We start from the raw sequence: 72089 nt of genomic DNA, 5'->3' as shown, positions 1-72089 counted from the left end.
AAGGCCGGTGAAGAAGATGAATGGCTCCGGAATTGCTTGGAAGATATTCCATTATGGCTCAAACCTTTGGCACCTATTTATATACATCGTGATAGTCAAGCGGCAATAGGTAGGGCAGGGAGCGTTATGTATAATGTAAAATCTCGTCATATACGACGGAGACACAATACCGTTAAACAACTACTCTCTAGTGGTGTTATCACAATTGACTACGTAAAGTCAAGAGATAACGTGTCGGATCCACTTACAAAAGGCCTATCTAGAGAGGCAGTTGAAAGATCATCAAAGGGAATGGGGTTAAGGTTTAGTACAAGTCATCATGGTGGTAACTCTACCTAGCAGACTGGAGATCCCACAAGCTAGGTTCAAAGATATCAAACAAAGTTATGAATGACGATTCAACATTATCAAATAACTCAACCCATTCTCGTGATGAAGACAATGTTCAGAAATCGAGGTAAAGCATTACGGCTTTTTCATGAGTCAACAAAGCTTAAAGCTTTTTAATGATTTGCTAAGTCTGGCAGGATATGACCAGATAGTGTGTCTATGGGAATACACGTTTAGAAATCACCTATGTGAGTGTGAAGTGTAAGCCGTTTCAAGGGAAATGAAAGTAAAGGCTCATTCTCTAAGCACTCATGAAATCGGATGGTGTTCATGGCTGAAACGAACACAACCGTAAGAACCATAAATGGTTAAGAATAGATTGTGTGACTTATGTTGTCTAGGTATACAACAAAGCTCGGCGGTTCAAAGATATCAAATCTACCGATTGACCGAGTATGCGATATAAGTTCACCACGAAAAGTTCAAAGGAAAACCTACTTATCCAGATGCAATTAATTCTTGCATGTAAAACACACACGCGTCCGTGCATTCCTTTTTTTATAGCCATTCCCCATTCATGTGGGGGATTGTTGGGATTTTAAGCTTGTGTAGCTTAAAGAGGGTGAATGAAAAATGGAGAAAAATGAAATATTTGAGTTTCCTTACTTAGCAAAGAGACATTGTCTCATATTGGAGGAAAAAAGATTTTTGATGGGTATATATACAATTGGTATTCTTCTAGCTCTTAAAGAGTTAAGAAGAAGGCAAGCCTCACGCCGTCGTCGTCGCTCGCTCGCTCGACTTCGGATTCAGATTCGGATTCGGATTCAGATTTGGTCAAAGATCAATTGATTGATTAATCTTTTTGGACATAATTCCTTTTAATTATTTAATTAATTAATTTTATTAATTAACAAAAATCAATCTGAAATAACCTATGACCCGCGATCCGTTTTTTTTAAATCCATTTTCTGTTTTTCACGCAATATTTCTTTCCACCTGTTCCAACAGTTATGGTTGTTTCTGAAAGGTTGCAAACCTTTTCATAAACGGTGTCAAATGGTCTATAAATATGCCTTAAATCCAGAATCTTTACTTACGAAATTTTTTTTTCTTCTTCTTCTACACAAAAATTTCAGTGTGTTTTACAGCCTTCGAGTGGTTTGCTGTTCATCGGCGTTTTTGGTACAAGTACTCCAGTGAGTTAAATCGTTCTATCCTGGGAGGATATATTCTAGCACCTCGGGTACCTGAGGGGAATAATTTCCTTAAGGACACACTGTGTATTCAGTGAGCTCGATTTATTCCATAAATTATTTTTTCAGATATTATTTTGACATACTGTTTCTAGTGACTTTCTTCTAAAATTTTACTTCTTTTAATATTTATTACAGTAATACATGTTTTTAACAATTTTAAGGAAATTACGTTATATTCTGTATTCTGCTTGCAGAAATTAAAACATGTGTGATTTTCTACTCCTTCTGAATTTTACTATTCTGATTTGAAGATATAAAAACTTCATCAGAGTATTAAAATTTAGAAAACGATTTGAAGAACTTAAAAACTTCATCATTTTGTGTGAAACAGTATATATAAAAACTTCGGTTTTTATTTATCATATGTACTGTTTATTGGTAATTACAGTATTGTTTACTGTTCTGGTTTTGCCATTAATTAAACTCTTCTGTTGTTGACAGTGATAAATAGCAATTGATAACGCAAATTCTTCTTCAACGGTTGCGGCAACGACGATAGCCTCGTCAAGCCGGAATATTGTTCCGCCGGCCGAAACATCGGGGAAATATTCTGGAGCCAACTTCAAAGGATAGCAGAAAAGGGTGTTCTTATGGCTTACCACACTTGGTATGCAGAATTTCACTAGTGAAGAACCTCTAATGCATGTTGCGGACATGCCGGATAATGTGAAATTCATGATTGTTGAGGCATGAAAACATGCAGATTTTCTTTGCAAAGGTTATATCTTAAGAGCTTTAGAGGATGACTTGTACAATGCGTACAGTGCGATGAATACTTCGAAAGAATTATGGGACACACTTGAGAAGAAGTACAAGACTGAAGATGCATGCTTGAAAAAGTTCGCGGTTGCCAAGTTTCTAGACTATAAAATGATAGACAGCAAAATTATTTGGAACCCAAGTTCAGGAGTTTCAACTTATTTTTCACGACCTTATTGCTGAAGTGATAGTCGTGATGAAGCATTTCAAGTGGCTGCAATGATTGAAAAATTGCCTCATTCGTGGAGAGACTTCAAGAACTATCCTAAACACAAGCGCAAAGAAATAAAATTGGAATATCTTGTGATTCGTCTCAAGATTGAAGAAGATAACAAAACAGCCGAGAAGAAGTCTCGTGGAAATTCAACGATCATGGGAGCTAATATCGTTAAGGAGTCTGCTCCAAAAAGTAAGAAGAGAAAGAGGTCTTCTGAACATACTAAGGAGCAAAACAAAAAGAAATTCAAGGGCGGCTGCTACAATTGAGGTTAAACCGGTCACAAAGCCCCTGATTATCGTCTCCCGAAAAAGGATAAGAGAACGAACATGCCAACATAGCGGAGAAGAATGATGACATTGATGATCTGTGTGCAATGCTTTTGGAATGCAACCTAGTTGGAAATCCGAAGAAGTGATGGATTGACTCTGGAGCCACTCGACATGTTTGTGCTATCAAAGAAGCATTTGCGACTTACTCTACTGCTGATCCCGAAAAAGGGATTTCTATGGGAAATACTTCAACAGCCAAGATTGAAGGTTATGGGAAGATATTCCTGAAGATGACTTCTGGCAAGGTGTTAACGCTCAACAACGTTCTTCATGTTCCTACTATTAGGAAGAATTTAGTTTCTACTTCTTTACTTGTTAAGAATGGATTCAAATATGTATTTGTTTCTGATAAAGTTATTGTAAGAAACAATGAAATATATATTGGAAAGGGCAACCTCACAAAGGGCCTTTTCAAACTAAATGTAATAGTTGTTGACATTATGAATAAAATTTCAGCTTCTTCTTATTTATTGGAGTCAAATAATTTATGGCATATTCGTTTAGGACATGTCAATTACAAAACCTTGCGAAAGTTAATTAATTTAGAAGTATTACCTAAATTCGAGTGTAATAAATCAAAATGTCAAATATGTGTTGAATCTAAGTTTGTAAAACATCATTATAAGTCTATTGAAAGGAATTCAAATCCTTTAGACTTAATTCATACTGACATTTGTGATATGAAGTCGACACCATCTCGAGGTGGGAACAAGTATTTTATTACTTTTATTGACGATTGCACTCGATATTGTTATGTTTATTTGCTTAATAGAAAGGATGAAGCAATTGAAGCATTTAAGCAATACAGGAATAAAGTGGAGAATCAATTGAATAAAAAGATCAAAATGATTAGAAGTGATATGGGTGGAGAGTATGAATCTCTGTTTGCAGAAATATATTCGGAATATGGAATTATCCATCAAACTACTGCACCTTACACACCTCAATCCAATGGAATGATGATTCAACATTATCAAATAACTCAACCCATTCTCGTGATGAAGACAATATTCAGAAATCGAGGTAAAGCATTAAGGCTTTTTGATGAGTCAACAAAGCTTAAAGCTTTTTAATGATTTGCTAAGTGTGGCACGATATGACCAGATAATGTGTCTATAGTATTATACATTTAGAAATCACCTATGTGAGTGTAAAGTGTAAGCCGATTCAAGGGGAATGAAAGTAAATGCTCATTCTCTAAGCACTCATGAAACCAGTCGGTGTTCATGGCTGAAACGAACACAATGGTGATAACCATAGATGGTTAAGGATTGATTGTGTGACTTATGTTGTCTAGGTATACAACAAAGCTCGACGGTTCAAAGATATCAAATCTACCGATTGACCGAGTATATCCAATATAAGTTCACTACGGAAAGTTCAAAGGGAAACCTACTTATCCAGATGCAATTAATTCTTGCATGTAAAACACACACGCGTCCGTGCATTCCTTTTCTTATGGCCATTCCCCATTAATGCGGGGGATTGTTGGGATTTTAAACTTGTGTAGCTTAAAGAGGGTGAATGGAAATGGAGAAAAAATAAAATATTTGAGTTTCCCTCCTTAGCAAAGGGACATTGTCTTATATTGGAGAAAGAAAATACTTTTGATGGGTATATATACAATTGCTCTTCTTCTAGCTCTTAAAGAGTTAAGAAGAAGGCAAGCCTCGCGCCGTCGGCGTTGTCGCTCGCTCGGTTTCGGCTAATCTGTTTGGACAAAATTTCTTTCAATTATTTAATTAATTAATAAAAATTCAATCCGGAATAACCTATGACTCGCGACCTGGTCCGGTCCGCTTTTCTTTCCCGGATTATTTTAAATCCATTTTCTATTTTTCCCGCAATATTTCTTCCCACATGTTCCAACAGCTATGGCTGTTTCTGAAAGGTTGCAAACCTTTTCAGAAACAGTGTCAAAATGGTCTATAAATATGCCTTGAATCCCAAAATCTTTACTTACGAAATTTTCTTATCTTCTTCTTCTTCTGCACAAAAATTCCAGTGTGTTTTACAGCCTTCGAGTGGTTCGTTGTTCATTGGCGTTTTTGGTACCAGCACGCCGGTGAGTTAAATCGTTCTATCTTGGGAGGATATATTTTAGCACCTCGGGTACTTGAGAGGAATAATTTCCTTAAGGACACACTGTATATTCAGTGGGCTCGATTTATTTAAAAAATTATTTTTTTAGATATTATTTTGACATATTGTTTCTACAAACTTTCTTTACTTCTTTTAATATTTATTACATTAATATTAGTTTTTAACAGTTTATATTCCTAGTTAGTCAAATATCAGAGAGTTAAATACAACTGAGAAAGTAATTCCTATCATGATTAAAAAGTCAATCCGAGCATGAATAAATATAAATTATTTATATTCAAAGAAAGAGACATGGAAACCAAAACGTGGAATGATAGCTCTTTTATGGAAGTGTTTGCCTATATATGCAGTTTGAAAAATAAAAGAATTTATGATTAGAAAAAAATTAAATGACTATTCTTATATATTACTCCATCCGGTCCACAATAAGTGATTTTTTTGCTCTTTTTTGTGGTCCAAAATAAGTGATTTTTTCAGATTTCAAGAATGAATTAAATTTTTTTCCTACATTGCCCTTGGAGTAAATAATGTTGGAGTATGTGTTAGGAGTGTTTATGCGAAGAGATAGTATATGTTAATATGGTCAATTTCATTGCTAATTAATGTTAAAAGGTGAATTTCTTAATTTGTGTGAAAACAACCAAAAAATCACTTATTGTGGACCGGAGGGAGTAGGAAAATAAATTAATGAATATTCCTAAATATTAGTAAAATAACTAAATTACTATTTTGTCTAGTGTTAACTCTTCTTTAAAAGGGCAAAAAAACGAATGACATTTTGCTAAGAACATTCGTGCTTTTAATATAGTATAGATACAGATACATATCTACTCGTTGTTAACCATGTCATATAAATATTTAAAGAATGCTCTGGATTTCAAGCATTTGATAATACCAAAGATATACTTAAGACCTCCAAAGTTAAAAATAAGAAATTAAGGTGGGGGGTGGGGGTGGGGGATAAGGACCCGTTCAACACTTCAACTAATGCTAAGAACGAACAAAGGCTTAAAATTAATTAATCTGAATGTTAGTGAAATCATTGGAATTCTTTTTATTCCATTATCTTCTTTATCGAGTAGATTGGTTAAAAAATTAAAGTCATGTAACCTTGTATTATGCGATGTTCTTTAAACATGAAATCCTGGTGCATTCATGTCACAGTTTAAATTACCTAAACAATTCAAAATAATTGAGAGATAAAGTTTCGGTCTTTTCTAGTTATTAGGAGCATTGTTATTTTCTTTCAGATTACGACACGTGTTATTTCACAGCCCCAATGATAGGACCAAAATGTCCCCAACATAAGTAACTTGGGATAGTTAAAACATGTAGCATAATAGCCTTAATTTATTGGTGGACATACTTCTTTTTTGACTCATTCGACAATCAAGTACAATAATTGTAGATGTTGCTTTTGTAAATATGTGTAATTTACGTTGGAATCTTGGTCAATTGTAACCACTAGACCATCATGTCTCTATTTAGAGTTTATTTTCGCAAACAGAAACTTTGAACAAGTAATGCAGATACATTATATTGTCTGCATATCGTTCTTTAGTTGGAATTTTTTTTTTTGGTTTAATTTACTTAATAGTATTACATAAGTAAAACATGGATATCTACTCGATATACTTTTAGTTGAACAAGTTTAAATTAAAAACAGTTAATGTATACTTTAACAGTAACAACTCTGAACAACTCTATCTAGCTTGGACAATTCAGCGCACAAAATATTCTTCACTTACGCAAGGTCCGGGGAAGTGTCGCACCTTTTGATATGATATAGATAACCTACCCTAACTAGCTCATCTGGTGCTTACAGATTCAATAAGAAATACATTAATAATTTAGTTTGATGATCAAGTAATTCATGTATAATAAACTATGTTTGATTTCTCTTTTTCAAAGTTAGTTTTTGATGTTTATGTCTCCAAAATCCTTGATTTCAGTCCAATGCTTATAGGACATTTGCTTTCACTATTGTTCTCCTTTGCATCACAATTTACACAATTGCTATTGCGATTATGTTGCTGCGCTTATTTAGGTATCATGACAATTGCATTTGCGAGAATCTACACAATGTAATACACTAGTTAATTCTCTTTAAAAGATTGAAAGAAAACATAATGATTTTCTATTTTATTCTTTCAATTGTAAAAAGAAAGTTATTCTTTTGATTGCAGACCGAAAGCTAAGTAAAATACAGAGTTAGAGTTTTCAAATGGTTATCCAATTACAAGTTTTTTCCAATAAAAGTCACTAAACTAATTATTTTGACTGCCTTTAATAAATGGTAAATTTGTTATATCATTTTCAGAACACCATGTTGTCAAACGTCGGAGCTTCACTCTTATTGAACATGTCATTTCTTAAATTTCTAATATTTCCTTGCCAATAAAATCTGAAAAAATAATAGGTGTATCATGTCAACCCGTTTATTACTCAGTTTAATGTAAATTACTCCTTTCATTGTCCTTTTTATTTTTATTCATAAACTCTCACTTTACCTTAAGTTTTTAGCTTTTTCCTTTTACTTTATTATCTTAAACAATGTGATTAACACTTTTTCAACACTTGATTATGATTATAGACATTTTTGCTTGAAGCAAGATAAAACCTCATTAGTTTTACTATAATCTACATGTTTATCCCGCTCTACTATAGTCAAATAATTAGCGAAGATACATATAGTTGACATAAGTAGCTTGAGATTGAAACGTAATTGTTGTTCTTTGACATATTTATATTGCGGTGAATAATTAAAGACCGATGAGAGATCAATGTGATAGTGACAAATATGCCAAAATTAAAAGAAAATCGTTGAATGCGAGTCATAACTTGCCTAAATTGGACTCTTATGTTCTAAAAGTAAATTATATAATCCAATATTATCTATGTTAAGATATTTCTATAAGACATATCGTGTAAAACTTTCAAAACTTAGGAGTCATAGTGCCGTCAAATTACATTTATTTTGTACCAATTTGGAGATTGATTTGTAAATTATTTTTTAATACAATATGAATATCTAGAAACTACATAAAGAATTATGTGAAGTACATTTTTTACGAATTACAAAATACATAAAATATCTAAAATATTTAACAAAAAAAAATGTCAAACATGTCAAGTAGTAATAATGGCATATAAAATGGGGTAAAGGGATACTAACTAAGTAAGAAACAAAATATTTGAGGCCTCCTCTTCATAAAGCCGTTTCGTTTTGGAATTTATTCGATTTTGGGCAGTCATGAATCATGTGATTGTTCTTTTATATTAATTTATTTTTCTTTTTTCTTTCTGGGGTGTAAAAGGGTGTCGGTAACTTTTTATTCTTTTTATTTTTGCTTTTTTTAAAGAAAAGTGATGAAATAAAAATGATTATTAAGGTAAGGTTGGAAAACAACTTTGTTCATTTTCATGGCAGGGCCCATCATTGACTGCTTGTTTGGATGTCTATAGTTTAAATTTCTTACCGCCTTTTTGCAAGGCTGTCTAGTAGATATTTACTCGTTTTAGGCATAATAATAATAATAATAATAATAATAATAATAATAATAATAATAATAATAATAATAATAATAATAATAATAATAATAATAATAAAGAATAAAATGAGACGGAAGCTAAAAGTTTGAGGAAAGTTACTAAAAATAAAATAAAAAATCTAAATTTTCATTAGAACATTGACTAGTAAATGACGGACTCACGCACATGTGATTTGCACCATTTTAGTCTCAAATTTTTCAATAAGTTTTGCCTACTATATATATTTTCTCTTATCCGAATGAATATATTGTTGAAATGCGGCAAGTATATATTAAGACCGTTCAAGTGGTTTTTCAAATTTCTTGTTTGGTTTACGTTCTGAAATTAATTTACTATGTAAAGATAATTACGAAGTGAATAATATTGACATAATAATTATCCTAATCTTGTAAGAGTCCTTTGATCCACATACTAATTATGTAAGATTATAATGCATTGATTATTTGTATAATAAATAAATAAATAACACAGGAATTATCATGGTAAATGTAACACATGTACTGTTACGGAGGAGTTACCTACCTTTTGATATTTTTGTCTTTAAGTGCTTTTTATTTTCATATTGCTAATACAATTATACTTATTTTACATTTCATGTCACATAAAATAATATATTGTTCCTCGTATAATTTAGTGCTGATATTATTTGATATATCAACCAATATCGCATTAGTTATGTAAGATTATTTTCTTTTCAAAAAAATATAATTTTTAATCCATCCAGCTAAACATTGTATTATTTTATAAAAAGTTATTTTTCATCATCCTTCCGTCAAATGTTCCTAAAAGTTAAAGACAAGGCGGGATATATATATATATATATATATATATATACTATATATATATATTCAATTTGTTATGTATTTATCTTGTCATTTTTAATTTTAAAAAGCACATTTTTTCACGGCAAACTCATCACATTTCCAAGAGTCTCTCAATCTGAAATAGAGTACTATTCACAAAATGCAAGTTGGATTTTCAGCGGCAAAGTCTTCATATACCAATGATTCCAATGCAAAGTTCGTATTTTCAAACCTAACAGGTAACAATGGCAACTACTATCATTTTCTTTCTAAATTGTGAAACACCAAACCTTTGGTTTAGCTAGTGATGCCGTTTTATTTTCCATACAAAATATTATTTTTTGACCTGTTGTAAAACAAATTATAATTAAGTAATTACTTATCACATGTTTTGAGATAAGTCGAAAAAGAAAGCAATTAGTACTTCTATATCAATAACAACCGGTAAAAATTTATTCACACTCAATTTTACATCAAATAAATAAATGTTTGATATGTGTTGATACATAAATTTCTCTGCTTAATAATTGTAAATTGATATATAATGTTATGTCAAAAAACAGTACGGATAATTGTTTCCACGTTGACTAGTCATCAATTAATTTGTCGCAATAAAATCAAAATTCGAGTTATAATCTCTTTCTTCCGCATTCAATGCTTTATAGATATGGTAAAAACTTAATCATGTAGGATGTTTTTATTTAACTAAATAATTAACCTTATATAATCAACAAATCAAATTAAAAAAAAAATATTACTTAATTATGATTTAGTATTAAAAAATATATATATAAAGATATATATCTTATATTTATTGGTTTGATATAAACATCTAATACGATTAAGTATATACGCTGTAGAGTGTAATTATTTCTCTGTTATGTAGTTTTTTTCTCTTAGTTTTCCTGTTACTTTGTACCTTCATGGGTGACATCGAAAAACTCCAATTTCTTTGTACTAGCATAAATAATTTAATAGCAATCTCAGACGTCTGATCAAGTATGACGTCATCACTACAGCAATCTTTTTTGCAAATCTTAGAGCTGAAAAAGGGTTTTTTTTAATTAATTCGTACATGAGTTAAAGAATGTCTATCGCAAGTGTGGAAGACACATTTCAATTGGGCCCCGCTTTTTTTTTTTTTTTTTTAAATATATTTAGGTTGTGTTTGGTACGAAGAAAAATGTTTTCATGAAAAATGAGTGGTTTTATCACTTATTTTCCCTTATTTGGTTGGTGAGTGAAAAACTTTTTCTGAAAAATATTTTCTAGTTGTTTGGTTAGAGAATAGAAAATATTTTTTATGGTACTCTCCTCATCCCCTTCTCCCAAGTCCACATATTTTCTTGCTCTCCCATCCAATACCCAACGTTTTCAGGACACTATTTTCTTCAAGAATTTAATTATTCTTCTAAAAATTCACACAAAACCAAAGAAACTAATGTGATGCTTTACTATTTTACGCAAAAATAACGTTAAAATTTGTGCGTCATAGCTAAAAAGAAAATACTCTTTTTTAGTTGAAAAAAAGTAGTCTTTCTGCAACATGAAAATAAAGTACCTATTTTATTGAAATAAAATAAAATACTTTTTCTACATCATGAAAAAAATACTCATTTTGTTGAAATAAAAAAAAATACTTTGTTGAAATAAAAAAAAAATACTTTTTCTACATCATGAAAAGAAAATACTCATTTTGTTGAAATGAAAGAAAAAACTTTTTCTACATCATGAAAAGAAAATACTCTTTTTGTTGAAATGAAATAAAATACTTTTTACTTCATCATTTTATTGAAATGAAAGAAAATACTTTTTATTCATCATGAAGAGAAAGTATTTTTTTGTTAAAATGAAAAAAACAATCTATCTATAACATAAAAAAGAAAGTTTTATTAATAATATTTTTATTTAGGGTAGGGGTGAGAGTGAGAGAAAAAGGGGGGTTGGGGGTAGGGTGGGCGGGGGTGGGGTCGGTAGTGTGTGGGGTGGGTTGGTGGGGGTTGGTAGGGATGGGAATGGGGCAGGGAGGTTGAAAAAGTGTTTTGGAAAATATTTTCCCCTCTCTTGATAGAAGAGAAAATATTTTCCTTTAATTCATGAGAAAATATTTTTCAAAACATTTAAACCAATCAAACATGAAAAAATTAAAAAATATTTTTCGAAAAATATTTTCCTTCGTACCAAACACACCCATAATCTTATTCCTTTTTAGTTAAAATAGATTTTTTTACAGATTTTTTTCACACATAATTGATAGGAAAATGTCAACTAGACAATTATGATTCAGGTTCGCGTTACTGAAATTGGACATGGAATGATCTGATAAAACAGAAATATGGTAATTCTTCAGCCAACAAGATTTGATAAGATCTTTTAGATTAGAGTTTTCACAATTTTGAAATTTAAAAAATAATTTGAATAATATTGGCTCACATAATAACACGAAAATATAAAAGGTCATGTCTAGAATGTCATTAAACTCAATTGGAGAAGTTTCAACCTTATATTTATATTCTCAGATAGTATTAATAACATAGTGAAATATTTTTTTTTATTGCAGATCAGGTGTTTGATACTTCTATTGAGGCATTGACTAATTCGAATTTGTAATGCATAAGGCTCAAAAGAGGAAAGTATTTCCTACCGGGATTATTTTTATTCTTAGGGCGAAGACCTAAAACCTCTTTTTAATGGTGGAGGATTCTAGTCATCTAACCCAACCTTTATGGTATAATGAAATATGTCATTAAAACAAAAAATATTTTAAACAACTTGAAATTCTTAGAGATTTTATCTAAATTGACATTAGTACAGACAATATTTGTGAACAAAAGTTAATTTTTATATCTAAACTACAAGAATAAACTGTGTTTTGCTTCCATTTGCAATTTTTTATAAAAAGACAAGGATAGAGCTTGGTCTATAAAAGAGGAAAGTAAGTAGTAAATACAACAACATAAAGGACAAAAATGGACAAATATTAAATAAAGTATTTCCAAAAATTACGTCAACTTTTGTCACCTAACAACAAAAGCAATTACCCCTCTACATAAATATATAAAATAAGTAATTCATATTGTCATTTAAGCCCCCAAATTTCATCCATTGTCCCATTTAAGCCCTTAGGTGAATAGGATAACAATTCCAAGAAGATCATGTTAAACAAGATAAAGATTCACCTAATCAATTTTTGTTTGTTTTTACCATAACCCTCTCTAAAATTAATTTTTATTTCCTTATATATTCACACAATATATCTAACCATAAAAAACCAATTTTTATAATAAAACCAAATAAAAATTTTGCCTTTGTTTCTTTGCCTTTTCTTTAACCATCAGTTTCTTCGATTTGTTGATCTACTTTGTCTGAAATGGGAAGCTGTTGAATCTTTGTTCTTTGAGCTCATTTGGGTCACTGATAAGTGGCTCATGGCTGAAGAATATCTATAGCAAAATTCAAGAGAGTGTAAAGTTGGGATTTTTATGAAATGGGGTTTTCTTGAAAAAGTGAAAGAATACATCAAATGATGAAGGCATAAGTACAAATCTTGATTATATATAGAATTTTGTGAAGTGTGTTCTTTTGTTTTTGTGGATTTTTTTTACAATGAAATGGGGTTTTCTTGAAAAAGTGAAAAAAATCAGATGGTGAAGTCACAAGTAAAAAAGATTGATTCTTTATAGAATTTTGTGAAGTGAAGTTTTGTTTTTTGGAGGGTTTTGTTTGATTTGTTGTGTGGATTTGATTATGGGTGGGTGTTTTCCTTGCTTTAGATCATCAAACAAGGAAAGTGGAAATGTTGTTAAAGAAGTTGTAAAAAAGGAGTCTTTTAAGGATGGTTCTGCTGCTCAATCTATCCATTTGAGCAAAGTTAATTCAGGTGTGTATTTGATTTTGCTTCTTTATTTCTGTTCTGTTTGCTTTTTGTTATGTTGAATTTTAGTTTTTTAGTTCTACTTTGAGTGTGGGTTTTCTTTTATAGACTTGATCTGAGTTTTTCTGATGGTGTTTGTGGTATTTTAGAAAGGGTTGTTACAGATTTGACTGGCTCTTTCATGAAATGAATTTGTTTCTTTTTAATTTGTTTTTCTTGTTTATTCTTAAGTAATGCTGATGGACATTTGAGAGATCTGTCAATTGTTCTAATTGTTTACTAATTCTTTTGCTCTATTAAATTGTTTGAATTAGTCAGAAGTATCTCTATACTAAAAGAAAATAGATTCTGACAAGCACATTCGATGAAAAGGAGCCATTTTTGCTCCTTGGGTGGGTGGTTTTTTTTTTTTTTTTGGGGGGGGGGGGGTCTTGATTAGGTGAAACATGTAACAAGGAACTTTAACTTGGAGAAATCATGAATTACTAAATGGAAGGATCCATGATATGACAGTTTCTTGATGGTCTACCTCCTGTCGATAACGAAGAACACATATACTAGCTGAACAGGCTGCCAATGAGAATGCTTTGAGTGTGAATGTGTTTAGGACTGGCCTATTCTGATGACTCTGTTTAGGAATTTGGATTCTTAAAATGTAGCAGCGCCTGAAAGCTCGGTGGGGCTTCATAATTAATGCAGCATAATGTTCAATTTATATTTTATTTTTCTTCTAAAACTTAAATGTCAACGGAACACTCACAAGTTGACTTGTTTCTTTTATCTTCTAATTCTTTTTGGTATTGGCTTGATGTTTATTTTTCATTAACAGATAAATCAAAGTCTTGCGGCAGTCATGATCCTAAGAAAGATCCAGCCATTCCAAAAGATGGACCAACAGCACATATAGCTGCACAGACGTTCACGTTTCGTGAGCTTGCTGCAGCAACAAAGAATTTTAGGCCAGAGTGTTTGCTTGGTGAAGGTGGTTTTGGACGTGTTTACAAAGGTCGGCTGGAAAGTACAGGACAGGTAGTTATTATTTGATAACAATATTCCATAGTGCAAAAGCAAATCATTAGCAATCTCTATGTTAGTTTAGCAAATGTTAGCATAGGAGTGCCAGTATCTCCAATTTTGCACTGACTTACTATTCCACTATTCGTTATATCGGAATGGTTCATTTGCAGGTGGTTGCTGTTAAACAGCTTGACCGCAATGGTCTTCAAGGGAATAGGGAGTTTCTGGTGGAGGTTCTGATGCTTAGCCTTCTACATCATCCAAATCTCGTCAACCTGATTGGTTATTGTGCAGATGGGGACCAACGCCTCCTTGTTTACGAGTTTATGCCATTGGGTTCTCTGGAGGATCACTTACATGGTTAGAACGTTTACTGCAATTTATATAGTGATTTGCACAGTGTCATTATAATTTGTTTTATCATGAACTAGCTACTGTCTAGAACCCTGCCCTTCTTCCTATAAAAAAGGGCATCCCGGTCCACTAAGCTCCTGCTTTTTGTGGGGTATGAAAAAGGTCGAACGACATTGGATCTATTGTGCTCGGCCTTACCTTTGCATTTTTCCAGGTGGCTGTTTCCACGGCTTGACCTGGTGACCCCCGGTGACCCCCTGGTTACACGGCAACTACTTTTACCATTGGGCCAAGGCTCCCTTTCACCCTATTAAAAGTATAAAAAAAAAACAAAAAAAACACATGAATACGTGATGACTTGGGTCTTGGAATGGGTTAGACTATTCCCGTTCATGTCCAAAGTGTTTTTTTTTTTTTTGAAACACATGTCCAAAGTGCTTGTGAAAGACTCATATCTGAATATAGGTTTAAGTAACACTATACCAAGTTCTAATTTTTGCTGAATGATTACATCAATTAAGCATGATATGAACATGTAGTGGAGCATTTTCCTTTTCAAAAAAAAATGTAGTGGAGCATTTCAAGTATTAACTGACCAAATCGAAGCAAGTGTAACACAACAAATGTAATTAGATGAGATGCTGCTTGTGTTATGTTGTGGCTTTCTTTTTCTGTTTCTGCTTCTGTTTGTGTCCTTGTTTTTGTGGCATCCCCACTCTTTCTTTTTGGGTCTTCTATTTTATACATAAACATTCCAATGAAGGCGTTGCAATATGGATAAAGCTGATGACAGTCGTACAGTTTACTTATAGATATGGTAGAGCGCGCAATCTAATTGTAGCAACATTAGAGTATCACATGGAATTGTGGTTCCCATAAGAGTTGGCTATTGCACCAACATCGGACTATGCTCAGTTACTGGAACAGTTGGCTGTGCAAAGACATGGCTTAGGTGATTGTGCAATAATAATATGGTGTTTAGACGTCTACGAGCAGTGATTAATCTTTATTGTTTAGAAATGTATTCTTTGGTTGAAGAGGTTGTTCTTGCATGTTGTGAAAATTATAACAGAAGTTAATGGAGTATACTTAGAAGTTCTGTTTGGCTTTGTCGCTTACTATGGTAACAGGTGTTAGCATTGCAATAGCTAGCACTAGCATAGCGGTCATTATTTAATTATATTCAGCAATTATATCTGTTACTGTGTTACATATAGCTGTTCTTTTGAGCTGGTGATATTGCATATCCTTAGTTACTTGAGCTGAATCATCCTATACGCAGTGAATTCCTATGATTTGTGCATTGTTGTGGTTATTGGGTGCTCTTTTTTGGAAAAAATGATAACTGGATATTATTTTTTTATAAAATTTAAAATTTGATAGCTGAAATCATGTTAACGTAGAGTACTATTTGAACAACTGATTTTACATCAGTATATAAGATTCTTTGAAGAAGAGAAAAAGAAACATGTAAGATCTGACTCTGCCTTAACCTATTAAAAAAAGAGGAACCTTTAACCACCTTATTACTTGCCTTTCCAAAAAAGAAAAAGAAAAGAAAGGGGGGGGGGAAGATTAACAGCTTTACTGTTTACCGGAGCTGGAAATTCACTACAATAACACCAGAGCAAGCTTGCAAAATATTCTCTAGCAATGTTGTGGGTTTAGGTGAGAGTGAGAGGGACAAGGAACTCTAAGTGCAACTTTGCTGCCAAGCCTCTGTCAAATGATGATAGCCTACTGCTACTAGTAAGTCTTCAACACCACGGCAACTTATTTTTCGACGCATGTGGGACTTAAGCAAAATATTAATAGTGAAAAGGACGCAGAGGATGTTACTGAGGTTGCAGTAAGTAGTTTAGGCAGGCTACAGCTAGAGATCAAGGACTATGGATCTACCGTAGATCTTAGATGTGCAATGGAGAAAGAATGTAATAAACGTTGGGACGGCAGGAGCTGATGGAATTGATGATTGGATACTACTTGAGCGGGAAAAGGAGGAGGAGACTGGTGGACAGAGTACCTCAGCTGGACTAATGTGTATTGGATTAGGCAACCTCTTCCCACTCTCTCTCTTCTGGAAGAAGGGTTAAATGCCAAAATCGATTGGAGAGCAGTAAAAATATGTGATTTTACTTTTATTTCTTTCAACATTCTGATGTCAGAATTTTTTTCAGATGAGCAAGGGTAACTGCGTCTGACGTAAACTGTTTTCTATAATTTCCCCAAATATATAATTAATAAACTTCCAGAACAAAAGAAGGCCAGTAGAAGCTTTCATCAAGATGATTATTCAAGAAGTATTTGTGAGAGGAAGGATGAATACAAAACTGGGCAGTAGATTAAATAGATTGAACTTCTATCCTAGTTAGAAATGTTGTTCTGCGTTATGTGGTGAGATATAGTTCTGCATACTGTGGATGTCCAGCATGTCTCTATTTCTCTTTTTTCTTTGAGCTGTAACTTCTCAATTGGTAATAATAGTAGTTTTATTTACCAAAAAAAAATTCCTAAGATGTTATGATAGTAATGGTTGGAGGGAAGCATTTGGGGAGTAACTCGGTGAGTTGTAAGTAATTAGAGTAAAAAAAATCTTTACCTTATTCTCGAGGTCCCAGGCTTCAGTTCTTTGCATACTCTGCATAAAGGTGTGCATGTAGCGTATCTACTATCTAGGGTTCAACACTTGCCTGTCTTTCACTCATTTCTCTTCTCTACTTCCTGTTCATCTTAGTGAACAAGGATTAAGAGATTATCCCTCTTAGCAGTGGAAGGCCGTGTATATCTTTATCAAAGGTTTGGTTCTGAAATCTAATATAGTGGCATAACGAGGTTGCACTTTTGAAGGCTGATTACGTCCTAGTGCATTCTATTATTCATCAAGATATTTGAGCAAAAAGATCATGATTTGGGTTTTCTTAAACCAGGGGAAAAGCAATGTGGTTTCCAACTAAGTTCTTTTCCAAATTGGCACATTTATGACTTTTATACAGATGGACCAACTAAGTTCTTTTCCAAATTGGCACATTTATGACTTTTGTACAGATGGACCAATGTATAATGTATTGAGCTGCCTTTATTTGATCATTTCGCGCTTTAAGTCTGAATGTTTATTGTCATTTTAGTTCATATTGTCACAATATGCCATAGTCCTAACTGTTAGCGTTCTCAAAACGAAAGAAATATGCCATAGTCCAAATATTGGAAACTTAAGGTAATCAAAAAGGAGTCTCAGTCACTTTCCTGGATAACTCCTATTTCAATCAGAGTTATATGCTGCATGAAAAGTAGATTTAACCACTTCGATATTGGGAAATATAAAAATACTCTAAGATCCGATATACTTAAGTTGTAAAAGTGTGTGGATATATGCTCGCTCAGAAGCATTTTTTTTGGTGATAAGGAAAATAGTTTCATAAATAATGGGAAAATCTCCGCTATACACACATTCTAACACAAACTAGAGAATCTACAACGTAATATGATTCTGTAGGAACGACAACCAATCTTCTATACGAAGTGGAACCTCATGGGTGCACCGAGAAGAAATTAGAATTGAGAGGCTATTCTTCTAATGTACACAAGAGTTCTCTATCCCTTGAAATCCTATTTCTTTCCTTTCATAAGAGGCACATAAGTGCTAGTGGGCAACACTCCAAGCTTTTCGATTTTTCTTCCTTCTGCTAAATTTCCGGTTGGAAAGTGCTTGCTTCACTGTTCTTGGCATTGCCAAGTTGCAGCAGGAACCATCTCATGATCTCACATCACAATCGAGTTTAGAGGAGGTGACCAGGGATATATGCAGGAATTTTTGTAAGCGGTGTCGATATTCATGGAAGAAAGATAAAATAATATTACTTATCACATTTTTACCTAAATAAGGAATAGCCTTCGCGCATTGGTTTTGTTGAGTCTTAATCTAGAAGAGGTCTAGAGTTCAATTCTACTTAACCATAATTTTTAACAAATAGAGGCTCTTTCTACTGGTTGTCAAAATATGTTCGAATTAAGGTACGGACCTCCAACCTCTAAGTGAAAAAGCAGGTGCTTGACTAGCGTGCCAAGTGACAATCTTTGTCAAGTGGTGTCATTTTTTTCAATCTATTTCCGCATAGTATTATTACTCATGTTCATAAAAAATTTCGATGAAGCGGTGTCGCGTGACACCGCTTTGTTCAACGAGCGTGTCCGCCCCTGAGGTGGTCCACATCCTCACCTAAACATTTTCACATGAAGCACCAGTTGTTCCACTCGTTGCCAACCAAGTAAAAAGCACCTTTCTTGGTGTCTTGGAATCCAAACAAATAAGTGTGGGAAACTTGGCTCCCTCACCAAGAGCGTAGGATAATAGGACTTTTACTGAAAAATGAAAACAAGCTGTCTCTTCCCACCCTCCACCTCCATGAGCCCTGAGTAACATGAGATGTACTCTGCTTGTAAAGTAATTCAACTAGATCTTGAGATGCAGCCATTTCCCCGTCCCTAAGGTTCCTTTGGACCCATATTGCCTAATGAAATCCTCCTCTTGTAACATGTGAATCTGTTGTATTGTCCTCTCCTCCTTGTTTGAGATACTGTGAACGTACCGGAATTTGAGTCTCAACTTCTCTCCTCCACATCAACTGCAACTCCCAAAGCTGATTCTACTTCCATTCCATATCTTGAAGGTTTTGTTTCCTGTGTAGTCTTCCCTTCCTTTAGTAATATTCCTCCAAAGTCTGCACTCAAAGAAAGTGTGATATTTCTAGTCCTCCATCCTCCTTCAATAATTCCATATATCATCTACCTACATAGAGGCTGGAGTGTGCTCCTCAATCCCGAATCTCCATAGTCATTTTCCTAATAAGGCCTTGTTGAAAACTCAGAGATCTCTTTCTTTGTAGATGTAACATCCTCCCGACTGATTGAGTGGAACTTCCTATTCGCATTTGCTAAACCCATAAAGTGTTTTCTCTTGGAACTTTCCAGTTTACCTGTGACAATAAGCGGTGCTTGAAGCAGTGACATAAAGTTTGTAGGGATGCTCGACAGAGTGCTCTTAATTAATACTTCCTTTCTACAAGTAGAATCTCTGCATTATTTCTGGTATATTTAGATAAAAGTTTTCATTGTCTAAAGTTGAAGTGGTCTTTAATGTTGTTGGCTGTTTTGTGTTGTGTTGCTACTTCTCTCTTGTAATAGTAACAATGCAAATTATGCAAAATGGCACCTAATCCCCTCTTTGGAGTCCATATGCAGATCTTCCACCTGATAAAGAACCATTGGACTGGAATACAAGGATGAAGATTGCAGCTGGTGCAGCAAAGGGTTTAGAATATCTGCATGACAAAGCCAACCCTCCTGTAATATATCGAGACTTAAAATCTTCCAACATACTTCTTGATGAAGGATACCACCCTAAATTATCAGATTTTGGTCTTGCTAAACTGGGCCCTGTTGGCGACAAGACTCATGTGTCTACACGTGTGATGGGCACATATGGCTACTGTGCTCCGGAATATGCAATGACCGGTCAACTCACATTGAAATCTGATGTTTACAGTTTTGGGGTCGTCTTCCTTGAGCTGATTACAGGACGCAAAGCAATTGATAACGCACGGTCTCATGGGGAGCATAATCTTGTTGCCTGGGTATGCCCTCCTCTCTGCCATTGTATTTGGTCATTATGATGTGTCCCCTCTGTTTCTTCGATTTCCTTGACATATAATGTGTGGAAGATCTGTATTTCCTTTAGTTATTTTTACAACTTTGGAAGGCAGAGTATTCTTTTTGCCCTTTTTAATGCATTGAGAAACGTGTTTGCAGGCTCGACCGCTTTTCAAGGATCGGAGAAAGTTCCCGAAAATGGCAGATCCACTATTGCAAGGCCGTTACCCAATGCGAGGATTATACCAAGCACTGGCTGTAGCAGCAATGTGCTTGCAAGAACAAGCATCTACTAGACCTTTAATAGGGGATGTTGTGACGGCTTTATCATATTTAGCCTCTCAAACTTATGACCCTAATGCAGTTGGTGCACAAAGTAACCGTGTTGGTTCATCCACTCCAAGGAGCAGGGAGGATAGACTACACTCCGCTGATGGAGTAGATAGCCCTGATGAACATAGCAGTGCTCACCATGGTTCTCCTTCCATCCAGAGGAATTCTCCTGATTCGAGGAAAAGAGATTCTGCGAGGGATTTCAATACTGGGATAGAGTTGAGGAAAATTGCAACTAGCGGTGGATCTGGTCGTAAGTGGGGTTTGGATGAATCAGAACGTCCGGATTCTCAAAAAAACAGCCCTGTCAGTGCAGGTAGAACTAGAGAAACCCCGAGGAATCGTGATCTAGACAGGGAACGTGCAGTTGCTGAAGCAAAAGTATGGGGCGAAAATTGGAGGGACAAAAAGAAGACAAGTGCAAGGGGTAGTAGTTTTGATGGGATGAATGAATGATTTGTGCAACAGCGTATGTTTCTAGGAATGTAGGTTTTGGGTGTCATGATGCAAAACCCGAGGTACTACAATTGCATCATTATTACGCCCTTGGTCATCCATACTCAGAGTTGAAGCAAGTGTCCTTTAATCCATTCTTATTCAATGTGAACTTGGATGTTTCAGCTGTAGCGGTTGAAGGAAAAAATGCTAAAAAGAGGGAAAGCAGCTTAATGGTGCAATATGTGGAGCCAGAGTTGGGGGATAAATGGGGGGTTGCATTGTGGCAACATGTTAATCATGTGTTTTATGGGGTTTCTAGAGTTTGACACAGGAGAAGTGGGTAAGATATCGGACTTTCACCACTTTATGTGTTCTTTGAATGGAGGAACTTGGTGGATATGGTTTAGGATGTCCCTTGTAATTCCATTCTTACACCTTGTGTTCTGTTGTAGTTCCCATCTGTATGGATTTCAGAGTCTTGCGTTTTGGCTTTTATAGAAAGGGGGTGTGAGTATCATACCGTGTCCCGTTAAACGAAATACTGTATATTTTGAATTAGCAGCTTTAAGGTTCAAACTGAATATCTCGCCACCATTTCTTCTGACTTGCTGAGTGACCTATGCAACAGTTTGGCATGTTGGTTTCCTTTGGGGTTGAACCTGCTTTCAACTAAGAAATTTTGCACCTTCATTTCAATTTGTTGTCACTAACTAAAAATATATTAGTGAAGATATTTCAGAAAGAGCATCATTAAACAGATTATAGCAGTTTTTAGAATATAAAAACTTAACCATGATATGTTCAGTTAGTTTGGTGCAAACACTAGGTGCGGATAAGTATTTACCCTTAATTTTTAGGGTCTCCCTTCCCTATCCCTCCCAAATGTAGTACTACGAAGAGGTTTAAAATAAATAAAAAAAGCTCCGAATCAGTTTGGCTGTAACAGAGGCAGATAAGCTGCCTCAGGTGTATGAAATGTTATTTACTCGTAAAGTGAACCAATAGGTGAAAAAGAGGTAGAGAAAATCTAACATAACGGCAACTAACTTCTAATCTGCGGCTTGTCGCCGTAATATTACTTTCCGAACTTTATATCCCATTTCTTCGAACTTAACTTGATGTTGGCTTTTGGCTGATCAAGCTTAATTCTCTGGGCAACTCAAAATTCTATTGCTGTTTTGCAAGTTCATTTAACATTTGCCTGTAGGCACCTACTGTTTATATTGGTAGAGCTTATTCCAATGAAAATTACGTACAAATATATACACCATACAAGAGCAGAGTAGCAGACAGGCAAGAACAATGACTTAGTAAGTTGATTTTCATTACATATAATGTTCAACCACAGTGATAAGACTAGCCATAATGGAATTGTATATTTGGACTTTGTACAATGGACTAACACATCATATCTGAATACTCTGATTCTCCTCTGCACCAGACAGAATCGCAATACCCTCAACATTGCAGCTTGAGAGCATCGGATTGACCAACCTGGTTAAACAAAATACTAGAGGATCTAAACCACAAAAAGAGAAGGCTATGTAAGTTAAGATGATCATTTCTTCCTCTTACCCTGTAAAAAGAGGGATTACGACAGTTAAGCACAATCTTAAACTCAAACAAAAACAAACACAAAATCACAGCAGAAATATTTACCGAGCTCACATAGTCATCCATTGATGACTGCTTCCGCTTCTTTAAGGTAGGAGAGCTTTCAGTTGCCTGTCTTGCCAAAGTGCGCTTTGTTGGTGTCATGTTCTGTTAAATACAAAAAGCTTTTAGCATCAAATGTATTCTTATGCTGTAAACAGCACTAAGAGGCCCCAGTACCTTTGCAAGTTTCTTTTCTTTGCGTGCCTGCCTCTCCCTCTCATCAAACTCTTGGTTTTCCCTCTCCACCAACCGAATAAGTGCATCACATCTTCTGGCAAGTTCTTGAGTGGTTCGAGACTTCACAAACCAATCAAACCGAAACAAAGGTGACGTGCGGAATGCAGCCTTCAGCTCATCCCAGTTTCCGTAGCCGAGCTTGTGAACCATACATAACTGCAAAATGATCTCCATATACATAAATCCTAAAGACAGAAAGTATAAGATTAAGCCCCAAAAGTTTTAGTCTGCTTACCATGAAGCGATCACACTCCTCATTATACAATTTCCCTTTGTTCTGACCATACTGGATCTTCAACTCCAACCATGGATTCTTGTAGCGGTCCAACTTCTTCCCAATTGCTTTCATGATCTCATCCTTCCGCGAAATTCTAGCCTCTCCTCTTTCGATATTCTTAATAATCCTATCATAATCTACACACACACCATCCATTAGAATAACATGCCTCCAACATCAAATAAAAGCATGCCCCAAATGCTATCTAAAGCAAAAACATTAACCACAAGACAGAACTTTATTCCTGCCCGAACATCAAGAGCTTATCTGTCCACTCGTTTTTTGTAGTTCTGTAATATCAATTAGCACGACATTGCATGTAACAGATCTTAATACACAAAATGTGTTCCCCCGCAATCCCAATATATATAATACCATTTGGCTGAGCACATATAATAAGATGCCAATTTTGACTTCTATATCACTAGAAATAGAAGAAAATATTAAGCTAATAGTTGAAAAGTATGTTTAATAGCAATTTAACTGTGAATAGTTAGATCTTTTAAAAACAAATACTTTGAATAGTTCAATAATACTGAAATTGTTGAAGTCTGTCAAAGTTGTTTAAATAACATTATTAGCAAAAGTATGTAACATTTTTAATGTGGATAAAGTGTGATTATTCTCTTAGGAGGTTAGAAATCTTTACATAGAACATGAGCGTTACAAGAGCAATCACATAAATAATTAAGTGGTGGTGTATACTGAAGATGAGAACCATATTGCTCCATATTTGTAACTAGATCAATAAAGAGCCTTTGGATTACCATATTTTTGTAGCTTAGTGCAAGCTTACCATTTATAAAATTTGCGCTAAAACAAGAATATTTGGATTACCACCATGTAGCTGCTTTTTGCAACAACAAAAAATGACAGATATTACACAATTTTTAGAGGAAGATGGGGAAATTACACATTTTCTTTTTGCTTTTTGGACTCTAGTCCCTTAGCCTCTCAAACAAAACGGGGATGTACCCTAGACAAAGGAAGAATGGCCAGCACACAATCCCTTCCCAAACTAAAAGTCAATGTTTTTCGATAACCAGCATTCCACCCCAATACAATATAAATAGTTGCATAGGATCCAAATTACTCATTCAGGCACACTGATTTAATTGACAAGTAACAGTCTACTTTGAAATAGGGTTTCCTCTCTCCTTCCCCATTCTTAGACCATAAAAAGAAAGCAACATGTGCACCACATGTTTACCACTTAACACTTAATAGTATTTAGCACTCTAGTGTTAACAATTATTTCATATAACAATTGGATGTTCTCTTTGGATCGGAAAGACTAGAGAGTAATTCTTTCTTTATTTTCAAATTAACTACCACTTACCATTTAACTCTTTGTATCTTTCTTTGAAAACTTTTGCATATCTTTCAACCTCCTCCTCTGTCTTTCCTTCCATTTCAGCAGCAATACTTTTTATGTCATTCCGACCATACTTCTCACATGCCCTGATAAAAGCATTGAAGTCTCTCCTACTCCATGTTGAAAATCCCTACAAGTACAAAATGCCAAATTCTGATACATATAAAAGCTAAATATAACCCCATCATGAGTTAATAAACCACTTACCTCCTCCAACAGTTTCTCCTTTTCTTCCTGTTCCTCAGCAGTTAAAGGCTCTCCAACATCTACAATGCAACAATTGTTAGCACATATTCACAAAGCAAAGTAAACCCTAATGTGTCCGCACCTAAGTTGCTCGGACACGAGTGCGGATCTAGAGGTCGGATCTTTCAAGATGTAAATTTTAAGATTCGGGGATACGGATCCTAGTACGGAAAAAAAATAAAAATATCTTTAATTTATGAGAAATTTTGTGGAATACTTACGTATTCCTTTTTATTCTCAAGTTGTAGATAAGTAAAAGATTGATTTCCTTGGTAAGATATGCTATTTTCTTCAAATTTACCCTAGTTTTAGTTCTGATTTAGGTAATCAAATTGTCTCAAATTTTTTTGTCCGTCGTGGTCAAAGTACCCAAAGTTGTTTGACCAGATCCGGTACGGATCTGGTATCCACACCCATACTAGTGTTGTGTCGACATGGGTGCCGCACCTAAACTGCCATGTCGGAGCAACTTAGGTCCGCACATCCAAATTTTAGAGGGAAAAAAATTCCTTTAAAAGGAAAAAGGAATTATACCTTCAGGCTCTTCCACTTCTATTGTGTCTTTTAATTGATTCTTCTGGTGCGTTTGCTGAAATGAAACGGAAAATTAAGATACCAAACAAAAAGGCATATACGAAGATGTCAATAAAAGAAAACCTGGGAAATCCCGAGGCATAACCCACCATGAGATAACGCACTTCCTTCTCGTACAGCTCACTTAGTCTCTGGGTATTAAAGAACTGAAAGTCGTGCCTAAGAATGTTAAGATATGTCAATAAACAGAATTTTGGCATAAAGATCAGCAAACTTGCGAAAAGCTGGAACTCAGAGAACTCAGTATTGCTTATGGCACTAGAAAAACTGGGAGGAGTAAAATTAGTACAACGGATAGCAATCAACTTACAACTGAGGCATCCTAGGAATCCTGGGCTCTTTAGGTCTTGCAGGACCACTTTGTCGCATGGTTTGCTTGAAGTATTCAGACTCTGAGTAACTGACAGCAAAGAAGAGTGATTTAAAATGATGATAAATTAAGCTCTAAATACATCAAAAGGTGAACTTAGCAACTAAAAATCATACTTGCGTTTTCTCTCTCTTTTTGGAGGTTCTATCCAATTTTCACTGGCAATTTTCTTGAAATCCGTCTTGTTTTCATCCTTCATCAACAATACATAAACCAGAAAGATGAAAGATAAGCACACTAAAGATGTCTGAAACAAAGAATTGTTAGATAACTAATCAACTTAAACACCCTTACCTTTTCGTCATCAAAGTCATACAAGTCAGCAGCTGCAAAAAGTAGGCAAATCTTAGTTAAAAATCCAAATTGTTTAGAACAGCAAAAAAACACAACCAATTATATAGAGCCAAAAGATACAATCCACAAGCCAAAAAGAAGAGCAGAGTGCATACTGTCATCCATCTTAAACTTGATGGCATCTTCTGTAAACTTCTTCATCTTGGCATCAAGTTCTGCTGTTGCCTCTTCTCCTTTGGCAATGATTCTATCGATATCCTCATCCGTAATAGTACTATCTTTGGAACTGAAAACCATTTCAGCACCAAACCGCACCATCTGCAGCAGCTCATCCTTATTAACAGCTGCATGATCGGCCAATAGATGATCAAAATTCAGTATACTCTAACATCTAAAATATAATCAAGAGAAAGCAATAACACAAGAATGAAAGCTTACTTTTTTGTTCAGCCAGCCGTCCCTGCTGGATTACCAATGCATCAAGTGCCAGCTTTTTATAAGCCCTTTCAATCACCTTTTCCTCAATTGTGTACTGTTTGAATTAATTGAAATAAGAATGTGTCAACCGTCACTACAGAGACCAAAGTGGTGGCATTATTTCAGTATAGTAACACATCTAGAAAGAAAGCAAACCTCAGTGCAGAAGCGGAATACTTGGACTTCCTTCTTCTGTCCAATCCTATGGGCACGGTCCTGCGCCTGCAAGTCAACCTGTGGATTCCTGTAATACAATGACAGGAAACCCAATAGACTCAGATATCATCTATTCTCAAGATTCTGAAAACCAGACTTATAAGATCCTCTCTCACCAGTCACTGTCATAAAGAATTACAATATCTGCTGTAGCAAGATTGATACCAAGACCGCCAGCTCTGGTTGACAATAAGAAGCAAAATTTTTCACTCCCTGGACTGTTAAATGCTTCAATAGAAGCATCACGATCTTCTCCACCAGTGTTTCCATCAATCCGACAATATTGGTGACCACGGTACATCAGGTAGTCTTCGAGGATATCCAATAGCCGTGTCATCTAGATCATAATATTGAAGCAAAGGTTCAGTCCAAAAATCTGTACATGAGCTATTTAGAAAAAAAATAGTGGGAATGTCGAGAACAGGAAAGAGAGATAAAAAAAACCTGTGAAAATATTAAAACCCTTGAGCCACGTTCCTTCAGCTTAGGAAGCAACTTATCTAGAAGAACCATTTTGCCTGCATTGAGAACATGCATTATAAGGAAAAGCTTACAACCAAAAATTGATTAGGTTTTCCTATTCATTTATAGAAATAAAATATTACCAGCATTTTCTATGAGATGCTCTCCTGTTGTATATGGAGGTCCTGGCTCAGCTCCTTGGAAAAGATATGGATGATTACAACATTTTCGGAGCTGCATTGCTATATTAAGAAGACGCTTGCGCTCTCCTCCAGAATTAACAACCTCAAAATCTTTTTGCAACAGAGCCCTATAGTAGTGTTTCTGCATCTGGGACATACCAACCTTAAGAATTGTTTCCTTCTTTGGAGGCAGACCTTTCTCAACATCAGACTTTAGTCTCCGAAGAAGAAATGGACGAAGGACCTGATCATGTAGCAAAAATTGGAAAGTCAGCGGATATACAGCCCCAAATTGTGAACAGTATTTCTCTCACACACGTAGTTGATCTATCTTTATCCCCTCAACTAGAACACTGTTTCTTACAAAATAGCCGAAACTGCTACTATCAATTATACAAACTACTGACAAATATACCTTATGAAGCTGCTGGACCACCTCCTGCTGGTCATTCTCACCAGATATTTGAAACCACTCATCAAATGTCTCGGCCGAGCTAAAGATCTCGGGCAGCAAAAAGTTCAGAAGAGCCCAGAGCTCATGAAGATTATTCTGTGCAATTGCATAGACCCCCAGCACATCAAGTCATGAGATTAAAGAGATCCGTACCAGAGAATAGTACAGTATAACAAAGTTAAGAGATGAAAAACTAACATTTCACTGTTGCAAAACCGAAGATGAGGTTTAAATGATAAAGAAATTCCGAGAAAAGGTTTAAGAAGCCGTGATATAGGAGAGCTTAATAAAATAACATCTGATATATTAAGAGAAAAAATAGATTAATTTTCTAAAGAGATGCCCCACATGAATTACAAAAAGGTAACACTATTCCATATCAATTTTAAAGTTTTGGGACAGGTAAATAAGCATTTCAGGATAGGGTCAGGCTAAATTGAGACATATATAAAAGTACTACTTGCTAAACAAAAAGAAAATCATCAAAGAAAAAAATCACCTGAAGCGGTGTCCCTGTGATCAACAGCCTATAATTAGTATTGTAGAGCCTCATGGTCTTGGAAAGAAGAGAATTTTCATTCTTGATTCTATGAGCCTCATCAATGATGATGTAACGCCAACTAAAGCGACGTAAAGCAGATTTCTCTTTGATGGCCATCTCAAAACTTGTGACACACACATCAAACTTCCCAGCAACAAGTAACTCCTCTCGGATGTATCTCTATAAAAGGGAAATATTGACATAGTCAGGAGAAGTAATAAGATATATACAAAAGGGAAAGAAGGAGAACCCTGTAACTGCTTACCCTTTCTTCAGGGTTTCCAAGGAACTTTACAGCACGCAAAATAGGACAAAAACGTTTGATTTCATTCATCCAATTGCCAAGCGTGGATTTTGGCGCAACAACCATGTGAGGACCAGTAATGCCTCTAAACTCATGCAGGTACCCCATCAAGGAGATGGTTTGCAGAGTCTTACCAAGACCCTATGCAATTACAGGAATAATTAAATCAAGATGTGTCTCCCAAAAAGCCCGAAGCACAAAATGAAAAAGGAATATCCCAAAAAAATTCAAGTGACAACACTGACCATTTCATCAGCAAGTATCCCATTTATGCCATTCTCATATAGCCGTATCATCCAGTTCAAACCAGCAAGTTGATAATCCCTCATCTTTCCTTGAATACCTGATAAGCACGTACATGTAACCATTACATCCTTAATGAGACAAGGAAATGAGAGAATTAAACAAGAAGTTTGTCAGAAATATAAGCATTAATCACAACGGAATTCAAATTTCCACTACTCAGTTTGATCTTTTCCACCAGAATGCCCACAAGGTCAAGGCTCTATCAGACTTTTAGCACTTTCAAGTAAAATGCTAGTAGTGGAAAACCTCAGTAAAGAATATATCATATTGTGTGAACCACATCATTTGAAAGTCCAAGATGTTGCAGAGCAGACACACTTATTGAATTATTTTAGATCTGCTACACGCCTCTTCGATGTAGGCCCAATTCTTTTCTCCTAGGTCAAGAACATGGAATTGTTTTTGATAAATGGCAGCAGACTCGAACTCGGGACGGACCTCTACATGCTCCAATACTATATTGAATTGTGTCAACCACCTCATCTAAAAGCTTAAGCTATTCAATAGGGGACACATTTAAGGAGATCCATTGTTCCTAAGCTTCATTTATTCCTTGGCAACTTCATACAAAGTAAAGATTACACAGTTTTAGAAAATGCTGATTAGATACAGCCATGGAGAAGGGACTTAAGTTCTTTGAAACTCCACACACATACTCATATAACCTAACCGTATTACCCTCAAACATATATAATGCCTTCAATGCAGCAAACTAAACTATGGATGCACCTCTAGAACTTAAACCAAGCACATTACATCTAACATAGTAGGAACATTCCCAAAATCTAAGCCAACGGTACCTAATATCTAGATTGCTTTAGTTGGTGGTACAGGAATGAGATTGAAATTTACCTAGCCAATAACACAACTTGCAGGCTCTAGGCTTACTAAATTCCCCAGAGTAAGACAAATATTTCTCAATTAGCAGAGAAATCCAAAGATTTACAAATTAACTTCAAAAGGGCAAAGTAAAGTTTGAGGAGATTATCTAACCTTATCAAACAAAACTTACTCAAATAGATTATTGAAATCACTATTCTTATAAGTACTGTTTATACTTTGTAGGCACGGTTGAAATAACATTTTTTTCAAGTTGAGTAGGATTTAGATATATATAAATGGCTAAATCATAAAAGAGAAGGATGATAAAGGGAATTACTAAACCAGACATTTTAAATCTCTAGAAAGGAGGGACATATTCGATCATATAGGACATTAACAATTCTGGTTACATCTGATCTAAGCATTTCTGAGACAGTCCGGTAGAGGTTTCATACTATAAATATACTTGTGCTGAAACATACAGTATAAAGCAAGAAGCTAAAATACAGGGGAAATCCTTACAAGAGGGCTGAGCCACTAGCCGTGTATTTCCAAGCCCACCCTCTTCTTCTTTGAGATACTCTTCATCTTCTTCCTCTTCAGTCATCTTTGATGCATGACGACCCCTGAAGAAAAAGTTTAATCAGTGGGTTCATACAGAAGACAATCATGCATATATGCAAGTAAAGCAGTAAATCACATTAATGAAGCAAGCTTCTCCATATATATAACATAGAAATATCAACTGGAAGGGATCAGGTCCAATCATGTAATCATCTATAACAATATATAGCAGTCAATTGTAAAATAAGCAGAATACGACCACTATTATTTTTGGGAGTAAGCCTGCCCTAACTGTAGTAAGAGTAGAGACAACAATCCCTAGTCACCATTTCAAGAGGAGGTGGCTACTTGAAAACCAAACGAAAAAAGTGAATCTTCCTTACCAAGTTACACAAACAGCAAAAATATTTAGGATGTGTTGATTTCAACTTGCCGACTAAACCTACCAAACAAGAATGGATCCATATACGTAAACCTTCTTCCTTTTATCCCATTCTATTTCCTGAGCGCTAACAGCTAAAAAGGTGCACGGCTCAAAAATACCTGAATCCCAAATCTACTAACAGGTCTCCAAAATCACACTAGCAAGACAGCTCTCAAACTGAAGTCCCTGCATATAAAGAAACAAAAACTGCATTACACGTACCTTCCTTTTGCCTTCTTTTCTGGAGTAGACTGGTCAGTTTTTGCAAAATGTGCAAACAACTCTGTTTGCTCCAAAAGATACTTCAGACGCCCCTTTCCCTTGTTATTCTGCCAAAGATAAAATTTCCATAAGGCACACCTTCACAAGAAACTAATTGAAAAGAGGAGAACCCATAATCTCTCAGCAATTGGTCTAAGTAAGATACCATATCAGCTTGTATGGCAGCATTCTGTGCATCCAACATATCTTGTATCTTTTGCTTCTTACGCCTCTGCATCTCTTTTAACCTCGCTTTTTCACGCTTTGAGATCTCATTAGCTGCAGCATCTTCCTACAGGTGTAGTAGCAAAACAAACTTAAGATAACTCTCATAAAGCTACACTAAATCAGCTAAAAGTCATCATCACTTTAGCTTCACAGATACTACAAATTGAATAATTCATATTAATGAGCTATTCAACACATGTTTTATCAGGGACAAGATCTTCTATTTCTTTGATGAAATGTTCTTTCCTTTTCCTTTATGCCATCAGAAATTCACTTGAAATATTAACTCTAAACTAGAAAGTCTATGATGTTTACTAACTAGGGGAATAGTTACTGGGCCTTAATTCGTAACAATGACCGGAGCTTCTAAATTCACATTTGCATTCCTTTCCGCCATTTCAACACCACCTCAAATTTCACATATCCATTCATTAGCACATTATTATCGGGCATTAATTAATAATAATGAGCTAAAAACAGTAACAACGGCTCTATTGCAATGGTTGCATATTCACATTCCTTTCTAATGCTTTGAAGCTTTACTTAAAATATCCACTCAGTAACACATCATTATTCGTCAGTAACACAACATTATTCCTCGTCAATTTCAGCAAAAACACCAAACCAAAGAAGAATTCTAATGTAAACTTAGATCTGCAAAATAACAGTTCCAAAAAGTAAAATTACCAAAACCTAAAGAGAACGGCCAATAAACGCACCTCATTATCGTCGTCTTCGCCGTCGGCTCTGTTGGATGCAGGAGCATCGTCGTCTTCTTCGGAGTCATCGGCGGACCTAGCAACGGCTTCAAGCTCCTCCTCGTCTTCTTCATCGTTGACTTGATCGTTGACTTGCTCCTCCTCGGAACCGTCCGATAATGGCTCCTCCGACGAGGATTTCGCTCTCGAGTTTTTCGCCATCTGCTCCGACTTCAAAACGCGAGTTTGAGGGTTTTCTCTGCTGGAGGAAAAACACCTTAAAAGGAAAGTAAGTGGTACTATAGTATGGACCGACTCGAAAACGGTCTAATACGTTTTCAGTATTTATAGTGAACCCGCCTAGACCAACAAAATTGGAACCTTTTCAGAATATTGATATTTTCTTTTGTGAAGTGACCTTCCCGCCACTTATTGGTGAAATGTGATTTCCCGCCTTTGGACTGGGGTCCGGTATTCTTTGGGCCGAGTCACCTGATTTGGGTTGGATCACAACCTCTTTTGGGCCTCTATTGTGCTCAAGCCCAGTTGTCTTTTTCACTTTACGTGGGCGTTTGGATGTAAGAGTCGTAAAGAAGAAGAAGAAGAAGAAGAACAACAACAACAACAACCCAGTATAATCTCACTAGTGAGGTTTGGGAGGGTAGTGTGTACGCAGACCTTACCTCTACCATGAGGTAGAGAGGTTATTTCCAATAGACCCTCGGCATCCTTCCCTCCAAGAACTCCTCACCTTGCTCTTGGGGTGACTCGAACTCACAACTTCTTGATTGGAAGTGGAAGAATTAACCCAAATACCCGCCCACCCGATCTCTTAAACTAAAAATAGCCGACGGATGTATACTACATGTATAATTCATGTATAACATATGTATAACTGCATATAATTAATGTATAATCTATGTATACCGGCTAAAAAAAATAAACATTGAATATGGCCGGTTATTTGTGTAACATTCCCAATCGTAAAATTCCGAAAAAGTAAAAATGATATTTGAAAATTAGAGTTGTGTTTGGACATAAATATAATTTTGGGTTATTTTTGAATTTTTACGAGTGATTTAAGTGAAAATTTTGAAAAATAGCTTTTGGAGTTTTTAAAAATTTTGAAAAATTTCAAAATTCATCATCAAATGAAAATTGAAAATTTTATGGTGAAAAAGATTTCTTTCTAAGAATGGTAGCGGCTTAAGAATGTTAGATTATGTGCCTTATGATAGTTTTCTTTTGGCTTTTGTTATGTATAAGGAGTCTACTTTTTCGTCTAACATCAAATGCAATTGTTTATTACAAAATGCAGTCCTAAGCTCACTCTATTGCAAAAAATGACTACCGGCACATAAATCAAATTATCTATCTTATTGATTCGAGATCCATTTCAATATAAGTCTTTTATATTTGAATTTTGTTTTTAGGAAAAGGTATTTGTATCTTATAATGTTGTACATTTAATTTATATCTTATATATAATACGTGCAATGTAGATACCTAAGTAACCTGTAATAATAATAATATTAAAAATTATAACAACATAATAATGATGATGATAAAACAAAAAACAACAATAATAGCTGACCAAAAGGATCTGTTGGAATTTCCAAAAGAGTGGGTGAGGCCGACGAAGAATTCTCGAGAATGCTCAAAATACAAGTAATAACTCAAATTCAATGGTACTTTATGCTTGGGTTACCTAACGACCGCATCTTTATAAAAGAGGATAAAATGCTTGGAAATTTGGCATATTCCATTCATCAACGTCTAAATTAGCAGTCACTAATTTGAAAATGGAACCAAAACAACAAGTAGCAGGATATTCCAATATTCCAGTAGGAATTAAGAAAGCAAAAATATAAAAGAGGGAAAAACCCATGCCATAATTGACTACCAAAGAAGCAATAAGTAAACCAAAAAAATACAAACTATTAAATTAGGGATTAAAAGAAAAAAAAATAAAATTCTCTCATATAATTTGAAGCAGTGATCTAAAGCAAATTTTGAACTCTCTATGTTGTTACATTAAATTTTTCCTTATATCAAGAAGATTCAATAATTTATATAAATAAAATAAATTATTTTTGCCTTATTATGCCCATATATTATAATTTTTTGATGAAAGAGATTCAAATGATCCAAAAATAAATTAAGACAAAGATGAAAATTCATGAATGATACTGTTAGTTATAAACTTGTAATTAACTAATTAAGTGAAGTTGGAGGGGGAAAACAGTTTTTAGTGGTTAAAAGAAAATACCAGCAAAATATAAAAACAATAAAACGGCTCTAGCGGCAATTATATCCATATCAGTTCCAATCTATCTGAGTCACAATCGGCTTCTGTACGCCACTGCATCACGGCCTTTCCCTACGGCTAATTAATTACAATTATAGTCATACCCAATTCACGTTTTTCTGCCAAAAAGCTTGGACCCTTCTCCATCTTCTTTTTCTACATTCCACGCTTTTAGTCTCCCTTAAATTCTGCATTCATCGCCGGTTGACACGTGCTAATCATCGCCGGTTGATCGTGCAAATCATCGCCGTCGCCGGTGGTCAGAAGGAAGTAAAAAGAAAATCAAAATAAAAAACAATTTGTTTCAAACGGTGCTTCCAATTGAGCTCTAGAAGTTTCCAGGTGAATTCAGTGTTGTTTATTTGAATCTTATGCAATTATCTCCCGTGTTTTATTTTTAGCTAAAGTCTTTTTTTTTATTTTTTATTTTGTTTTGAATATCGTCATACAGGGTATGGATGGCAAAACTTGGTTAAAGGTCGCTATTTTCCTATGCTTGGTTGCCTTTTCAACTAGTAGAGGTAATCATGATTTTGATATAATTATAATTATGAATGACTACTTTGAATAGATTTTTTAGTTTCATAGGTGCTAAGTGTAGCATGTTTTCTAGGATGGTTTTGCAATCCTATTAAAAGTGGCTATTTTCCTATGCCTAATTGACCTTTTTTTCAACTAGTAGAGGTAAATTCATTATTCCAAGAACTTTGAGGTTAATACTATTGAGTTGAGTTTTAAGTTTACTCTCTGCTAAGTGTCAGGAGCGGAGCTAAGTTGAGGAAAAGGGGTTCAATTGAATCCCGTCCGTTGAAAAATATACACTGCTAGTAGGGTAAAGACAATTTTTTTGGGTTACATTTAAGCTGTTGAGTACCCCTGACATAAGGAAACAATTCTAGTAAAGTGGTCAAGGGGGTTCAAAAATTGCTTTAGGTGTTCAAATCTCAGGTGCGGCATTCTAGTATTTTTTGAATCCCCTTGTATAATTTCTTGGCTCCGCCACTGTTAAGTGTACTATGTTTTCTTGGATGGTTTTGCAATACACTTGAAAGTGGCTATTTTCCGATGCTTAATTGAACTTTTAGCTGGTAGTGATACTTATGTTGTGCAATAATAATGAATTGCTACCATTGGTTTGATTGATACTTTCGTAGGTCTTAACTGCATTAAGTTTTCTTGGACTGATTTTGCAATCCAACTTTATGTAATCAAGCAACTAAAAAAAGAGATGTCATCCTTCCATGGGAAGGAGCATGGAAATTTTGCTTCTGAGTTAAGTCAAGCTTATGATTTTTGTGTATTCAGCTTCAGGTGCTTAGCGGCTTTTATAATAGCTGATAGATAAAGGTATGGGTTGGTCTTACTTGCAATGCGCACTGCACCAGGCCTTATGAGGATAACTTTGATATAGCTTGTAGTAAAAGGTCTCACTCCCTCTATTTCCAGTTTTTTTTTGTCCTTGCCAAAATAATGTTTACTTTTTTTATTAGTGCAAAAGAAAAAAGTGTTAAAAATAGTTGTAGTTTTTCGTTTTCTTTTTGAAGTTTGCGCGTGTAAGAAGATTTTGTCATTGATAGTGTCTCAAAGTACTTCTTCACAAATTTTTGAAAAAACTTCAAAGAAGCAACATATTACAAAACAGTTTTTTTCCTAAGAACCTCGAAAGACTTATATTTCAAAAGTTAAAACTGGACCTAGTTCCCGGAAAAAACAAAAAAGAAATTGGCTCCAGTTGTACTAGTCTCTATTTATGACTATTTCTGCAGTATCCTAAGATAGATAACAGAGGATTCATATATGACCCAAAGAATATTAAACAATTTAAATTTTAACATTTCTCTTAATCTCTGTGCAAAGCCAAACTAGGACATTTTGAAAAAGAGGGAGTCGGAAATAAAAAGATTGAAGTAGGCGTGGTGGGCTGTTTGAGATGATTGTAATTTGTACAAACACTGATAGCTATGCTATACTTTTAGGCGTTGGATCTTTTTTTTTTTTGAAATGGTAATATTGATGTCAAATGCAACCTCCAAAAAGTTGCAAGATGAGAGCAATAAAAAAGAAAGGACTATGCAAAAGATTCTATGAACTGTAAGAGAGTTTCAGCCTCATTTCCCCAATCTAATCTACACCAAAAGTATAACAACATAATACAATCAGATTTTACTTGCAAGGTAGAATTCTGTTCATCTTCAAAACATCTTTTGTTTCTCTCTTTCCAAATGCACCACCAAATACAAGCAGGGATTGTATACCAGGCCTTCTTGGACGTATGTTCTTAGTTTCTGCTTATATCTAAAATGACTGTCGTTGAAAACTGATTAAAACTTGGTTGGTAACCAAGTTATTCTAAAAGATGTTTTACTGCTGTATGTTTTGAAGGTATTTTTCTGCTTACATTGTGCTCTTTATGATTGTCATGGTAAACTGATTGTGGACTTGCTTGACTACCTTTAACAAATTTCTAGATAGCTTACATTTATTTTGGCTGTAGAACTCAATGTGAAGGCCAAAAACAAGCATCATGCAGCTATTTACAATCATACGCTTGCCACCATATTAGTGGAATATGCTTCTGCTGTAAGTTCTGATTACACTTACATACCTTGGTAGGATTTTGTTCCAAATCTATCTGAATCTATTGTAGTTTTGGGGCCAGAAAGTGTCTTTGCTCTAGTAAAACAGTTTAAAAGTTCTGTATTTAGGGCCTTGGAGGCTTCATTATTTGAGTTGAGAATGCAATTGAATTAAGTATTCTATTAGGATCTTTAAATGCTTTTTCTGTAGTTTTAACTTCCGTGTCTCTAGAAATCTTGTCCTTTGTTTTCTGCACTCTTAATAGTTAATGAACAGCATTTTCCAATGCATGTTGCTCATTTGACGCCGTAACTACATTACATTGTTGACTTTTATTTGACAGTTATCAACTAGACTATAACCAAAAAATATCCTTTTCCTTTGCAGGTATATGTATCAGATTTGACAGAATTATTTACCTGGACATGTTCAAGATGTAATGATTTAACTAAGGTAATCTATTTGGATTGTTTCATCTGCTCATTCCTCATGTTAAAGAAAAGCCGTGTGTAAATATCATGCCATGCTTTTCATATACGGTTGGTTTGTTCAAGCCTTCATTATTAAGTTGTTTGGATGATATACTTCTATATTTCCTGAGCAGGGCTTTCAAATTATAGAGCTCATTGTTGATGTGCAACGATGCCTACAGGTGTGTATTACGTTATGCAGAATCAAGTGTGCTCCTAATAAGAGGCCGTAGTTTGTGATCTAATACTTGGTACCTATTGCAGGCATATGTCGGGGTGGCACAGAATCTTAATGCCATTGTTATTGCATTCAGAGGCACTCAGGAAAGCAGGTTTTGCTTCTACTGTCCCCATACTTCATTGTCATTGTTTGCAATGTTAAATATGATATATGGGGAATCAAAAGGTGTAGTTTCACGGTTATGTAGTCCAATTATCGTCAAGATGTCCCCTTCGTGGGGAACTGGTCTTTTGAAAGGAAATGATCTTCTACTTACTAAATCCTGTGAAAAAAGTGAAAGCCAGCTAGAACTTCATGATTGAGGTGGTAGAAATCATTTAAAGTTGTACTGTTATAGTGTTATGTATCTTATAAAAAAGGAAGTAAGTTCTGCTTGCTATATAGTTTACTGGTTATCGGCCTGGGTGCTAGTTGGCTATTAGTATTCCTAGCGAATTTATTTGTTGAAAACAAGATCTAGATCTAAACCACCTTCTACAATGTTGTGGAATTGGCTTTGATTTGGAAAAGCTTAAAAGTTTTAGTTGATGATTGATTTGACATGAAATATTTCTCTTATATCTACTTTCAACTTGAATAGTCCTAATCAATGTTAGATGTGCTAACACGGCGAAGCCTAATTTCCTCAAGCAGTCAGATGCCAGGAATGCCTGTGAGATTTACAACTCTTGGCATGCCTGAGATATGCAACTCAGAGGGTTGTTTCTCGAATGAAAAAGGAAAAAAGGTGTTTAGAAGGGATAATTTAGTCGGTGAAGCTTATTGTAGCAAGATGTTTGGTAATTTAGTTGTTGAAGCTCATTTTAGCAAACCACATCATGTGCGCATGTTGGAGAATCCCAAAATTATGTGAAGATTTTCCATACAAGCAAAACATGAGCCAAACAACCTAAAATTGCCCATTTTTCTAGGTTTTTTCGGCCTTTCTCTGTTTATTTCAAATTTTTGGAGACATTTTTATTAGTAGAAGAAATGTCAATTACGGGTATTGTTCTTTCACTTCAGGCACCTCATATTAACTAATTTCAGCATCCAATATACAATAATGTTGATATTAATCCAACTTTTCAAGGTTGAGATTCAAAGAGCCGACCGCTTCTCGTTGAGATCACTTTAAGTGTCACTTCTCTAAAGCATATGGCTTCTGCATGAAGCGAATCAAAGTTGAGATTCAAAGAGCCGACTGCTTCTCGTTGAGATCACTTTACGTGTTGTTTGTTTGAAGTGCACACTTCTGTAATGGCTTCTTTCGTGAAGTGAATCAAGCTCGCACTGCTTCCTCGCTTTGAGCAGCGAAGTGTTGCTTTCTAATAAGACTAGTTGATTAGAATTTTCTAGGGGCTAAGGTACTTGTGTGCTTGGCTAGTGATAATTATTCTATAACTGGTTCTGATTTTGGTTTCAAACTTTGTTGAGGAGAGTGAATGGAGCCTTTGACCATCATAGACTATGATTAGGAAGTAGTGAAGCTGATTGGATCTTCATGTGAAAACTACAGAACTCTATTACTTTCTGTCTGGGACAATACAATAAAGGGGAGTCAATAAGAAGCTGAGTAGAGCCTTCAGGTCTAAGTTATGAAATGTTAAGTTAAGACTTTACCTTTGTCTGTTGTTCAATTTGACCACGTTTAAAATCCAATAACCTCTGATCAATCTGCTCGCGGTTGTGATGTAATATGGGTTATCTAACGTACTGTATGGGAATGAAGTATATGGTCTCTGTGATTCAACAATATTTGATACTGAAGTCAAGTGTGGATTTTTTGGTTGCAGCCTACAGAATTGGATTGAAGATCTATACTGGAAGCAGCTTGATATAGATTATCCAGGAGTGGAAGGGGCAATGGTGCGTGTACGACACCAAATCTCTTCTCAGTGTTTCTTGTCTTTTAACCTTCCTTTCTGCATATCAGTCATCTCTGTCTCTCTCAGGTGCATCATGGGTTTTATTCTTCTTACCACAACACGACAATCCGCCCAGGAGTTTTAAATGCTGTCAAAAGGGCGAAAGAGTTGTATGGAGATATTCAAATTATAGTGACCGGGCACTCAATGGGAGGGGCTATGGCTGCTTTCTGTGCCCTGGATCTCAGGGTATGCACTAAAGACTTACCGCTATTTTTGTAAAAAATCATTGTCTACCTGTTTTGACTTGCCATTTAAAGAGAGAAATCCATTCTTAAATATCATCGGTCTTGCATATCATTACCAACTGATGCATGCATTTTTCTCGACAAAAGTAGGAATATTACATGTTTCTTGTGGACTTCTTGATATAATGCAAGAAAGTATCTCTAACTTGCAGTTAATGGATTTATCTTCTCATTCAGGTTCATCTTGGATGCCAAAATATTTCGGTTATGACTTTTGGACAACCACGAATTGGCAACGCTGCTTTTGCGTCCTACTATAGTAAACGGGTGCCCAATACAATTCGTGTTACAAACGGTCATGACATTGTGCCTCATTTGCCCCCTTACTATCGTTATTTCCCTCAGAAAACTTATCGTCATTTCCCTAGAGAGGCAAGTTCTTTTACTGCAACTCAATACCTTTGAACTGCATAAGTCTAACAATGTCATTAGGTGCACGAAAGTTGCAACGTATGAGGCAGCTGTATTCTTTTACATTGAATGTCTTGAGTTCGGTGCTGCGGGCTTTTCTAAAAATTCAAATTTCAAGAATTTAAATTCATCTAGCTATCAAATTTACATGTTGATGTGATCATTTCTCCATTAACCAACTTTCAACCATTTTACTACTTCCATCCTTACAGATAATAAACTTAATTCTGTGTTCACTCAAATATTGTCATATAATAAAGGATGGGGAGTATCATTTTTCCATTCATTGGTTATTTTGTTAAGTTATCTCATACTCCACTAGAATACGTTGAAATAAATCAATGAGTTTATTAAAAATGGAAGCGCATCAATGACTCTTTTTTGTTTTTTTGGTTGCAATGTCTGCATTAATATGTTTCTTGCGATAAAGCCTCATGGTGATAGTGTTTCTCATTGAAAGCATTCAAAGTATGTTTAGACAGATCCAAGTGATGTGCCTCTTGCTGTCCTGGTTTCTGGTTGCATAAATTGACCTTGTGAGATCTTCAAATTGCAGGTGTGGCTTTATGATCTTGGCTTTGGAAGTCTAGTTTATACAGTTGAAAAGGTCTGTGATAATTCTGGGGAGGACCCTTCTTGCAGCAGGTAAAGTTTCTCTTTCACGTGCTCAGCAGAAATATCTGCACTGGATTTCTTCAAATTGATTTACTTGTTCGTTAGATTTAAGTAAAACTACAATCTGAACCGTGGAAAATGTTTGGTAAATCATAACCAGTTAAGGGCACGCTTGAATCCCTCTTACCCGATAAAATAAAAAGAAACCCCTCTTGCACTCTATAAAACATCATGTCAAAATGCCGATACATCACACGAATTTCACTTACCAAAGGAGAAAAATAATTCGGGAAAAAAGAGGAAAGTTACCTTAACACTAAATTTTAAAAAAGATTTGTTTTGAAGCTGTACTCAAGCGCGCAAAACTGTGATGATGCGAGAGGAGTCTCTCTCGCTCTTCTTTTGTTGATAACAAATCAAGAAAGTGAAACCATAAAACACACTGATATTCGATAGGAGACAAGTCACTCTGCAGAAAATTGAGTAGAAGTGGTTTCTTTGTTTTGAAGTTTATCCAAAGAACTTCAAATGGAACATGACATGGTAGTGGTGATTTTACTGATGAACCACGTCACAATGAAAGGAATCTATAACCTTGCTGGTAAGTTGAGATCAAAGAATATTATGACAAGGAACACCTACCGGCTGCAGTGGCGGAGTCAGGATTTATACTAAGGGGAGTCAAAATATTAAAAAGTAAACACTCAAAGAAGCCAATGGGATTGAACATTATAATATAAATCCATTAAAAGAAGTTTTACCTAGTTACACAGTATAATTTTCCGTCAAAGGGGTGTCAATTTGCCATCACTTGGACAAAGGTGGCTTCGCCATTGTGCGGCTTCCCCTCCTTAATCGTCTTAACAGTAATAGATGACTGCCTGAGTTTTTCTAGGTCTATTGGTCTCTTTCTAACTTGATAAATCTATGTAGGTCGGTGAGTGGTAACAGTATTTCGGATCATTTAAGATATTATGGTGTAAAATTAGCATGTGATGTATCAGCGGGATGCAGAATCGTGATGGATAATGGCCTAGCGGCGTACCGCACATTAGACAGCGACGGAAATGTCATCTTCTCCAGAGATATATCTTCTTCTGTTTTGAGAATGAATGTGGAGTCTAGTGAGGAAGGGAGATCAGTATAGAGTTTCATTGGGATTACCACTTGACTCCCTAAAATCTGGGAGAGTTGAAGCAGAGTTTCCCAACTTAAGGCTTAAAGTGGAAATTGCTAATTGTGCAGTTTTTTCCTTGGCTGGGGAGGACGTCATGTATATAGTTCCTTTTCGTTAACTTTTTTAATCTTTCTTTTTATTATTTTGTACAGCTCATCCATGTAAATAAAAAGAGATTTAAGTATTACTAATCATATTATGATAATATATTCTGTTAATTCTTTGAAGTAGCTATCTGCTCCTTAGGAAATGGCAAAATTGAATTTCCAATCACTGAAAGTTGTGGTATAGGCTAATGATGCTCTCCAATTACTAAAGCTCGTGGTTGTAATTTTTGTTTGCCTAAGGGAATGCCGTTGTTTTTTATTTGAGCATCTATTTCAAGATTGACGGTTCGAATGTCCGAGTCTGAAATACCCATTTTATCTACTCCATTGTTTAATTTCTTTCTCTGGGCGAGGATAAGGTATGGGAGAGTTTAGTCAGCTATTTTTAAATAAGTCGATACAATTTCATGTATATATTACATGTTTTTTTCCACAGTGTCTCAATACGAAGTACTCCTATTCTTCGCTCAACGCGGCAATGTTCCATTTAATTTATGTCTCTCTTTCTCCCTCCATTTCAATTTGTATGACGTACTCTTTTTTTTTTTTTTTTTTGATGCGTCAAAAAATGTTAGCTTGTTCCATTTTTATATACTACTTTCTAGCTTCTAGAATTTAAATTCATTAAATTATTTAAATTAAACATTGACGTGGTGTTTTCTACTAGTATATCAAACAAACTTTAGTTCCTTAACCGGCACTCACATGATGTATAGTTCATACTAACATGTTAAACTTCATATTCAGATTAATACAGATTATATAAAACGGGATGAAGGAAACAATATTTAATTTTATAAAAGGGTTGGTGGAGCTTCTTGATAATGTCAAGGAGACCAACAGAACAAAATTACGAATTTTCTCCAATGTATTTGTAACTTAGACTGAAAGAAATCCCCATCACAATAAAGAAGAGAAGCAGATTTTGATGAAAAGGGATAAGAAGAACAGAGTAGTATATCAGCCAATTCGAAAACAGAACAAATATGTATACTGAATACTAGAAAGTAGAACAGGCTTTAAAAAACAAGGATTAAACTAAGTAAACATCCCTCTTCGACATTCCCATGCATGCATTTTCAATCTGTTTTCGAATCTGTAGTTGTTGGTGTTTCAGTTGCATTCTCCTGCAAAATCCAAATAAAAGATTTTTTTCAATCAACAACTGGCCAACTGCTAACATTATGAATGTGGGAATAAGACATTTTGAAGAAGAAATTTTATTAGCATAAGAACTTTATTTCTGAAACATTTATTAAGGGGTTCTAACATTTTTACATTTCAATAATGGGAATCTGAGAATTCTCATACCTCTTTTGGCTTTTCCTCTGTCTCTGGTTTAGCAGCATCTTTAGCCTCAGAAGTAGTAACTTCTTCCTTCTCTTTCTCTTCTTCAGTTGGCTTAATGGTCTCCTCTGTGGGTTAAAAAGATATGCATGTTAACATCAACAAGGGGGAAAAAAGAAAGAAAGAAAGGAGATAAACAAGTTCAATTTTTTAGTCAAACATAAATACATAATCCATTGTCTTCCCCTTGTTGCTTTACCCTGGTAAAGCACAATTTTCTATGCTGTGTAGGCCTGCAAAACCTACACTGTCTTAACCTTAACACCAATAAAATCTTATTCTTTAGGTTTAATCAATACAATCTAATAATGAAACTAAAGTGTAGAAGCGGAGCCTTGGAGCAACGGTAAATTTATCTCACGTGTAACCTATAGGTTACGGTTTCGAGCCGTGAAAGGAGTCACTAATGTTTTGATTAGGGTAGACTGTCTAAATCACATAATTGAATTACGGTCCTTTGCCAAACCCTGTGTAAATACAAAATACTTGTGCATGTGGTTGCGCAATGAAACTAAAGTGCATTGTCATCTTGAATATGTAAAGACCACACAGTGATTTACATATTAATATGAAAAATAAACTTCAAGATTTCAATAAAAAAATTATTGAAAATTACCAACTTTTGCATTTTAAACCATAGGAGGCAAAAATGGCAACCCGATGTACAAGGCATCCTGTGTTCACACATGGTATAGGGAATGGACACACCCAAGGAGTGTGATATAGAGAACATACCCTAATGCAAGTATTAATGACTGGTTCCACGGCTCGAACTCGTGCCTTATAGATTAGCGGGAGACAACTTTGACGTTGCTCCAACTTTAAACCATAGGAAACAATTTAAAATCATAAAATGAATTTCTTGAATTTTGGAAGCAAAAAAAGTTTCTTTTTTTCCTACAGACCACACAAAACTACAAGGTGACAATCAACATACCAGTTTTCTCTTCTGCTTTGATCTCTTCAGCTGATTCTTTCTTCTCTACAACATCAGCAGCAGCAACAACAACAACAGGGGTTGTTTCTTCATTTCCAATATTCTTCTTCTCCTCAGGTTGAGATTCTGCAACAACTTTTTCTTCTTTCTTTTCAACAACAACCCCTTCTGTTTTCAACTCCTCTGTCACTTTTTCCATTTCCACCTTTTCTTCTTTCTTCTCAGATGTTATAACTTTAGCTTCTTCCTTAGCCACAACTTTTGGTGCAATTACCTCTGCAGCCTCCACTTTTTCACTTGTTTTCACAGTTTCTGCAACCCCAGATTCTCCATTTTCAATTATCTTGACATTTTCTTGAGTTTCAGCCTTTGTGGAGTTGGATTTAGAACTCAATGATCTCTTGTTCTTTGGAATGGTGGTGTTTTCTGTTGCAACTGCATGCTTTGATTCCCCACAACCCATCTTTTTTTTTTTTTTTTTTTTTTTAAAGATTTGGAGAATTTGGGAGAAGGGAAACAGAGGAAAAGGGGCTATTGATTATTTCTGTTTTTCCCTTGATTGGATTCAGGGAAAAAAGAAAAGATAGAGAGAAACGGAGAGGAAGATTTTGATGGAGAATATTATTGGCTCTGTTTTCTTTCACCCTTTTGGTTTTTCTTGGCGGGGGTTTCTATTATAATTGACCGAGGAGCCGTTTTTTCCGTTGGCTTTTAAGGTTGAGAATTTACAGAACTTTTTCTTCTTTTTTTTTGGTTGTTTTACTTTTCGTTATTAAAAAAAAGAAGATGTCCAATGGTGTATTCTCTCGCCAAATTATAATAAATTGAAGACCTAAATCTGCAGGGAGTATTTATTAGGCAAAAGCAAAATTAAAGTAACCAGTGAACTAGTATTACTTTTGTAGGTATTTCTTCATGCTGTCACGTGATTCTTTTTGGGGCTACTCATGTTGGATGCAGAAATGTCCGGGAGTCCCTAAACTTGGTAACTTTTCTATAATTCCTTTTTAAACTATACATGGTCTTGAATACCTCTATGAACTTGAAAATTTAATAGTCTTGACCTCCCTAGATGCTGATGTGGTAAAGAGCGTGAATACACTCTCTTTTAGGCGTGTGGGAGGGAAGAAAAATTAAAAAAATAGCTTTCAAGTGAAGTATTTTTCAAATATTAATTGCCACATAATCAAATATAATAATTTATTTGTTCCAATTGTATTTCTCGTTATTTTTTTAATAAACAATGCATTTTTTTTCTCAATTATAAACTTTTTAGATACAATGAATATATGTTTCAATTATGTATTTCTTATTATTTTTTTCCGGTCCAAATCTACAAAAGTTAGTGAAAACTCTATTTACTTTATCCAAATAAAAAGAAGATCTAGCCAAAGTAACGAAATTCAAATGGTATAGAAAAAAATTGTGTATTTTTATTTTATTTTCATGCAATGACTATTTATTTAAATTATGTATTTTTTTCGAGTCAAATTCACAAATATTTGATCGGAATTTTACCATTTTTAGCTAAAATATTTGTTTAGCCTATATCTGGAGTTCCAACAACATACTTTTTATTTTATTTTTTTGAATGCAATGATAATATATTCTAACTGTGTATTCTTTCTTTTTCCGACCAAATATGTAAAAGTAACTTGATTAAAATATTATTTTTTTTAGCCAAATAAAAAAGTATAGTCAAAATAATGTTGTTTCAAAAAAAAATTAAAATAGATTTTGGCACGAAAAAAATAATTTAAATAGTCGGTAGACTTTAAAAGATAAATATATATATATATTATTTGTAAAACAACACCACATGGACAAAAACATCCATGTGGCAGCGCGTGTGTCACACTCCCATCAACTGTCAACGTTCAAGGGGGTCGAGGCTTTCACGACCCAATTTCACCTATAGGTCGTGATGACGCCCAATATTACAGCTAAGCCAGCCAACTAGTGAATTAAACATATATTTATTTCTTTAATAATTACCCAAGTAATTAACTCTTCTTACTTGCAAGAATTAAGAAAATATGAAAGATCTGATTAAATAAAAACCAAGAGAAATAATTCAAACCCCAATTCTACCAGTGTGTGTGCCAAGACCTCGTGTTACAAGTGTATGAGCATCTAGCAGATTATACAAAAGAAAATCAAAATATTGTCTGAACACAAAGTAGACAGAAAACAAATACAAAAGGGAGACACTAGGTGCTGCGGAACGGCTCAGGAAAAAGCAGCTCACCACTAGGCCTCAGGACAACGTGGGTGTGCACCGGTAGGACCGCCTAAGGTTCCTGTTTCAGATCCTACATAAAAAGTGCAGCAAGCGTAGCATGAGTACGTAAACAACGTGTACCCAGTAAGAATCAAGTCTAATCTCGAAGAAGTAGTGATGAGAGGTCGACTTTGACACTCACTATGAGTTAATAATATAAAAATAGAATTATTTAAATAAACATGATTTATGTGAATAACAATAATTTTCTTAACAAGCATAAATAAATAATTCTTTTAAATTCAATAATTTTCAATTTATCAATTAGCTCCACAAGCTGCAATGAAATGTCAAGGTATCGTGTAATTATTATTATTAGGCATGATTTCTGCTGAGGTCGTTCGGCTTGGTCCCGAGTGTCGTGTACACTGCCGAGGGATGTGCGGCACGATCCATAGATGCATCTATACTGCTGAGGCGTTCGGCCCACTCCACAAGAAAGGAGGACATTTTCTTATGAACCTCCGAAATGGGAAGTTATTATAAGGCTAACACATAAGGATGTATAATTTCTATTAACAGTCAAATAATTTGCACAAAAATTCAAGTATGTGAAATTTCGGTCTTTTACTATTTTCTCTAACAATTTACAATATAATTCCAGTATTTTAATTAAATAAAGGATGCAATTATCACAAGTAATTCATGATTTGAATCCTAAACTACCCGGACATAGCATAATTAGTAGCTACGCACGGACTCTCGTCACCTCGTGCGTACGTATCCTCCACAATTTGCAATAATTATTAATTTAAATCACCTACGAGGTAAATTCTCTCTTACAATGCTAGACAAGAGACTTGCCTTGTCTCAAAATCTACTCCCCGATAACAACGTCGCGTTAAAGTCTCAATTCGATGCCGAAAAATCCGAAACTATCCAAATGTTATACAAAATAATTAATACATGCTCAATAATTCGAAATTAGACTATTAAATTAATTACCCGACACAAAATGATAAAATTCTTAAAATTTACCTCAGGCCCACGTGCCCGGATTCCAAAAATTTTCAGAGAAAATTGTTACCCATAATCTCAAGAGCTCAAATGTACAATTTCGATCTAATTCCATAACTATTTTCATGGTTAAAATCTCATTTTTATCAAAACCTAGATTTTTCATCTAAACCCTTGATTTTCACGATTTACAGGTTATAATCTACCCATAATCTATGTATTTAACTCAAAGTGTGTAGAATTAACTTACCTTCAAGTTGCTAGTTGAAATCCCCTCTCAAAAAGCTCCAAAATCGCCCAAGAATGAAGACAAATGGACTAAAATGAACCAGGCGAGGGTATTAAGGTAGATCCGAGCAAGATCGAGATAGTGCCTCGCGTTCGTGAAGGCAAAATTCCCTTGCCTTAAAATTACTCCTTGCGAATGCGACATGGGTCTCGCGAATGAGAAGACTTACTGGCTTGCCCTTCGCGAACGCGTAGGGGAAATTTCATCCGGTCTCAGTCCTCCTTCGTGAACACGTAGGCCTGAAGTCCAAGGCTTCGCGAACGCGTCGCCCACCACACAAACGCGTAGGGCAATTGCCTAGCTCCCATTTTTCCTTCATCACGATTGCGAGGGTCCTTCCGCGTTCGTGAAGAAGGAAACCAGAATTGGAATTTCTGGTTTTTCCAACTTAGCTCCGGGTGGTTCAAAACTCACACGAGTCCCTCGGGACCCTGTCCAAATGCGCCAACAAGTCTGTAAACATAATACGGACTTGATCGAACTCTCAAAACACGTAAATCAACAACAAAACTAAGAATCGTACCCCAAAACCGAATTGGATCAAAATATGAACTTCAAGTTTCTAAATTCCTCCGAACGTGCCGAATCATACATATACTACCCGAAATGATACTGAATTTTGCATGCAAGTCTTAAATCACCATACGGAACTATTCCCAGACTCGAAATTTCAAACAGACCTCGATTACTCCAAAACCTACTCCAAACCAAATTTAAAGAACCTTAAACCTTTAAATAGTTGATTTTCACTATTAAGCACCGAAATGCTTTCGGGTTGTCCAAAACCCGATTCGAACATACGCCCAAATCCAAAATAATCATACGAACCTATTGGAACTATCAAATCCTAATTCCGGGGTCGTTTTCTCAAAATATTGACCGAAGTCAAACTTGGCCTTTTAAAACCAAACTAAGGAACCAAGTGTTCCGATTTCAACCCGAACCCTTCCAAATCCCGAACCAACCATCCCCGCAAGTCATAAATTAGCAAAAGTACATACGGGGAGTCTTATTTAGGGAAAAATAGTTCTAAAAGTCAAAACGACCGGTTGGGTCATTACATTCTCCACCTCTTAAACAAATATTCGTCCTCGAACAGGTTTAGAATTATACCTGTAGTGTTGAATAAGTGTGGATATATGCTCTGCATGTCTTCCTCGGCCTCCAAAGTCGCTTCCTCGACTGGTTGGCCCCTAAACTGGAATTTTACCACAGAAATCTTCTTGGACCTCAACTGGCAATCCTGTCTATCAATAATGGCAACTGGCTCCTCTTTATAACCCAAGCTCTTATCTAGTTGAACTGTGCTGAAGTCTAACACATGTGACAGGTCGGCATGATACTTCCGTAGCATAGATACATGAAAAATCGGATGGACTCCCGATAAACTAGGAGGCAAAGCAAGCTCGTAAGCAACCTCCCCAACTCGTCTCAACACCTCAAATGGGCCTATAAACCTTGGGCTCAACTTGCTCTTCTTCCCAAATCTCATGATTCCCTTCATCGGAGAAACCTTCAAGAGAACCTTTTCACCCACCATAAATGATAAATCACGCGCTTTCTGATCCGCGTAACTCTTCTGTCTGGACTGTGCTGTACGAATTCGCTCCTGAATCAACTTTACCTTTTCCAAGGCATCCTTCACCAAATCAGTACCATATAACTTAGCCTCACCGGGCTCAAACCATCCGATGGGCGAACGACATCGTCCACCATATAAAGCCTCAAAAGGAGCCATCTCGATGCTGGATTGGTAACTATTGTTATAAGAAAACTCGTCCAAATGCAAGAAACGATCCCACTGACCTCCGAAGTCAATCACATATGCCCTGAGCATATCCTCCAAAATCTGAACTGTCCGCTCCGACTGCCCGTCGGTCTGCGGATGAAAAGCGTTGCTGAGCTCTACACGAGTCCCCAATTCACTCTGTACTGCTCTCTAGAAATGTGAAGTACACTGAGGGCCTCTATATGATATGATGGAAATTGGCACACCGTACAATCGAACTATCTCCTGAATATAAATCTGGGCCAACCTATCTGAAGTATACGTAGTCACAACATGAATGAAAGTTGCCGATGTGAAGCCCCAGAAAACTTTTCTAACAAGATTAAGCCGAACTCGAGCTTAAGAGAATATTTTACGAGACCTCGAAGTGCTTGCGAACCCACACGAGGGTAATATGATCATTACAATACTTAGGCATGAAGGTAAGATGAATTTAAGGTCCTCAAGTTGTATGATTAAAGTCATAGATTGGAATAATTGAGCTAAGTGGGAGGAAAGGATTCCAGCAGACCTGCGTAGCCTACGCAGAATGCGTAGGCAAAAACAGAATGGAAGTAAGGGGGAGGACTTAAGTTGCGTAGGCTACACAGGCCTGCGTAGCCAATCTGCGTAGGCTACTCAATTTGCCTATGCAGGCTATTTTCTATAAAAATAGGGGGATTCGGGGAGAGAGAATAAATTTCATTTTTGACTAAGTTTTGGTTCTAGAGAGAAGGTGGAGCATCCCCAAATACGCATCAAAGTTGAGTTTTATAATATTTTTATAATGGATTAACACTAGTTAATGATAGTATTAACATCTAGATGGATTGAAATTCATAGGGATTCCTCTAATCTTCAAGAATCATTCAAAAGGGTTCAAGTTAGGGTTTGAGCTACAAGAGGTAAAATCCCTACCCTACACTTAAATACATCTATGGATTAAGTATTTGGAATGTATTGTGTAGTAGAAAGTATCAATTGGTTGAATAATTATGCTAGTCCCTGAAATGGGTATTGTAAGTTAGGGTTCTTGAATGGAGAAGAAGATGAATAGTGAATTTTTGAATCTTGTTAAGATGATTGGTGATCCTAGTGCTTCAATAGCTTAATCATGATTAAGTATTGAATCGTATAACATGTATTAGGCTTAAAGGCCAATGATGGAAGCAACTAAGGATAAAGGGGATATGTATGGGTGAATTGGGCTTGTTGAAGACTTATAGTTAACTTGTGAACCTTAAATGGGTATCGACATATATTTGGATAATTGTGATGCCTTGGGATGTCTAATGTAGATATTGGCGTGTTGGCGACGTTTGAGAGTTATAAATGAATTGAAGCGTCGTACTATTATTTTGAAGCTTGGACTTGAGGTAAGTTGATTAATACTTACTCTTCTTGAGGGATTTTCTATAAAATCATATTTGAGTTATTACGTGAGTTTGTAAATGTGCATCCATACTTGTGGGGACAAGCGAGAAAGGATGTCACCGTGTATTTTGAGTTGTATTTCATAAAGAAAGTTTTATTGTTTTACAATTGAAAAATCTTGTTTCTAAAGATTCGATGTCAAACGATGCTTGAGGAAAATGTTATAAGTTTTATTCAAACTTGAGTATTGGAAAGAATATAAAATATTTGAGTGCCGAAGATGTATTTTTATGAAAAGTATTTCCTTTTGAAACTTGATTAATGGATAACACTCGTTGTATCTTTGAAAGATGGATGTTAAATTGCTAAAGGCTTTAACATGAAAAAGATCATATGTTTAATTGTTTTATTCAAATGGTTTAGTTTGGCTATGAGCAATGATTTGATAAAAATAGATCCTTTGAGGATAGTATGCTATGAGTCTATTTTTGAAATATTAAATATTTTGGGAGTTACTAGTGGAGACCACCGAGATTGGTTCGAATGTTGAGTTCGTTACTATGGAACTACACATGCCGGTGTAGGGACACATTCCAAGGCTAGGCCGAGGTTCGTGGGATAAAGTCCCCCATTGAGAAGGCAAATGATCATTACTTAAAGTAATGAGGCTAAGTTGAATCGTACGGCATTACAGGAAGCCGCCCAGACAAGTAGGGGTAAATACTTGTTGCTAGGTCGATCACCTAGTAGTTATTTATTATGTCGATGTCGGTATAGTACTCCCGGTGAAAAGGTAAAAGCTAATTTTGTTATGTTTAGGCCTAAGGAGCCAAAAGTGATTTCAATGACTTAATGAAGTTAAAATGATTTTTACATGATTTTATTAAAATCATGGGTTGGTATAAATGTTTTAAAAGTTTATATCATGATTTACATTTTTCTTTTATATCATAATTTACATTTTTCTAGTCTTTTCATTTAAAATGATAAAGAGCATGAATTTATATAATTGTTATAGTTTTATATCAATGTTGGTTGCATTATTTTTGTAAAGCCTTGTCCCAAAAACTTGAGTTAGAGAGAGTCTATGACATTTATTGAGTACCGCTGTGGTGTACTCAGCGCTGTGGTGTACTCAGCCCTCATGGGCCCCTCTCCAAGGTCCCACTTACTTTACATATTTTCAGGACGAGACGTGGTACATGATGAGTTGATGGGGCAATAGGATGACTCTCTTTCCGAAGCATATAGCAAGGCACCACTTCTATTCCGTGGTAGCCTTCATGTTGATCTTACTTACTTTTGGTTGGGTCTTTCCCAAGTATTTATTTCATCATTGTGTCTTAGAGATTCCATAGACAATTATTATTCTTTTTTTGAGTTGTAATCGAGAGTTATTCGTATGTCATGCATGAAAGAAATATTGTTATTCTATTGTATTTGTTTCAATTATTGAAAAATAATGGATTTAAAGACTTTGTTTCATGTATGATTTTTAATCATTTAAAATGATTGTGTTTTCAAAAAGACTTCCGCGTGTATTTATTTTGTATATATATGGACATTCTTGTACGATTTGGTTCACCCGGGTTAGATAGTGTGTCGGGTGCCGGGCACGTGATTTTGGATTGTGACAGTCGACTTGGTCAACCTGTCGACAATGACCCAAACTGCATCAAACTTTCGCAAGGTCCGCGGTAACCCAACTACAAAGTCCATAGTAATGCGTTCCCATTTTCACTCCGGTATAGTCATCTGCTGAAGTAGGCCACATGGCCTCTGGTGCTCATATTTAACTTGCTGGCGATTTTGGCACCTAGTTACATACTCAACTATGTCCTTTTTCATCCGCCGCCACCAAAAATGCTGCCTCAGGTCACGATACATCTTCGTAGCACCTGGATGAATAGAATACCGAAAACTGTGTGCCTCCTATATGATCTTTTTCCTCAGTCCATCCACATTAGGAACACATAGACGATCATGGAGTCGTAGAACACCATCCTTGCCAATAGTAACTTCCTTGGCACCACCCCGTAGTACCGTTTCTCGAAGAACCAATAAGTGTGGATCATCAAACTGGCGAGCCTTGATCTGCTCAAATAGTGAAGACTGGGCCACAACACATGCAAGAACTCGACTGGGCTCTGCAATATCTAACCTCACAAGTCTGTTAACCAAGGGCTGAATATCCAAAGCTAATAGCCTCTCATCTGCTGAAATAAAATCCAAACTACCCATACTCTCTGCCTTCCTACTCAAGGCATCTGCAACTACATTTGCTTTGCCCGGATATTACATGATAGTAATATCATAATCTTTCAGTAACTCAAGCCATCTGCGTTGCCTCACCCTCTGCTTGAACAAATGTTGTAAACTGCTATGATCAGTGTAAACTTCATAAGACACCCCATAAAGATAATGCCTCAAAATCTTAAGAGCGTGAACAATCGCAACTAACTCCAAATCATGTACCGTGTAATTCTTCTCGTGGGGCTTCAGTTGACATGAAGCATATGCAATAACTCACCCCTCTTGCATTAATACATAACCCAAATCAACGCGTGAAGCATCACAATACACTATATATATCCTCGAACCGGAAGGCAACACTAACACTGGTGCTGTAGTCAATGCTGTCTTGAGCTTCTGAAAGCTCACCTCACAATCATCGGACCATCGGAACGGAGCACCCTTCTGGGTTAATTTGGTCAAAGGTGCTGTAATAGATGAAAAGCCCTCCACGAACCGACGATAATAACCTGCTAAACCTAGGAAACTCCTGATCTCAGTAGCCGAAGTGGGACGATGCCAATTCTGAACTACCTCGATCTTTTTGGGATCAACTTTAATGCCCTCGCTCGATACAATATGCCCAAAAAATGCTACAGAATTTAGCTAAAACTCACATTTGGAGAACTTAGCATATAGCTTTTGTTCCCGTAGGGTCTGTAGCACCACTCTCATATGCTGCTCGTGCTCTTCCTTACTGCGCGAGTAGATCAAAATGTCATCAATGAAGACAATGACAAACGAATCAATATATGGCATGAATACCATGTTCATCAAATCCATAAATGCCGCTGGGGGGTTAGTTAAACCAAAAGACATCACCAGAAATTCATAATGACCATATCTAGTACGAAAAGTAGTCTTCAAAACATCTGAATCCCGAATCTTCAACTGATGGTATCCCGTCCTCAAGTCAATCTTAGAGAACACCCTTGCACCCTGTAACTGGTCAAGTAGATCATCAATACGTGGAAACGGGTACTTGTTCTTAATTGTAACTTTGTTCAATTGGCGATAATCAATACACATCCGCATAGTTTCATCCTTCTTCTTCACAAATAATACCGATGCACCCCAAGGCGATACACTCGGTCTGACGAACCCTTTGGCTAGTAACTCCTCAAGCTGTTGTTTCAACTCCTTCAATTCTTTCGGAGCCATGCGATACAGTGGGATAGATATAGGTTGGGTATCTAGAGCCAAGTCAATACAGGAATCAATATCACGATCTGGTGGCATGCGTGGAAGATCTGAAGGAAATACATCGGAGAACTCCCAAACTACAGGCACTGAATCAATTACCGGAGTCTCTGAAGTAGTGTCCCGAACATAGGCTAGATAATCCAAACAACCCCTCCCGACCATACGTCGAGCTTTTAGAAAGGAAATAACCTGATTAGATGCGCTGACAGACGAACCCTTCCACTCCAATCTAGGTAACGCTGGAATCGCCAAGGTAACAATTTTGGCATGAAAATCTAGGATGGCATGATATGGATATAACCAGTCCATGCCTAGGATGATCTCGAAGTCAGTCATCTCAAGCAACAGAAGATCTGCTCTAGTTTCATAACCATAAAATGTAAAATGCATGACTGGTAGATCTAATTTACAATAACAAAATCGCCCACATGAGTGGACACATAAACAGGAGTACCCAAGGACTCACGAGAAACACCCAGAAATGAGTAAATAGAGATGACACATAGAAATATGTAGACCCTGGATCAAATAATATGGAGGTATCTTTGCCGCAAATAGAAATAATACATGTGATCATGACATCTGAGGCCTCTACATCTGGTCTGGCCGGAAAAGCATAGAACCGATCTGGAGCGCCAACTGGTTGGCCTCCACCTCTAAAACGACCCCTACCCACCTGCCCTCCACCTCTGGGTGGCCGGACAACTGGTGGAGCAACTGGTGCAGTAATCATAGGCTGCTGACCCTGCTGCACTGGTCTACCCTGAAGCCTGGGGCAAAATCTCTGCATGTGACTGAAATCCACGCACTCGAAACAACCCCTCGATATGATGGGCTGCTGACCTGAGGTCTGGCCCTGATGACCTGAATACCCACTGGAAGAACCCTGAATAGCTGGTGGGCGGTAAGAACTCTCTAGCATAGCACTGAAATAAGGCCGCACTAGAGTACCCCGAGGAGACTGTGGTGCTGGATATGGGGGCCTGCTGGATCGCCCTCTCACGAACTGACCTCTACCCCCTGACGGGGCACCTCTGAACTCTCCAGAATACCTAAACCGCTTATCTCTCATAACCTGCTTTAGGCTACGCTGACGTACACCCTCAATCCTTCAGGCTATCTCCACAACCAGCTCATAAGAAGTCCCCATCTCAACCTCTCGGGCCATAGTGGCCTGAATGCCAGTATGCAAACCCGCAACAAACCTCTGTACTCTCTCCGCATCAGTAGGGAGTATCATAAGTTCATGGCAAGATAACTGAGAGAACCTCGCCTCATAATCAGTCACTGGCATCTGACCCAGCTGGAGCTGCTCAAACTGAAACCACAACTCTTCCCTCTGGGAGGGTGGAATATACCTATCCAGGAAAATACGGGAGAACCTGTCCTAAGTCATGGGAGGAGAATCTGTTGGTCTGCCAAGAAGATAGGACTTCCACCATCTACGGGCTCTGCCCTCCAGCTAAAAAGTAGTAAAGTCTACCCCATAAGACTCCAATATCCTCATATTGTGCAGTCTGTCCCTGCACCGATCAATGAATTCATGGGGATCCTCATGTCGCTCACCCCTAAGGATAGGAGGATGTAGTCTAGTCCATCTATCCAATAGCTTTTGCGGCTCGGCGGCCGCAACTGGTCTGGGCTCAGGTGTAGCTGCTGCCACTGGTTGGGCTCCACCCACGGGTAATGCACCCTGGGTATGATATACATCAGCTGCCTGCCCATGGTCCTATGCGGTAGGGGTCTGTGCTCCCCCGCCCGCCTGAGATATGGTTGGGTCTGTTGGAAATAAACCGGCCTGAGTCATAGTGTCCATGAACCGCAACATACAACCCATGACCTCCTGAAATCCCGGTGCGGATGTGAAATCCACCGGAGTTGGATCGGCTACGGGCACCTCACCCTGCTCCTCGATAATAGGATCCTTCACTGGATCCACTAGTGGCATAACTAGAACAACTCAGGGACGTCCTCATCCCCTACCACGGGTTGGAGCCCTCCCTTGGCCTCTAACAACTAGGGGAGTACCTCTTCCCTAGTCTGGAACCTCATTAGAGCGCGTTCTTACCATCTGTGAGAGAATAAGAGAAATATATTTAGTACTACATCAATTGCACGATGGGAGATGAAGAAAGGTAGTTTCCTAACACCCTATAGCCTCTCGAAGATAAGTAGAGACATCTCTGTACCGATCCACAAGACTTTATAAGGCCTGCTCATAACTTGTGAGACCTATGTGAACCTAGTGCTCTGATACCATGTTTTCACGACCCAATTTCACCTATAGGTCGTGATGGCTCCCAACATTACAGCTAAGCCAGCCAATTAGTGAATTAAACATATATTTATTTCTTTAATAATTATCTGAGTAATTAACTCTTCTTACTTGCAAGAATTAAGAAAATATGAAACATCTGATTAAATAAAAACCAAGAAAAATAATTCAAACCTCAATTCTACCAGTGTGTGTGTCAAGACCTAGTGTCACAAATGTATGAGCTTTTAGTAGATTATACAAAAGAAAACCAAAATACTGTCTGAACACAAAGTAGATAGAAAACAAATACAAAAGGGAGACACTAGGTGCTGCAGAACGGCTCATGAAAAAATTGCTCACCACTAGGCCGCCTAAGGTTCATGTCTCAGATCCTGCACAAAACGTGCAGCAAGCATAGCATGAGTACATAAACAACGTGTACCCAGTAAGTATCAAGTTTAATCTCGAAGAAGTAGTGACGAGAAGTCGACTTTGACACTCACTATGGGTCAATAATATTAAAATAGAATTATTTAAATAGACATGGTTTATGTGAATAACAATAATTTTCTTAACAAGCGAAAATAAATAATTCTTTCAAATTCAATAATTTTTAATTTATCAATTAGCTTTGCAAGCTGCAATAAAAATGTCAAGGTATCGTGTAATTATTATTATTAGGTACAATTTTTGCCGAGATCATTCCGCCCGGTCCAGAGTGTCATGTGGCACGATCCATAGATGCATCTATACTGCCGAGGCGTTTGGCCCGCTCCACAAGAAAGGAGGACATTTTATTGCGAACCTTCGGAATGAGAAGTTATTATAAAGCTAACACATAAAGATGTAAAATTTCTATTAACAGTCAAATAATTTGCACAAAAATTCAAATATGTAAAATTTCGGTCTATTACTATTTTCTCTAACAATTTACAATATAATTCTAGTATTTTAATTAAATAAAGAACGCAATTATCACAAGTAATTCATGATTTGAGTCCTAAACTACCCGGGCATAGCATAATTAGTAGCTACGCACGGACTTTCGTCACCTCATGCGTACGTAGCCCCCACAATTTACAACAACTATTAAATTAAATCACCTATGGGGTAAATTCTCTCTTTCAAGGTTAGACAAGAGACTTACCTTGTCTCAAAGTCTACTTCCCGATCACAACGTAGTGTTAAAATCTCAATTCGACGCCGAAAAATCAGAAACTATCCAAATGTTATACAAAATAATTAATACATGCTCAATAATCCGAAATTAGACTATTAAATTAATTACTACCCAAAATGGTAAAATTTCTAAAATTCACCCCGGGCCCACGTACCCTGATTCCGGAAATTTTCGGAGAAAATCATTACCCATAATCTCAAAAACTCAAATATACATTTTTTATCTAATTCCATAATATTTTAATGGTTAAAATCTCATTTTTATCAAAACCTAGGTTTTTCATCTAAACCCTTAATTTTCACGATTTACAGGTTATAATCTACCCATAATCTATGTATTTAACTCAAAGTGTGTGGAATTAACTTACCTTCAAGTTGCTAGTTGAAATCCTCTCTCAAAAAGCTCCAAAATCGCCCAAGAATGGAAGAAATGGGGTTAAAAATGGTGAAATCCCGTTTTTAAGACATTCTGTCCGGTATAGTGAATCCCTTCTTCACAAACGCGGTCAATGCTTCGCGTTCGCGAAGGCAAAATTCCCCTGACTTAAAATTATCCTTCGCGAACGCGACAGGGGTCTCGCGAACACGAAGGCTTACTGGCCTGCCCTTCACGAACGCGTGAGCTCCTTCGCGACCGCATAGGGGAAATTTCACCCCGGTCCCAGTCCTCCTTCGCGAACGCGAGTGGACCTTTGCGAACGCGTAGGCCTGAAGTCCAAGGCTTCGCGAACGCGTCGCCCTCCACGCGAACGTGAAGGGCAATTGCCCAGCTCCCATTTTTCCTTCATCGCGAACGCGAGGGTCCTTCCGCGTTCGCGAAGAAGGAAACCAAAACTGGAATTTCTGATTTTTTCCAACTTAGCTCCGGGTAGTTCAAACTCACCCGAGCCCCCGGGACCCCGTCCAAATGCGCCAACAAGTCTGTAAACATAACACGCACTTGCTCGAACTCTCGAAATATGTAAATCAACAACGAAACTAAGAATTGCACCCCCAAACCGAATTGGATCAAAATATGAACTTCAAGTTTCTAAATTCCTCCGAATGTGCCGAATCATACTTATACTACCCGGAATAATACCAAATTTTGCGTGCAAATCTTAAATCACCATACGGAACCTGTCCCAAGCTCGAAATTTTAAAGGGACCTCGATTACTCCAAAACCTACTCCAAACCAAATTTAAAGAACCTTGAACCTTTAAATAGCTGATTTTCACTATTAAGCATTGAAACGCTCTCGGGTTGTTCAAAATCCGATTCGAACATATGCCCAATTCCAAAATCATCAAATGAATCTATTGGAACTGTCAAATCCCGATTCCGGGGTCGTTTTCTCAAAATGATGACCGAAGTCAGACTTGGCCTTTTAAAGCCAAACTAAGGAACCAAGTGTTCCGATTTCAACCCGAACCCTTCCAAATCCCGAACCAACCATCCCTGCAAGTCATAAATTAGCAAAAATACATACGGGGAGTCTTATTTAGGGGAACATGATTCTAAAAGTCAAAACGAACGGTTGGATCATTACAGAGGCTATGAAATTGCCAAGTTTAGGGAGGTATTAAAGACCACGTGAAGTTTAAGGGGGAACTAAATAAAAATTGTCAAGTTCAGGGGGTTCCGAACTATTTTGCCATATAATTTTTGCTTGAAGTACCCTTGATCCCATTAATAGCGAGTGGGCCCAAATAATTTAATCGGGGTAATTGTTTTGCAAAAAAAACAGCAACTATACTACTGGAAAAGAAGGTTTCAATATTTCTCATATGCAATCCTTTCTATAGATATTATGGCGGACGGGCGCTTAAGTTGGAGTAGACCCGCCCAAGTTTCTGCCGCAATATGATGAGAGTAAAAATATCAAAAAATTTAAATTCACAACTAAACTAACATTGATTAATTGGCATCGAAATTGCAAAGGAATAGCAAACCTTCACTGTGTCCTAATCGGTTACATGGACTTCTCCCTAACTTTTCGATTTTGTTTTAAAGAAAAGACTTGAGCAGAAAATAATAGTTCTTCTTTTCTTTTTTATATTTTAAAACTTTCCCGATTTATTATTTTAATGGTTTTATGTCTAAGAACTACTTCTAAAATTATGGGTATGAATTAACATAGAGTAATTAAGTACCTTGTTTTGTTTGGCCTGCAAAAAGGACTTTCTTGGACTTTTCTAATCATAAAATAAGGCTAGTGGCAGAATTAATGCCTCCCAAAAAAGAAAAAATATTAAGTAAGAAAAAAAGTTAAATAATATTTGAATAGCTAGGAGTACAATATGATAAAACTATAGCTTCTTCTGATTCATGCAACAATCCAATGCATGCATACAAAGAAAGGGATGTTGCCGGCCGTCTGAAGGTGGACTTAAGGATAAGTTTTTGAATTTCTAAAATTGAAACATCCGTTCAGCAATGTATTATTTGTCTGTTAGCTTTTTCATTTTTCAAAAAATAAAATGAATAAATAATTTAAAATCCTTTTATTCTCTATAAACCAGTTGTCAAAGTCAAATCTATACTGCATTGCCTATATAATTTTGGGTCGTTTACTTTGTCATTTTCTTTCTGTTCCTTTATATTTCATATGATATGATAGTAACATGTTAAAACTATACTTATATCAGTCTGTTTCTTCTTTTAAATAAGCAAATTTGCCTTTTCCTTGTTAAGATATTCTCTATCACATTTTTTGACATTAACTTAAGGATTTATGATTACATTTTACGTGAACAAACAGTAGAAATTAGGGCAACCACCGGAAGATGAACCCAGTTAAATAAACCTGTTTGGTTGATGATCGAAAAACTTTTTTCTAAAAATATTTTCTAGTGTTTTTTTAGAGAGTAAATTTTTTTTAGGAAAATAATTTTCTATGCTACTTTCCTCCCCCAAATTTCCATGTTGAAATGAAATAAAATATTTTTTTACATCAGAAAATACTCATTTGTTAAAATGAAAGAAAATATATTTTACTACATTATTTTGTTGAAATGAAAGAAAATACTTTTTCTACATCATGAAAAGAAAGTACTTTTTTTTTTATTGAAATGAATGAAAATACTTTTTTACATTATGAAAAAAAAATACTCATTTTGTTGAAATTAAAAAGAAAGTATTTTATCTACAACATGAAAAAAAGTACTCTTAATAATATTTCTATTTAAGGTAGGATTGGAGAGGGTGAGTGGGTATGGTGGGGTAGGGGTGGGTTATGGGTAAGGTCGGTGAGGATGGGGAATATGGTGGGAAAGGTTGAAAAAGATGAGTATAAGGGACCTGTTTTGTCAAAGAGGTAGAGTTAAATGTGAAAGTTAATTCCAACAAAAACTTTAAGGTAATTGTTTAACTCAACGTACCATCAATAGTTTCCTAAAGATTAACATATAAACAGAAGTGAAAATACACAAGATGCACCCAAACTTATCCTGAAAAATTAGTTTTCAACTCAATATTTATGAGCTTTCTTTTTTCACCCTATACTTGTCCAGACTGAATTTAATTCCTTCCTAAAAATACATAACCAAGCTTGTGGAGGGCTGTGTTCTCCACGCTCCGCCACATGTCAATTTTTAATTTATTTTCGTATTCAGTTATTGTTTTATTTTTAAATTATTTTTCAATCCCACTCCACCCCTGACACCGTTATTTTGAAACAAATATTGGATTTTCATGGAGTTATCACTATTTTCTCTTCTTCAACCATAACCATTAAAAACCACCAAACCAGACCATCAAATCAGTTGTTACTAGCATAAAGAATTAAGTTCGGGCAGAGAAAAAATGGAGAAGAAAGACCCATCAAAGCTCTTTGACTGAATATTGGCCAGAAAAATTATCCGATGAACTGACCTACAGAGACAATGAATACGGCTAGAAAAAAACTCTCCAATGATGGTTTTATTTGATCTTTTGGGACGAGCTAATGAAAATGAGGTAGAAAAAATATTGGAAGCATGAGTCACGTGGGAAAGAAAATGGTGGGGGTGAATGAGGAAAGGAGATTAGGTAATCCAGCAATGGTGGGAGTGTAGCACTGGTTGTGTGTTTTGGGTTGGAGAAGAGGAGATAGAAGAAAAGAATTGAGAGAGAAACAATAAAATAAAAAGAAAAAATAAGATAAAGAAAGTGGGACCCACAAATAAATAAGTTAAGTTTAATATGTAATGCCAAATAAAAGTATAATATGTGTATGATTTAGTATAATTAATGTTCTTTTCTTGGTTCTACTCGAGTTTGGGAGAGTGAAACCACTTTCTCTGCTATGTCATCATTTAGGGAGGAATTAAATTCTATCTAAACAAGTATAAGGTGAAAAAAGAACGCTCGTAAATATTAAGTTGGAAACTGATTTTTCAGGATAAATTCAATATATCTTAGGTATTATCCCTAAACAGAACTGGATATGTTTGCATCGATGAGAAATTAATTAAACAACACTTGCGTTAGATTATCCTTCTTGTCGATATTTGAGGACTATACCTTTTTCTAATTTACAGCCGGTAGAAACAATAGATTTTTTAAAAAAGCATCTTAGTGCATTTAGAATAAACTAATCATGCAACCTATCTTTTTTCTTAATTCGTACAAGTTATCAGAAATGATGCTTTGTACTGTGTTCATAAAATGTTGAGGTTTTTATTTGCAAGTCCTCCAATGGACTGGACTGTGGTGGTTCGTTTATGGGCTTCAAAAGCAAAAAGTACAATTGCTCATTGCAGGTGTGATAACAATGGGAGAAAATTGGTAGGCGTAGCCACTTTTTGAGCCTGACTATTAAAGTTTAGCTACATTTTAAAACGTAATGGAAAAATAGCCACTCTTTAATGCGAAAATAAATTATAGACAAAAATATCCCTACTTAAGATATAATGATTACTGGAATTCGAACCTTCTAGAATTCGAAGATTTTCCTATAAGTAAAAACTCCAGCATTGTATACAAGAATTTTATTTGTCAAAGCTTTGAAATCCAGCAACGATTACTAGAGTTTTTTCGTATTTTAATTGAGGATATTTTTGTCCAAAACTTTTTTCCCCTGAAAGACATGGCTAAATGCTATTAGCTTTTTAAATATTAAACTCTAATAGTAGGGGTTAAAAGTGAGTATTTGCTAATATCATCCTAACAATGGCATAATAGGTTTTACTTTTAACTTGAGACAAATATAGTATTCGTTGTCACTGGTTTCAGAGTGCATACGATTTACAATATCTAAGAATATGCTTTTAAATAATTCACGTATATATATATATATATATGAACATATTTATTGCTCATAATTTGAAAAATTAGCTATTGGTTGTTGTTATTTCAGTTGCAAGTTTAGAGTTAAGAAAGTGAAAAGTATTGTTATGCTGAAGGCTTGAAGTGTAATTAGCAATATGAGTTTACGAGTCCACTCTTAAATTTAGGATTTATAGGTTATTTATTGTTCATCGTTCAGGTTAGCTTTTGGTATTAGTGCTTTCAATTAAAAGTTTACAAGTCCATTATTAATTACACCCTGCTATAGACTTGAAACTTTAAGAATTCACCTCATTTTAATATCCATTCACTGATTTCTTATTTAAATTCAACATTTGTAAATCAAAACTATGTTCGTATCCTTTAATTATTATTGAGGTGGAATGAGGTCCCCCCCAAAAAAAAATAATTAAGAAAAGGAAAGTGAAAGAGTCTGGTGAAATTCTGAAATAAAGTAACAGTTTCAGTTTCATTACATTTTGGTATGAATATTTTCTATTTATTTCAATGAAACTTAGGTTAATGTAGCACCAATCAAATATTCAAATATATATTTGCGTGGTCCACTATCCATTTGTTGTTTACGAAGTGCCATGATCAAGAGTCACTATTTCCTCATCACAGAATATTCAAATATTTAAGTAGTAATATTATACAACTTCTGAATTTGAGAATCAGTTAAACTTTAGGAAACCTTCATACGCATTTGACATCACCATTATGGTCTATCTGAGTCACTGTCTACATCTTGATTTTCTCGGCCAAACTTGGAGGGAATCTATCATTCAAATTTCACTAAAAATACAAAAAATTTAGGGATTCAACATATAGTATATATACATTAATAATAACGGAAAAGAGCCAAAACTACCCTTAGACTATTCGATTTGGTACAAATATGCCCTCCGTTCACCTATTGAGCCAAATATGTCCCCACCGTTATCTTTCTGGCTCACTTATGCCCCCATGACTAACGGTCAATGCCAGATTAATTTTTTTTAATTTAAATTACACGTGACAAATTTTTATTGGTCCAATTTTAAACTATGACCCCAATTAAATTTACCCACTCTTAACCCTCTTTTTTACATCAAGGACGAAGATGGTAGAGTATTGATAGAAGATGCCCAGATTAAGAGGAGATGACAGACTTACTTTTATAAACTTCTGAATGAAGAAGGGGATCGGGATATTGTGCTAGGCGAATTGGAGCATTCCGAGAGTCACCGTGACTTTGGGTACTGCAGGCGTATCGAGGTTGAGGAGGTCGTGGGAGCTATGCGTAAGATGAGTAGGGGCAGAGCGACCGGGCCAGATGAGATTCCGGTAAAATTTTGGAAGTGTGTGGGGAGAGCAGGTTTGGAGTGGTTGACTAGGTTGTTTAGTATTATTTTTAAGGGGAAAATGATGCCAGATGAGTGGAGGTGGAGTACGGTGGTTCCATTGTATAAGAACAAAGGTGATATCCAGAGTTGTAACAATTATAGGGGTATCAAATTACTGAGTCATACCATGATAGTGTGGGAGAGGGTGGTTGAAGCGAGGGTGAGGATGATAGTGTCTGTATCCGACAACCAGTTTGGGTTCATGTCGGGTCGTTCGACTACAGAAGCTATACACCTTGTTAGAAGGTTGGTGGAACTATACAGAGAGAGGAAGAAGGATCTGCACATGGTATTTATTGACCTAGAGAAAACGTATGACAAGGTTCCTAGAGAAATTCTCTAGAGATGCCTAGAGGCAAAAGGTGTGTCGGTTCCCTACATTATGGCGATTAAGGACATGTATGATGGGGCTAAGACTCGGGTTAGGACAGTAGGAGGCGACTCTAAGCATTTTCCGGTTGTAATGGGGTTACACCAAGGTTCTGCGCTCAGTTCGTTCTTATTCGCCCTGGTGATGGACGCGTTAACACACCATATTCAAGGGGATGTGCCATGGTGCATGCTATTCGCCGATGACATAGTTCTGATTGATGAGTCGCGAGCCGGTGTTAACGGGAGGCTAGAGGTTTGGAGACAGGCTCTTGAGTCTAAGGGTTTTAAGCTGAGCAGGATGAAGACGGAATACCTGGAGTGTAAGTTCAGCGCTGAGCCAAGGGAAGTGGGCGTGGATGTGAGGCTTGATTCGCAGGTCATCCCGAGTAGAGGGAGCTTCAAGTACCTTGGTTCGGTTATCCAGGGGAAGGAGAGATCGACGAGGATATCACACACCGTATTGGGGTAGGATGGATGAAGTGGAGGTTAGCATCTGGAGTCCTGTGTGACAAGAGAGTGCCACCGATACTCAAAGGTAAGTTTTATAAAGTGGTGGTTAGACCGGCCATGATGTATGGGGCTGAGTGTTGGCCCGTTAAGAACTCACATATCCAGAAGATGAAAGTAGCAGAAATGAGGATGTTGCGGTGGATGTGCGGGCACACTAGGATAGATAAGATTAGGAATGATGATATTCGGGAGAAGGTGCATGTGGCTCCCATTGATGACAAGATGCGGGAAGCGAGGCTTAGATAGTTTGGACATGTTCAGAGGAGAAGCCCAGATGCTTCGATACGGAGGTGTGAGCAGCTCGTTACAGATGGCACGAGAAGAGGTAGAGGGCGACCTAAGAAGTATTGGGGAGAGGTGATCAGGCAGGATATGGCGAGGCTCCAGATTTCCGAGGACATGACACTTGATAGGAAGATGTGGAGGTCAAGTATTAGGGTTGTAGGTTAGGAGGTAGTTGAGTCGTGCCTTACTTCGTAACATGGTGGGACTAGCCATGTAGGGTTTTTGTCTAAGATAACTAGTGGGAATGTTGTGGCTTATTATTTCTCTTTTCAGTGCAGGTCCTATTTACTAGCTATCGCTTTTCTTTACATCTTTCTTCTAGATTTCATGGTGTTCCTATTTTTCTTATGACTGTTGTGGTGATACTAATATTTACTAATATTGTCTCCCTTTACTTTGTATCTTTCTTCTGGATTTCATGGTGTTCCTATTTATCCTATGATTGCTGTTGTGATACTAATATTGTCTTCCTTTTTGCCCTTTTGTCTTTTTGTTTTTTTGAGCCGAGGGTCTTTCGAAAACAGCCTCTCTAATCCTTCGGGGTAGGGGTAAGGTCTGCGTACACACTACCCTCCCCAGATACCATTAGTGAGATTTTACTGGATTGTTGTTATTGTTGTTAACCCTCTTTTTTACCTAACCCCAAAATCCAATTCACCTAAAAAATGGCCAAACTCTTGATTGATAACTTCTCCATCTTTTCAACTCTACCATCACCATAGCTGACACCACCCCTTTTCCTTCATAACAACCACGCTACCACCATAACCACGATTTTTATGTTTGCTCCATTCCTCCATTTTTGAATAATTACAGCGAGAATATTATGCTAATCGAAAGGGTCCGATTAAAAAATCTTTAAGTTTAATTTGATGTCCTTTTTTGTTGTAAAATTAGGATTTTATTCGAGGAGAAGTACCTAGGCCATAAAATTTTTATTTTCTACAATAAACTACCATTTGGGTCTAACAACTTATTAAGAGTTTGCAAAATTCATAAAAATTATGAAGAAAAAATTGGATTATTCCAGAATTTAAAGCCCATGAATTCATAATGGGTTCTTTGATTATCTTATGTGATGAGAAAGAAAAAAAGATTTACCATTGTAAGTGATATTTGAATGTGAAAATTAAGGTCTTTTGACAAATATTTTCAAAAAATGACAACCCCAATGGTAAATGTAAAATGAAGAAGATGATAAAAATATGAAAAAGAACCAAAACTACCCCTTGACTAAAAATGTGGTGGCAGCGTGATTTCTATGGAGGAATGGGGATGGTGGTAGAATTAGAAAGATGGAGAAGTTAATTTATTTGACAAATCAAGAGTTTGACCATTTTTTAAGGCGGATCTGATTTCTGGGTTGGGTAAAAAAAAAGGGTTAAGGATGAGTTTATTTAATTGCGGTCATGATTTAAAATTGGACTGATAAAAAGTTGCCACGTGTAATTTAAGTAAATCTTTTTTTATTTGGCATTGACCATTAGCCATAGGGGCGTAAGTGAGCCAGAAAGATAATGGTGGAGACATTTTTGGCTCAATAGGTGAACGGAGGGCATATTTGTACCAAATCGAATAGTATGAGAGTAATTTTAGCTCTTTTCCGTAATAATAATTCCAACTACATATACAGTGTAAATTTTCCTCAATTGGATATATACTACTATTCTATTTTATGTGATTTGCCAACTAAACTTGTCACTAAGGAGCTGGAAAAACATGCAGCAAATCAATGCTTGGAGAGATAATTAAAGAGAAAGAAGTCGCAAATTACACACCAGACTTTTGTATAGAAAAATGTACAGTGACTTGCAGCCATAGGAAAATTTCCTTTGTTTGATGGTAAGTGAAAGTATCGGCTTCGATAAGAGGTAAAGAGGATGTTAATGTTATTCGAGATACATGTAAATATAATAAACAAATTAATAAAAATTTCCAAGGCAATTGAGAAACTGAAAGAATCTAACCCTATCTTAACGTCTAAAGTAACAATTGAACTTGAAACCAACTATCCCAAAGAACGATAAGAAAGAACCAAAGATATAACGAAAAGAAATAGAAAATGGGAGGCTACTTTTGAGTTATATCCCATGTTTAGGCCTATTAATTTTGGTGTAATAGATATTTATATTAGCTAAAATCCTATTGAATATGGGACGATATTTTTGATATGATATCCAGCAACTTACATAATGAAAAGTGTGAATTAGTGCTGGGTTTTTTCTGCGTTTAAAAGTGAAAAATAATGTTCTCTATCTATGTTATTCATTAAGAAAGAAAATAAGCAAAGTTCATTTGTAGTCACTAGGGCCAAACTTATATCACCCGATAGCCACAAAATAACCCCATACAAGTATAGCCTAAAAATAATAATAAAGGCTAGCAACTGAAAAATCTGAAACCATACGCTCAACGCAAACGAAAAGGAAATCACCCCTAATCGATTTTGTATCCTAAATTCACGCGTTCAGTATGGAATCTTCAACCCCTAAACAGTATAAAAGTTGCCCAATTATTCACATTGTCAAAAAAATTCTAGGATTTCTGAAAAGTAAACCCAAAGCAGAGCTCCAAAACATTTACGCTGAAATTCAAAGTTTTTGCACAATTGCGGCCTACAATCAGCTTAATAGAGTTGAGATTTCGTTCTTAAATTGTGAAATTGATACAAAATCGACAAACTCAACTAATGTCTATGGAGATTGTGAATGTTGGAACTATTGTTCCAATTTTGATTCCTATTTTACTTCAATACAGTGGTGAATGGGTAAGTGAGAGTAAATTTGTTAATTTCCTTGTTAATGGCGTGCTGATCAATTCGGACTGTAGCTATGAGTATTTTGTTGATGAGATATACAAGCAATTGGGTAGAGATTCAATTACAAGTGCGATGGAGATAAAATATACAGTGAATGATGGATATATAGCAATTCCAATATACAATGATATGAGTGTGCGCTTGTATATGGAGATGAAAAAGAAAACCAAGAATATCACTGAATATCCATTATGCATAACGTTGAAAATTGTGTATTCAAATGCTGAATGCTCATATTAAAGTTCATACTTGGGTGGTAACTTACTCGCAACAACTTCAGCTAGTTTACAATGTCAGAATGTAGAAGAAGTACACGGAACTAATGTTGTTGAGATGATGGATACTCATGGAAAAGAAGACAAAATTGAGATAATGAAGGAAAATTATATAACAGACAATCCACAACATGAAGAAATTCTAGAAGGTCAGTTGTATTGGGACAAAGATACATGCATTAGTGTAATAAAGCACTACGCAATACGAGAAAAATATTAATTTATAGTGGATAGATCATCTACAACAAGGTATGATTTCTACGTATGAGATTGCACTTCTCTGTAATTTTGTGTATACTTCTTGTATAAATTTTTATAATTATTATATAATGAGATTGCATATGTATACTGCTTGTTTATTTGAGATACAAGTGTAAATATCTGAAGAAGTGCATTATCATAACACTATATTTTAAATAGGTATTATCTTACATGCGTGGATGAAAGTTGCAAATGGAGTCTTAGATCTTCAAGTCTATACAAATCAAATGTCTTCAAGGTTAGTCGGTTTAATGATATTCATACTTGCCCAAAGACGAGTAGACTGTTTTCACAACGTCATGCTACTTCGTCAGCCATTGCAAAAATGATTTTCAACAAATATGCCAATCCAAAAATAATATACACTCCGGCAGACATCATGAGTGACGTGAAACAACAGTATGGGATTAATATGAGTTACGTAAAAGCTTATAGAACAAAAGAAAAGGCACTTGAACTGCTAAGAGAGATACCACACGGATCTTACAGTAAACTGTGGGGTCACTTGTATATGATAAATATGACAAATCTTGGTTCTGTCACAATGTTACATAAATGTGAGGACGGACGCTTCATGTTTGTTTTTGTCGCATTAAATGCATCAATCATAGGATGAAAATACTGCTACCCTATTGTAGTGATTGACAGGACATTCCTTAAATCATCACACATGGGGACAATGTTAACATCTAGCATACAAGATGCGGCATGTGAATATGTCGCAGTCTCGTATAATAATTATATATGGTATAGGTAGTTCTTATCCGTGTATAATAAAAATAACATGTGGATACTTTCTTATTTGCTTAACTAGGTAAATATTTTCCACTAGCATATGCTGTTGTCGATTCTGAAAATAATGCTTCTTGGGAATGATTTTTTGAAATGTTTAGACAAGCTTATGGGAAAAGGGAAAGGATGTACATCATATCCGATCGTCATGCAATCATATTGAGGGGTGCTTCGATTGTGTATCCAAAGGTATCTCACTGTGTATGCATCTTCCATTTTTGGAATAACATAAAGAAGCAGTTCAAGAAGAACCATGGCCGGCAGAGGGAAGTATTTTTTGCAATGGCCAGAGCATATAAAATTGAAGATTTTAATCATCTCATACAAGATATGGATAACATTAATAAGATGGTAAGGGGTTACATGTTCCAAGTTGGTTATGAAAAGTAGTCCATAGCGCATTTCACTGTTAATAGATCTATGGTGATGACTTCAAATATTGACGAGTCACTCAATGCAAGAAACAGAGAGGCAAGAGAGCTACCAATCATGAGTTTGTTAGATTACATGATGAGTTTGGTTATGGAATGGAATAATACAAATAGAATGACTACAATGAGAACATTTAGTGGCCTAGGAAAAATATAACGAAGTACTGAAGGAAAATAGCAGTTTGTCGCATAAGATGACGGTAAATATTTTTTTATCATGTCTTACTTCATACGCATGAATAACATACCTTGACAAAAATGCATTAATACTTGTCATATCCATGTTTTACTAATGTTATCGATTTAAATTTAGGTGAGGCCTTCAACCGATTATGTATATGTAGTAATGGATGCTGAACAAAGGCGAAACATAGTTTGCATGCAAAAAAGGGAATGCTCGTGCAAACGATTTCAAGTGGATGAGATTCCTTGTCCACATGCTATGAAAGTATTGGACTACACACACATAGAATCACCCAAATATTGTTCTACCTATTACACCAAGGAATACTTCAAGAAGACATATGGAGTGCTAGTTAATCCACTTCCAGATGAAACTACATGGAACCTTCCAATAGAGGTGTTAGATAATGTGGTCCTACCACCGATAGTGAAGGGCAAATCAGGAAGACCGACGAAGTCGCGACGCAAGGGACTTTATGAATATCTGTATACTGAAACAGTTACATGTGGACTGTGTGAAAAATAAGGACACAACAGAAGAACATGCAGGAATGCTCGAGACAACTAGTAGATATTGCTACAATGATTTATTATTTTGTAACTGTTTTCCTTGTGAATGTTACAAGTAGAATATTGGAAAAATAATGAGATTTGCAATCAGATTCTCTCTGATGTATGAATAAAGGTACTACTTTTTGTCGTAATGAAAGTATTGGTAGAAGTTTTATTCCAAATACTATTATGGATGTCACTATACAAAAAACAATATACAAAACAGATGTCAATATACAAAATATATATAAAAAGACTGCCACTATACAAAAGATATACAAAATAAACTGTCACTATACAATTTATATACAATAGACTGTCACTATACAAAAGAAATATACAAAATAAACTGTCGCTATACAAAAAATATACAAAATAGATGTCACTATACAAAATATATATAAAAAAGACTGTCACTATACAAAAAAATATATAAATAGAATTTGTATATTTATACAAAAAAAAATAGACCGTCACTATTGTATATACAATTTACATACAATAGACTGTGACTATACAAAAATGATACAAAATAAATGTCACTATACAAAATATATACAAAAAAGACTGTTACTATACAAATATTATACAAAATAGATTGTCGTTATATAATTTATATACAGTTTAGCTGCCCCCAAAACTTCATTCACAAAACTTCGTATAACAACTTAGCAACACAAGCTAAATTTGTAAAACCTGACGAAACAGATTAAAACTGTATAAATTACAAAACTAAAAATGTAGAAAAGTCAAAACTACACAAAATGTGAAACTTTCAAAATTTCACTATTAACTGAAAACAAACAAGTCACAATTAAAAGTAATATTCAACATTAGCATTTAAAACATATTGTTCAAAAACATCCCAAACAAAAAGCATAAAATGTGATATAAGTATGGAACTGTATCCAATCATAAGACAATATCAGAACCAAACTACTTCATCTTAAAAAACATGTGAATTTTCCGCTAAACTATCATAAACTACTTCATCTTGCCCTTCAACTTGCCCTTTTTATTGATATCC

General features: G+C 35.8%; 4 protein-coding genes across 6 annotated transcripts; 2 read left to right on the top strand and 2 right to left on the bottom strand.

Moving 5' to 3' along the window:
* The first annotated feature begins 12440 nt into the window (after positions 1-12440).
* LOC107768101 (serine/threonine-protein kinase PBL27) lies at positions 12441-21598 on the top strand. The gene is made up of 5 exons (XM_075229471.1): positions 12441-13235; positions 14059-14258; positions 14417-14606; positions 19839-20230; positions 20406-21598. The coding sequence occupies exons 1-5, from the start codon at positions 13103-13105 to the stop codon at positions 21033-21035; spliced, it is 1545 nt and encodes a 514-aa protein (XP_075085572.1). The 5' UTR covers positions 12441-13102; the 3' UTR covers positions 21036-21598.
* A 722-nt stretch (positions 21599-22320) lies between these two features.
* Positions 22321-33702, bottom strand: LOC107763174 (ISWI chromatin-remodeling complex ATPase CHR11). 2 transcript variants are annotated; one of them, XM_016581640.2, is made up of 25 exons: positions 32027-33702; positions 31246-31371; positions 31041-31147; positions 30353-30456; positions 28948-29045; positions 28664-28843; positions 28357-28578; positions 27819-27953; positions 27365-27647; positions 27204-27277; positions 26876-27096; positions 26700-26787; positions 26505-26598; positions 26222-26410; positions 26067-26098; positions 25889-25965; positions 25713-25802; positions 25492-25561; positions 25343-25397; positions 24770-24828; positions 24527-24692; positions 23146-23324; positions 22851-23066; positions 22677-22778; positions 22321-22593 (listed from the first exon to the last, which is right to left on the bottom strand). In XM_016581640.2, exons 1-25 carry the CDS (start codon positions 32225-32227, stop codon positions 22576-22578), a joined length of 3186 nt encoding a protein of 1061 aa, XP_016437126.2. In that variant the 5' UTR covers positions 32228-33702; the 3' UTR covers positions 22321-22575. The 2 variants fall into 2 exon arrangements, with proteins under 2 accessions (XP_016437126.2, XP_016437127.2); XM_016581641.2 differs by having other exon boundaries at positions 30938-31147; positions 32027-32415.
* A 650-nt stretch (positions 33703-34352) lies between these two features.
* Positions 34353-42186, top strand: LOC107763173 (lipase-like). Of its 2 annotated transcripts, none has more exons than XM_016581639.2 (11): positions 34353-34655; positions 34765-34834; positions 36808-36893; positions 37278-37343; positions 37495-37542; positions 37625-37692; positions 39377-39449; positions 39536-39697; positions 39934-40128; positions 40724-40812; positions 41716-42186. In XM_016581639.2, the coding sequence occupies exons 2-11, from the start codon at positions 34768-34770 to the stop codon at positions 41927-41929; spliced, it is 1068 nt and encodes a 355-aa protein (XP_016437125.1). In that variant the 5' UTR covers positions 34353-34655; positions 34765-34767; the 3' UTR covers positions 41930-42186. The 2 variants fall into 2 exon arrangements, with proteins under 2 accessions (XP_016437125.1, XP_016437124.1); XM_016581638.2 differs by having other exon boundaries at positions 39377-39455.
* A 653-nt stretch (positions 42187-42839) lies between these two features.
* LOC107763172 (uncharacterized) lies at positions 42840-45028 on the bottom strand. Its single transcript, XM_016581637.2, has 3 exons — positions 44351-45028; positions 43378-43481; positions 42840-43193 (listed from the first exon to the last, which is right to left on the bottom strand). The coding sequence occupies exons 1-3, from the start codon at positions 44811-44813 to the stop codon at positions 43146-43148; spliced, it is 615 nt and encodes a 204-aa protein (XP_016437123.2). The 5' UTR covers positions 44814-45028; the 3' UTR covers positions 42840-43145.
* Positions 45029-72089: the final 27061 nt, after the last annotated feature.

Source organism: Nicotiana tabacum, chromosome 14 (genome assembly GCF_000715075.1).
Source record: "Nicotiana tabacum cultivar K326 chromosome 14, ASM71507v2, whole genome shotgun sequence".
In the NCBI taxonomy this organism is placed as follows: Eukaryota; Viridiplantae; Streptophyta; class Magnoliopsida; order Solanales; family Solanaceae; genus Nicotiana; species Nicotiana tabacum.
This window is presented reverse-complemented; position numbering and strand designations above follow the sequence as displayed.

What these genes read in the sequence shown, in the direction of transcription:
- LOC107763173 (XM_016581638.2), top strand. Translation starts at nt 34,768, where the DNA reads ATGGATGGCAAAACTTGGTTAAAGGTCGCTATTTTCCTATGCTTGGTT. An exon ending in TCTGTGCCCTGGATCTCAGG is followed by an intron (nt 39,698 to 39,933) that starts GTATGCACTAAA and finishes CTTCTCATTCAG; the next exon opens with GTTCATCTTGGATGCCAAAA. An exon ending in ATCGTCATTTCCCTAGAGAG is followed by an intron (nt 40,129 to 40,723) that starts GCAAGTTCTTTT and finishes TTCAAATTGCAG; the next exon opens with GTGTGGCTTTATGATCTTGG.
- LOC107763174 (XM_016581640.2), bottom strand. Translation starts at nt 32,227, where the DNA reads ATGGCGAAAAACTCGAGAGCGAAATCCTCGTCGGAGGAGCCATTATCG. An exon ending in GGATACTTGCTGATGAAATG is followed by an intron (nt 28,844 to 28,947) that starts GTCAGTGTTGTC and finishes GTAATTGCATAG; the next exon opens with GGTCTTGGTAAGACTCTGCA. An exon ending in CAAGTTTAAGATGGATGACA is followed by an intron (nt 26,099 to 26,221) that starts GTATGCACTCTG and finishes TACTTTTTGCAG; the next exon opens with CTGCTGACTTGTATGACTTT.
- LOC107768101 (XM_075229471.1), top strand. Translation starts at nt 13,103, where the DNA reads ATGGGTGGGTGTTTTCCTTGCTTTAGATCATCAAACAAGGAAAGTGGA. An exon ending in TTTGAGCAAAGTTAATTCAG is followed by an intron (nt 13,236 to 14,058) that starts GTGTGTATTTGA and finishes TTTCATTAACAG; the next exon opens with ATAAATCAAAGTCTTGCGGC. An exon ending in GGCTGGAAAGTACAGGACAG is followed by an intron (nt 14,259 to 14,416) that starts GTAGTTATTATT and finishes GTTCATTTGCAG; the next exon opens with GTGGTTGCTGTTAAACAGCT.
- LOC107763172 (XM_016581637.2), bottom strand. Translation starts at nt 44,813, where the DNA reads ATGGGTTGTGGGGAATCAAAGCATGCAGTTGCAACAGAAAACACCACC. An exon ending in CAAAGCAGAAGAGAAAACTG is followed by an intron (nt 43,482 to 44,350) that starts GTATGTTGATTG and finishes TTTAACCCACAG; the next exon opens with AGGAGACCATTAAGCCAACT. An exon ending in CAGAGGAAAAGCCAAAAGAG is followed by an intron (nt 43,194 to 43,377) that starts GTATGAGAATTC and finishes TGGATTTTGCAG; the next exon opens with GAGAATGCAACTGAAACACC.